A 60,948-nucleotide genomic window follows, 5' to 3' on the forward strand; every position below is an offset into this window, starting at 1 on the left:
CGCCCTGTCCCACAGGGCCTCACCTTGGAACAGCCAGGGGTGAAGGCTCCAGGAACTCCGAAGAGGACACCCTTCTTGCCCTTGTACAGCTCGGCCAGGCTCACCTTGTTCCCAGGCTTCTCTTCAAGCACCATCACCGCAGGAAGGGCATCGCCCACCTAGAGGGGAGGGCTGGGAGGTGAGGGCTGGGAGCCCAAAGCCCCGGGAGGCAGGGAAGCAGGGCCTGGTGGCCAGAAAGGCTAGTCCTGTCCAGAGGTCCCTCCCAGTTGCCTTCTCCCTTCCCCCCACTCTCCTTGTTACCCCACATCCTCCAGGCCCTGGGCTGCCTGCCCTTTTTGCTGGCAACACCAGAGGGAAAGGCCTCCCAGGTGTTGCAAGGGTTGCATAAATGAGCTGTGGCTTCTGGGAAAGGAGTGGGCTCAGTGGGCAGCAGGAGGAGGGGCAGGAGCCTGATGGGAGCGGATTTTAGCCCCCTACCCACCCCAAGAAAAGGGACGGGTGGCAGAAGAAGTCGGGAGGATGCAGGAAGGAATCCTGCAGGGTCTATGGGAAGGCAGGGAGGCAAGGACATAGAGGAGCTCTTGAAGGAGGCCAGAGGTTGGGAGCGGGATAAAGTAGAGGCAGAGGGGTCTCAGGAGGTGGGGGTCTGGGGAGGGCGGGGGGCGAGAAACGAGGTAGGGGTGGTGCGAACCTAAAGGAGGGGTGGCTGGGCAGGAACCGGGAAAAGAGCCTGAGCAGGAGGGGGGGGGGATCACAGAATGCGCAAGGCAAAATGCCCGTGGAAGAGCCACAGGGCACCCTGGTGGGGCGGCGCCCAAAATAGGCAGCTGCAAACCAGAAGGTCTGGGGTCCCAACCTGCCAGTAGCTGCGCGGGAGCAGGGGTGGGGGTGGGGTCGGGGATTAGGATTCTGCTCCCGTTGGGGTTGACAGTCTTGGTAACCCTCATGGGGCAGTTCTACTCCATCCTGGGTGGGATGAAGGGCGATGCTCTGCGAGCTAACAGCGCGGGGGAGGATTCGGTGGGGAAGGAGCGGAGGATGGGGAGGCTGGGCGTTCCAAGAAAGATGCTTCTAGAATGTGCATTCTAGGCGGATCGTGGAGCTGGCTCTAGACGCGGGGAAGGAGATTGGGGCCCCAAGCCCCCAAATACGCAGAGAACAGGGTGCGGGCGGACAGCGGGGTCTAGCAGAAAGAATGAAGAGTCAATGGCGCAAGGGGTCTCTCGGGAGGCGGGCGGGCTCCAAGGGGCAGGAGAGCGGGCGACACCCCCAGACCACGGGGCGGGGGGGGGTGTAGAACGGGCCGTGGGGAGAGGGTCGGGCGCGGCCGAGGCCGCGTTCACCTTGATCGGGGCCATGGCTGCTGCAGCTCGGTGGAATCGGCGGGCGCCGTCACACGTCCACCTTCGTCCTCCTCCTTCCGCTCGCCGTCCCGCTCTCACTGCCGCAGGCTCGAGGGCAGTCGATCCACTAGACAACACTCCCGCCCACCGGCCTACGCCCCGCAACCCCGCCAGCCCCATGCCCGGCCCTGCGGCCGCCACCGCCGCTCGTTACCCGCCGGCCCCGCGGGGGGCGGGGCGGGCCGCCGACGCGACGGGAGGCGGGGCCTCGGCTCGCCCCGCCCCCAGACCGCCGCACGCCTGCGGAATGCAGACCCAGCGTATTTGCATATGGGCGGGCCCTGACTGGACTACGGGGCGGGGCTCTGGGCCGTGCCGCAGCCTATTTGCATACGAGGGTCCCGCAGCGCTGGGCCGGGCCTCGACGACCCACGGGCCTACATTCCCGCCATTCACCGAGGGGCGAGAGCGTCAGCGACTAGCCAGGCGCCTGTGCGGGAGGAGAGCGCACGGCGCTCCCCCGCATTGCAGCCCCCTCATGTGACTTGCACCCTGGGAGCTGGAGGAAGCTGGGCCCGGCACCAACCACCTGCGCCGGGCCGCTTCCGGTGTCGGCGCGTGATGCGTTCAGGTTTTCCAGGGCCCTCTGCTCGAGCGAGCAGGAGCGCTGCCAACGAGTTCGCCACTTCCGGTCCAACGGCCATACCTGGGAGCGAATGTGGCTCCGCCCCGGAAGTGACGCCATCACCAGAACCGCCTCCTTCCGGGTCCGGTCAGCTGGCGTGCATACTAGCAACATGAAGCTGCTCACCCACAACCTGCTGAGCTCCCACGTGCGGGGCGTGGGGCCCCGCGGCTTCCCGCTGCGGCTGCAGGTACCCGCCGGGGCGCCCTGAGCCCCAGCCCTGGCGGGGTGGAGGGTCGGCATCCCGCCCCTCCTTAACTCCCGCCCCGCCCCACAGGCTTCCGAGGTCCGCGTCAACCCCGTGGAGTTCAATCCCGACTTCGTGGCGCGGATGATCCCCAAGGTGGAGTGGTCGGCGCTCCTGGAGGCGGCCGAAACCGTGAGCACCGGCTCCCCACCCGTACACCCTGCGGGGGTCTCCCCGCTCTCCCGGGGACCGAGCCCCGGCCCGAGGGGGTGAGTCTGGAAGGCTCAGAGATGATTCCGGCTTCCTCCCCGCAGTTGCATCTGACCGAGGTCCCCAGCGCGCCGGCGGAGGGATACGAGCGGGATGAAGAATTTCTGAGGAAGATGCACCACGTGCTCCTGGAGGTGAGACCGGGAGGGGCGTCCCTTGTTTCCCCGGCCCCAGGCCGCCATTGCTCAGCTCTGCCCTCCCCACAGGTGGACGTGTTGGAAGGCACCCTGCAGTGCCCGGCGTCCGGCAGGCTCTTCCCCATCAGCCGCGGGATCCCCAACATGCTGTTGAACGACGAGGAAACGGAGACTTAAGCCAGCCGGGCACCGATTCCATTCTGTGACCTTGTATTTCTGTTGTGTCCCTTGTATGTTGGCTGCCTGCCTGTCGTTTGCATCCACGACCCTCGACCCAGTGACACACGCAACACAAGATTGCCCTTGAGCTTGATAGTATATATATATTTTTCTCATTAAAGGTTCAAAACCAAAAGCGGTTTCTCTTTTGCAGCAAATATACATTAAAATAGAGTCTCTGTACAGCCAAAGGCTCTGGGCCCCGGCTTGCCTAAGTCCCTGTGCCTCCCTGGCCAAACCCAAAAATAAATATAGTGTTATTGCTTTGCAGGGCATAGAGGCAGTGCCCTCCCCACCACCCCATGGAGGCCGGGTGGGGCTGGTAGGGGGCTCTGGCCACCCCAGGGGCCCAAGGGTAGGAGCCTGCTCGGAGTTATTGCTTCATGGGGGAGGGGGGCACTAATGCCCACTGCAAATGAGAGGAGCGAAGGGGGCAGGGCCTTTGCTCTCCAAGTCCCCCTCTACTCCGAAGAGGGGGGGGGTTGGATTAAGCAGCAGCAAAAGCATCACCCAATGGGAGACTCCAGCCTCCCGCTTCCCTGCCTGAGGATCAGGCTTCTGCCCACCCTCACCCACGCACCCCCTGCAGCCCCCTATGGCTTCCGCAAAGCCCCCTATGCTCTAGGGGCACATTATGGCTTGCAAGGGGCAGCACTGTGCCCAGAGCCTGGGCATGCACCTTCCCAACTCCTGACAATCCCCAGGGAGGGGAGGGCGCAGGGCATGCTCCCGGGGGGCAGATGGCACTGCCCTGGCCCTGCCAGCAGGCTGCGGCATTGCCCAGACCCCAGCACTGCCCCCCCTCCCCACTGTGGGGCTGACCCTTGCTGGCGGGTCCTGCCAGCACCCCACCTGTGCCCACCCCCTGCCTCAGTCCATCATGGCCTCGAGCATCTCCAAGAAGAGCTTGTGCATGGGCACCTTGCCCTCCAGCTTCACCCCGTAGAAGTGGGCCAGCACCTTGCCCGCTGTCTGGCGCAGGAGCGGGAGTGTGAGCAGCAGCCTGCCCGCCCGTCGCCGCTCAGCGCCACCTCCAGGGCCCGCCCGGCCGGCCTCATACTCCAGCAGGGCCTCGTGCAGAGCCTCCCGCAGCTGCTCCACAGCCTCGGCGTCCTCGATGTGCACAGAGTCTGCAGGTGGCAGGGAGAAAGGTTGCCCGGCACCGTCTCCAGAAAGGGCTGAGCCTTCTACTCCAGGGTGACTCCTGTCTGAGCCAGGACCCAACACACAGGCCACCACCACCACCCCACCCCCAGCTCTTGTCCTCCCCACCACCTTTCCCCGTGAACACAGCTCTAGGGCTCAAAACGCCTGTGCATGTATGTAGTTCTGGCCCTGCCCTTGGCTTGCTGCGTGACCTTCAAGTCTCCCCTGAGTTTTCTCGTTCTACAAAAGGGACTCGTCCACTTCTAAGTAGAGTCCCACCAGCACCGGGTCCAACTCACCTGAGTTGGCCAGGGCCAGGGCCTTCAGCAGGACGTACTCCTCACGCTCAAGCCGCAGAGCCTGTAGCCGCCGCACCAGCTGCAGCAGGGCAGCCCCCAGCTCCCCCAAGCCAGCTGCCCGTGCCCCCTCTTCATCCAGGACCAGGTCCTCGGCGAAGGCTAGCTCATCCTGCAGGGGCAGCGAGCGCTGGGCCACCCCCAACACAAGCACCTCCATCCACACACTCTGCAGCACGGACATCTGGTCGGACAGTGACAGCGACGAGAAGCCTGAAGGGGGGGAGGGCCAGCTCGCTGAGCATGGGTACAGCGCCAGGCATGGCCCGGCCGACCCAGAGTGCCCTGACTGCCAGCCTCTTTACCTGGGATGCTCTTGGCCCAGCTGATAGTGACCACGATCTCTCGGTCGAAGAGGTCACAGAGGGTGGCCACGGCCGGCAGGTGTCCATCAGGCCCCGCCGGGTCTGGCATGGCATAGAGCTTCTCTGGTTCAACCACCAGCAAGTGAGAAACCAGGGCGTTCACAGGAGCTGCGGGGCCAGTAGGCTGACTCAACCCTCGAATTCACCAGGCCTCACTGGCCCCGGGGGGTTACCCATCGCCCTGTGGGCTTCCCTGGTCATCACTGACCGGCCGAGCTCCCAGTGTTGTCAGGACACTGGTCCAGTCCCCAGCATCAGCCAAGAACCGTATTTTCATACCCAAGTTCTTAGGGAACCGAGGGCCTCTGGCACCCCAGCCTTCTGCTCCAGGCGGCCCAGGAGCTCTTACCGGTCTTCCGGGGGCCCCCAGCAACTGCCAGGGGACCAGTGGGAAAGGGGCCCGAGAAAGGCAGCGGGTCCACCTCTGGCCGCCGCTTGTATTTCTGTCGTCCACCCCGGACACGGTCCAGACGAACACCTTGAAATCATAGGAAAGGACCGTGTCGGCAGGGCTGCCCTACAAATACCGGCCTGGCCAGCTCCCTCCTGCTTCCCAGGAACACCCCCCCCACCCCCCGCAGGTGCTCACCCTCCTTGAGCATGCCCACCCGCAGGCACTTGGTGAAGCGGCAGGCCTGGCAAGCCTTGCGTCTCCTCTTGGTAATCTCGCACTCGTTGGAAGCCGGACAGCTGTACTCGATGCTCCCTGCCAGGAAGAGGCAGTGCTCCAGTGGCAGCCTCCCCGGGCCCAGAGGACAGGAGACCCCTGACCGGCCCCGGGCAAGCGAAGGTCTGGGGACGTGGGGAGGAAAGGGAGAGCGGGAGCTGTGTCAGGGTGCGGAGCCTGCTGGGCTGGGGGCCTCTGCACCTCTGCCCCGAGCTGTGGCTCTGGGCCACTTGGCCCCATCTGTTATCCAGGGCCCTGTGCCCACCTCCGTGTTAGTCCAAATCACCCCCTCATCTTGGCCCAGCAGACGACCTACTGCCACCGATCACTTCTGACTCCTGGAAGACCTTCCACAGGTTCCTCTGCTTCTAGAACAAACACTCTACTCGCCTGGTCCTCCCCCTTTGCGGCCTCCGTGCACTTCCTGAGTGGCTTCCAGCCCAGGACCCCAGGGCTCTGTCCCTGGACCTCATCTCTATTCCTCCCCCATGCTGATGGAAAAGTCGTGGGCTCTCCCACCTCTCTCTCTCTTCTCTCTCGCCTGGGCCAAAGGAGCCCTGGCGGCACCGAGGGTTATGCGTTCAATTGTTAACCAAAGCCAGCAGTTTGAAACTACCAGAGGCTCTTCAGAGCAAGATGAGGCTTCCAACATCAGGTAGGCAGTCTTGGAACCAACAAAGACAGCTCTCCCGCTGTCCTCTAAGTCACCGTGAAGGAGAATGACCCTAGACCTGTCCTGAATTCTAGATCCAATCCAACTGCCTCTGCAATATTAGGTACGCCTAGGAAGAATCTCTAAGCCAACATGTCCCAAGTAGGACTCCTGGTCCTTCCCCAAGGCCAGTCCCTCCACCTTTCAGGTTGCTCAAACCAGAAATGGAGGCCGTGGCAGCCTCCAGGCCTCTTACAACCTGAGGCCGAGCCAGCCATAGGTCCTGGTGGGCACCACCACCTCATGTGTCCAGGCACTATCCCCTTACCACCTTAATGGGGCTCAAGGCATCAGCCCAAGGGGGCCTTTCCAACCCATGTCAGACCCTGTGCTGGCCACTAATGGCTCCCTGCCCTGGGCACCTTTCTGACTTTATCTCACAGAGACCCTGCCTCGGGGCAGGCTTGTCCCTCTGCCTTCAGCTCCTGCTGACCACTTGCTCCTTGTGTCCCTCAGGTCTTTTCAGCTGTCCCCTAGGGAGGCTCCCCTGGTCACCCTGTAAGAATGGCAGACCCCTTCGGAGGATCCTTGCTGTCCTCTACCTAGCCTGACTGTCTTCACTTCTGCTCTCAGCACCCTGGACTAGGCACCTGGGCTTACTTCTTTATTACCTATCTCTCGACTTTAGGGTCCGTGTCGAGAGAGGACCAAGGTTGTGCCTGCTGCTAGGGACAAGGCCTGGCTGGCCATAGTTGCCACTGTGGTGGGCTGCTGTCAAAGCCAGGGCTGGACTCAGGGTAAGCCCCATGCTCAGCAGAAACAGCGGGACCACTCCCCTGACTAGTTACAGACTGGACCATTGAGACCCAGCGGGTTTTAATGGGCGGGTTGTGGGGAAGGAGACCGCCAAGCCTTTCTTCCTAGCCCGTCCGTCTGCAAGCACTGCGGAAACTTGTTCAGTATCAGAGCAGCATGCAGCCCTCCAAAGGGCTGGAGTAGGACTTCAGGTCTCCAGTGTCCCCTGGCCCATCGGAGGCACTCCTGATTACTGGTGGCCCTCCCAGCCACAGTGGGTGGTCACAGGGAGCCAATGACAAAATCCACAAGACACTCTTTTACACCCCATGGGGGCTTCCACACTCAGCTCAAGACCTTTTTTCAAAGAAGCCCCTAAGAAGGCCTGGACGCAGCCAGGCACATGGGTACACACCTGTACCTCTCCCTCCGGCTGCAAGAGAATCCTTTGTACAATTCATTGTTTCCCATCTCATCTCCATGCTACAGGACAAAGCACTCCTGGGTCCCCAGCTGTGTCCCTGGGACAGTGGCCAGGGCAGCAGAGCACAGGTTTGTGAAGTGGGGGCGGCCCTCTGGAGGCTGCCACCTATGTGACCTTGGGCAAGTTCCAGCCTAACCCCATAATCGTCACATTACACGGGTGGGCTGCGGGAACCTGGGGGCGGGGCGATGCTTAGTGTATGGGGACCCCCTCCACACTCCCTGCTACCCAGAGCTGGGCTTTGAGAAGCCCTGGCCCCCAGAATGCACAGAGAGCAAGGGGTCACTGGCCGAGGAGGAAACACCTGGACCGAGATAAGTCAGCTTCTGGTCTTCAGAGGACGCACAGAGGGCTTTAGCCAAGTCAAAACTTGCTGGAAGGTCACAGTCCAGTCATTAAGTGTCGGTCCGAAGGTCAGTTATTAGTAATAAGCTGAGGCTGCAGCCTGCTGGGGTCTGGACCTCAATCAACCACCGGCCAGACCCTGCGTCCACCTTTGCCTCCCGGGGTACGACCTGAACAAAGCCATTTTGCCCCAGAAAAAAAAAAATCTCTCTGGGTCTGCAAAATACAGCGGCAACAGGGCTGATAGCTGACAACGGTTCCTGTGGAAGCTGAGGTCACTCATGGAAGTAAAAGGTCAAACACAGACCCGTTCCCAAGAAGCAGCTTCCTATTCCCACCAGTCTTTTTTGACGGTGGAAGAAATTGGGGGGTGCGGGGATGGCCGGGAGGGAGGCCTGAGAGCAGGAATTGCCTTATAACCTTATTCAAGGTAGACGCTGAAGTGATGCTGCAGTCAGCTTCCTGCCTGGTTCTGGTGCGGGTACTGCTTTGGGACATTTAAGAACAGAGTGGGTCAGGATCGAGTCGCCAGCTGTGGCCGAGGCCAAACCCAAGCGGAGGTTTTCGGAACTCCTGTGGGCTCTGAGACCTAGCCAGCATCCTCAAGGCCCTCTATGCCTGCATCCAATCCAGAGACACGTCCTGGTGGGCTTTATTCACGCTTTTCGGAGAAAGGGGATTCCGTGGGAACTCTAGCTTGCCAACCCCGAGCAGGCCCTTGGCAGCAATCCGGGGGGCTACTGCACCCTGACAGTGCACCACATGGGTGGCCCAAGGCCCAGAGGGTATAGGGCGGCAGCAGGCACAGGAGTGGAGTGGGGGCTCACCCTGGATGGTCCTCTTGAAGAAGGCTTTGCAAGCCTCACAGGACGCCACGCCATAGTGGTAGCCGGAAGCCACGTCCCCACAGACCAGGCACAGGCGTTTGGGGAGGGAGCTGAGCACCAGCTTCCCACCCCCCTGCTCGCCAGGCCCAGCCCCCTCCCCATCCTCCTCTTCCTTGTGGCCTGGGAGGCATCGGGTGGGAGCTGGCCCTGGGGCTAGGGCCACTGGGGGCTCAGGCTCGGTCTCCGAGGACCCCTTGGGGCTGTCGGGGCTGGCTGGTTCCGCCTTGATGTAGAGAGGCTCGATGCCCACCACCTGGCTGGACATGGCGCTGGTCACCTGCAGGGAGACACCCGTCATGTCCCAGGGAGGCCTGAGGATGGGGGTTGGGGAAGAAAGACACCCTGCCACTGGGTTGCCCAACCCTGGGCCCAGGGCCAGGCTACCAGGCTCAGCGAGAGGGGAGAGGGGACAGAGTCCAAGGAAGGGCTGCCTGGAGGAGGGCTCCTGGCTGTTGCCATGGAAACAAGAGTCTCCAGAGCCAGTAACTGACAGCAGGTTCACTGGGGAACTCCCTGCTAGAGTGAGCCTCTGAGGTAACCTAGGCTACCTCCAACCCCAAAGCTGGCATCCCCTCAATCTTCCTCGGCTGCTTGACAGGGCCCCCCATAGTCTATCCTCCCCTGAGTGTCTGAGTACTGGGGCACAGAGACTAGGGGACACACACACTCCTCTTCACTCACCTGGCGCTCAGGTGTCCCCACCTGCTCCCACCCTCCTTCCCCCCCCCCCCCGGGACCCTTTCCACACCCCATTGGTCACTGATGCTCACACTGTGTGTACACACCATTCCCCAGACTAAACACAGACTCACCCTGGAGCATAGACGGCTGGGCACACATTCTCACACACCCCCTACCGTGCCCCACACCTCCACCCGGGCAGACTCCACTACGGAGAAACGCACTCGAGCCCCATGCACCTGCCACTCCACCTCCCTCCTGTCCCTGCTGGCTCAACCCCCGCCGCCCTGGAGGGTGAGTCTCCACTGCCTGCACCCACACTCTCTTCACGCTGGCTGCCATAGAGCCCCCCCCCCGCCGTTCCGACACCCACCCCCTCACCCTCAAGCCCGCGCACACCTGCGGGAAGTTGCCCAAAGTTGCAGTGCCCGCAGGGGGCCTCTATCAGGTTATCAGGAAGTAAGTAAGCAGGGAGAGCAGAGCAGGAGGAAGTTCTGCCCTGCTGGTGCGATGACCTTTGACCCACAATAGTGGGTGGCCCAAGGCCCCTTCGAGCGCCCCCACGTGGTCCTCGAAACCCCTTGCCCCGCAGGGAGCCCCCCCATCTTCCAGCCCAGCCCGCCCCGGGGACTTCAGCGGCGTGAACCCTGCCCTGGGTCTGGATCCGAGGCCCAAGCCTGAGCGGGGCCGGACCCGGACACCCAGGCCGGCCCACGAGGACCCGGACCCTGGACCCTGTCCGGAACCCTGCACCCTTCCTGCCTCTCGACCAGGTCGCGGCCGTCACCCGGGGCTGGCCAGTGCCCCCGCCCCCCGTCCGCCCCCCGCCGCGCTCGCACATGGCCCGCGCCCCGCCCGCCCCCGGCGGCGCTCCCCTCCGCCCCCGGACCTGGGGCTCCGGCTGGGCGGGCGGGCAGGCATGGGGGCCAAGCGGCCCGGAGCGCCGGGGTGAGCCGGGGGCCGCGGGTGGCCCCTCCTCCGCCGCCTCCTCCGGCCGCGCCGCCCCGCCGCGCCGCGTCCCCTCACTCGGCGGCGCCGGCGGCGGCTTGTAGGACACAAAAGGACATCGCGGCCGCTTCCTACTCCGCTTCCTCCAGCTGACAGCGGGGGCGGGGCCGGCCGTGCGCATGCAAAGCAGGGGGCGGGGCCAGCACCCTATGCTAATCAGGCGAATGGGGCGGGCAGCGCCTGCGTGCGCGGACGGGGCGGGGCGGGGCCGGCAGAGCCAGTGGGTGGGCCTTTACGAAGGCTGTGCCCGGCCGCTAACGAGCCACGGAGGCGCACCGGCGGGGGCGGGGTCAGAGGAGACGCGCAGTTGCGCAGGGAATAAGACCCGAAAGGGGTTGGTCCAGGGGCGCTTTACGTAACGGGGGAGGCGGGGCGCGCCGGGGCGAGCGGCGTGGGCAAAGCCCTTCAGTGGCGGCGGCTGCGGATAAGGTGGAATATGTACATATGTAAATGAGAGGGCGGGACGAACGGGGAGGCTGCGTATCTACATATGCATGAGGAGTAAAGCCTCGCTTGCTCCAGCTAGAGTGGAAGGGGTGTCCCTTTCCCCAAGGTAACAGCACTGGGACACTAGACCCCCGACCCTGTACCCTACAAGGCTGCGCAACAAGAGGAGGGCGAAGCAGACCTAACACAGCATGCAAGAAACCCTGGATTTCGAGTCCCTGAAGACGAGGCCGCTAGGGCCCCAGACGGAGAAGGCTCAAGGTCACTGCGGTGACCGAATGAAGGTCACGGGGAGAGGCGGAGCCCCATGCGTCCTCCTCACGCGGGCAACCACGCACTGACTCACAGACCATGCATAGACTTTTATTTCTCTCGGGCTCGGATTCCACAGGGCCAGGCTTGGGTCTGGGGACCGGACAGGAACTGGGGAAGGAGTTGGGCGGCCGCTGGACTCCGTGTGGCTGTCCCCTCATTTCCCTGAGATGCGCACCCTCGCGTTCCGGCGCTTCCTGAGCTCCTCGATGTTTCGCTGGAGCTGCTTGGTCATGAAGTGGTTCCAGCCGATTCCCGACCTGTAGCCTAAGAAAAGGACAATGTTCGGCGCAGGGCAGCGAGCAGTGGTTTCCGCTGCAGCTGGCACCTCAGGTGTGATGGAAGGAACCACGAGTAAGGTTTGGGGTGGAAGTAGCGCAGGGCGCTAGGGTCTGTGTTGCTTTGGGAACTTTGAATTTTCTGTTGGGGCACCGCAGGTTTTGTTTGTTTTACCATAAGATCGGGAGGGGGAGCAGGGAAGGCGAATGCCCATTGAAGGGCGAGGTCAGAGAAGCGCTGCCAGTTTGCACTGTGGCAAGCAGCTGCAGCCGACAGCTTGGGGGACATCTCCTGCACCCACCACTCCAAGCCAGGAGCCAACCTAGAGCAGTCATACCTTAAGCAGGGCACACCTGGCATGTCTTCAAACCATTGCTGCCCAAAGGCTCCACAGCATATCCAGGGGAGGGAGTCACAGTCAGTCATCCCCACCGCCGGCCAGTGGAGCCACAGAGCCTCATTGAAGCCACACCAGCTAGAGCAGCGGTTCTCAACCTGGGGGTCGTGACCCCTTTGGGGGGCTGTCGAACGACCATTTCACAGGGGTCACTCCATTCATACCAGTAGCAAAATGACAGTGATGAAGTAGCAACGAAAATAATTTTATGGTTGGGCGGGGTCACCACCCCATGAGGAACTGTACGAACGGGTCCCGGCATTAGGGAGGTTGAGAACCACTGAGCTATAAGAGGTGCACCAGGATCACTGGATGTATCTGTGGGGGCCCTGGAATATTTGTGAGTGGTAAGGAGATCTGAGAGGAGTCCTGGTGTCATAGTAACTGCAAGGTCAGCAGTTTGAAATCACCAGCCCCTCTGCTCGCTACTTTTGTACAGAGTTCCACCCTCAGAAACCCACAGGGGCAGGTCTACCCTGTTCTATAGGGTCACTATGAGTCAAGAATTGATACTGTAGCAGTGAGGGGTTTTGCTTTTTTTGGGGGGGGGGGCAGAGATCTGACAAGACATGCCAGGAAAACTCCACCCCCACAACTCCAGGCTCTGCAACACACACACACACACAAACTCTCTTGACAAATGGGGCAGGGGTGAAGACTCACTTGAGAGGGCCTTGGTGAGGATTTCCAAAACTTCACTCTCCATGAGTTCTATCAGGGGTAGCGGCAGCTGGAGAGAGGGACAAACGGCTAAAACGCCCCCCCATCTGCTCCCACAAGACCCTCAGCCACCACGCCTGCCCCACCACCCTGCCAATCACCCACTCCTATCCTTGCAACCTCGAGTAGACCCCGAACCCCGCTTGCCGCCCCCAGGACCCTCCAACCCTATTTTGCTGCTCTGCCCAGTAGGCCTTATGAGGTGTACGATTCAAGATGGTGAGTGATGACATCGAGGACGTCCTTTCTGGAAGAAGAGACAAGAGGGTGGACTCAGTCACCCACCCGCAGACCCCTGGTCTTCCCTGGCCCGGGGAGATCTGGATAGATGGGTGCGAGTGTATGAGGGGGAGGGTGTTCAGAACGGAGCTGCCAGGTTCTGCTTGAATGGGAGGCAGTGTAGGAAAGGGCGATGGCCCCGCCCACCTGGGTTTCTGTTTGGACTGCCTCACGAGGGGACCCAGGGTCAGAAATCTCTTCAACCATCAGATGAGGGTCTAACAGTGCCCTCTTGCGAAATTTGCGAGGTTTAGCTGCAACCGTGCCCCTGAAGGCCCTGACCTGGGATCCAGAGAGCACTCAACGCATAGCCTTCATTCCATTGTCACTTCCCAGGTAGAGCGGGGAGGGACAAGTTCCCCTCCAGACAGTGCCTGGCACCTAGGAGGTGCCCGCAAATGGTAAGTCAGGACCGACTGAATGAAAGTCGGTTCAATCAGCGAGATCCAGAGCCAGAACTAGCTCCCTGCCGAGGTACACGATCCAGCGCCAGACTGCATTCAAAGCCCAGGTCCCATTTGGAATGCCACCCCCTGGAGGCCTGCGTTATCACGTCCGCCGGTAGGGGCGCGCCAGGAATGCCTGGTTGAAAGCTGGAGCGAGGGCGCTAGCCCACCTGGAGATGGGCGACCAGCTGCGTCCCCTCGACCCCACCCCATCCCCGTGTACATCTACCGGAAGCCAGGCTCCAGCCAGTCCCCAACCCTGCGGGGGAGCCCACTGCTACCGGCTTCACACTGACCAGCCTCGATCTTGGAGTCTTTGTCCGCATGCCCTAAAAGGCTGTCCAGGGAGCGACCGCGGCGCACCTCCTGATTCGTCCCGTCCAATTCGTCCACTTCATCCAACTGCTGGAAGCTACCCTCACCACCGGACAGAGACGCATACCCTCCGGCGGCATCCTCCCGGAAGTTCCTCCGGAGACTTATGCTACTGGCCTCCGAATCATTGCCCATCATTTCCACATCCTGCATTGACAGCTGGGTCTTGGTCCATATCTTCCGGATGTCGCTCTGCTGGCGCTGCAGGTCGGAGCTATAGTGGATCCCAGACTCGCTCAGGGCCTGTGGATCACACACAAGGAGGGGATCCGAGAGGGTGGTAGGGAGTTGAGAGCTTGCTGGAGGCCGGCAGGGAACCCAAGCCAGATCAGAGGACTCAACTGGGTGTGGGGGTCATGGGAGGTGTGTGGAGCCCTCGGGCCTAGGAGGAGGCCTGCGGGGCTTGGCAGTGGGCCACAGGGCTGGCTGCTCCCCTCAGAAGAAGCCGCGCCCCTGGCCTCGGGAAGGGCTCTCACTTTGAACACCTTGTCCTCCATGGTTCCGCCTAACGGACCCAGCCGCCACAGGCCACAGAAAAGGTCACGCGCCAGGAAAGGGGCGGGGCAAGGGCTCGAGCTCCGATGAAGACGGAGGTCTAGTGCTTGGAGGGCAAACGTTACTGCCCTCAGGACAACATAGACTGGCTAGTTTCTCCCCCCCCCCCCCACTCTACAGAGATTGTAACTCCCAGGCCAGGCCCCACCAGGGAGCAGGGCAGAAAGGGCTCCGAGCACAGCCCAGGGGGCTGGAATTGTGGCCAAAGTTTGTGCCCTAGTAGAGGTCACTGGGCGTCAGGGAGTGGGGCGGGTTTCCTGCCCCAGGGCGACCCCGCATCAGCTCGCCACAGCCACGCGAGTCCCCTGAGCGCGCACGCCTGCAGCGGTGCACAATGCTTTCGTTTATTGATCCAGGCTTTGAGGGGCAGGCCTGAGGAGACAGCAACACAGAAAGGCTTGGGGTCTGGCAATGGAAGGGGTGGGGGGCCGAGGGAGGTTGGTGATGGGCTGGCAGCCCGGCCTCCTTCCTGGAAGCAGGCTCCTTGGTCCAACAAGCTGGCCATGCCGGAGGAAAGCAGGGAAGAGAGACCTGCGGAAGGCTGCCCGCCCCCATCCCGCCTACAGGGGCTCGCTTTTGTTCCGGGGGGGCCCGGGGCCCCGGGGCCGCGTAGGTTTCCTAGGAGGGTTGGCGCGGCGGCGGCCCCGGGATGCGCGGGGCAGCGCACAGCCGCGCTCGCTCTGCGTGTCCGAGGACTCGTCGATGAAAGCCAGGTTCTCGCTGGGGTAGTCCAGAGCGGAGCCCGTGGGCGGGGACGGCGGTTCGGCCTTCCCGGAGGGCTCTGGGGGTCGAGGCTGAAGCTGGGGCTCAGGGGGTCGAGGTTGGATGGCGGGCAACGCAGGGACTGGCAGCGGAGGCAGGGGCGGACCCTCCTTCTCCAGCGGAAGCGCGGGGGGCCCAGCTCTCTGGGTCACCCGGGCCGTCACAGTGCCCGTCCAGCTGGCGGCCTGAGCCGTGAGACCGCCCATCTGTGCGGAGAGGAGAGGTGGCTTCCAGCGCGCGGGGCCTGGGTCCGTGGGCGCCCTCCCCCTCCTTATTCAGCCGCGGCCCACTTCTTTCCTCCGGTACTCCTCCCTCGGCCACGCCCTCACGCCCTGCTCCGCCCCCTCCCTCAACAGGGACGCACCCCCTTCTCCCAGCTCTCCTTCTGGCGCCCACAAAGGCCTTTGCGCCTCTGACCCGCTCCCCGCCCTGGACGCTCGGAGTAGCGTCGCGTTGCAAGATACATGAGTTACAAATTACTGAAAAGCAACAAAACCTTTTTAATACACGTGTATTCTCGTGCAACTTGTCTCAAAAAAAAAATCACTGCCCCTGAGTCGATTCCAGCTCACAGTGATCGATTCCCACAGGGCAGGTAGACCTGCCCCTGTGGGTTTCCAAGATGGTAACTTCTAACGGGAGCAGAAAGCTTTGACTTTTCTCCACGTGGGGAGGAAGCTGGAGGTTTCGAACTGCAGCTCAGCAGGTGGCCACTACCCCACCAGCGCTCCCACGCAGCCGTTCAACCTTTTGGCATACTTACACCGAGCTTGGTGGTGCGGTCAGGTAAGCGCTGGACTGCTGACCGACAACCACGGCCTTCGAAACCACCAGCCGCTCTGGGAGAACAATGAGGCTCTCTCCTTAAGATTTACAGCCTGATATACCGTCCTTGGAACGGACTCAATAGCAGTGAGTCTGGCGTTTGGGAATGATACTAATGTATCACTCATGCACACGGAACTGGCCTGCCTGCATTTGTTAAATCTGGCCACCTTCACGGGAGTCACCTGCAAACCTGGTCCAGTTTACCTCTCTGTGTGCAGCCCCTCTCTGGAAGGGAGACAGACTGGGCGAGGGTCTGGTGGAGCACCAGGATGACGCCCTCCCGCAGGCCAGCCCTGAGCTGGTGCCTACCTCGGCCCGGGTGCGGCGGGACACCACGCGCAACCAGTTCCCGATGGTGGTGAGCACCGAGGCGAAGTAAGCCAGGCCCAGCAGGATCCAGAACCACACCAGCGGCTGGTAGGCCGGCGTGTCCTGCTTGGGGTCAGCGCCTGGGAGAGCACCAAGAAGGATGGGGAGACACTGGTCATGGGGCAGGGGGGTCGCCTAAGCGCAGCCAGCTCCCCTTCGCCCAGTTCGAGAAGTCCAGCCCTACTAAAAGCAATGGTGATGTGCTGGGGGGTCGGGCGGGGCGTGTGAATAAGTGAGTGTGGGTGTGCAGGAATGCACCCATGCAGAGGAGCGCAGCACTCGAGAAAGTGCGTCCGTGGGCAAGAAGGCAGGAGGGGTGCATTTGTGCAAACGTGAGCATTCTCCAAGCACGCGGGTGCCACCCCACGGAGGCTTTGCTGGAGGGCCAGGATGTGAGGTGCGTGCTGAGAGCGGCCGCAGGTGCTGGCGCCATCACTGCAGGTTCGCGCACCTGTGCCCCGTGGGGAGGAAGAACATGCAAAGTCCCTGGGCAGGAATAAGGTGGGCGGGGTGGGGGGGGGTGAGCCCTCGCGGGGCGGAAAGGCGGCCTCACCAGCCACGTAGTCGCCGAAGCCCACTGTGGTAAGCGTGACTATGACGAAGTAAATGGCCTCGAGCTTGCTCCAGCCCTCCACATAGCAGAACACGAACATGGGCGCGAGGACAAAGAGCAGGCAGCCAATCACCAGGAAGAGCACCGCGGACAGCACCCGCACCAGCTCCGGGGGCACGTGCCACTTCTGTGGGGAGGGGCGAGAGGCTCCACTCCCAGCCCCACCCCTCCCTCCAGCCTGCGCGCCAGGCTCGTGCAGGCTGGGCAGGGGGTGAGGGCAGGGAAGATGGAAGGCGCGCTCACGTGCCAGGATGGAGGGGAGGGTCTCGCCAGCCCCGCGGAAGGAGCCCGCGGGCGCGGGTGGAGCAGCTCACCAAGAAAATGGCTTCGATGTGGCCGATGCCGCGACGCAGGGAAGAGCCCAGGCGGTCCCCGACCCCCGCCAGCAAGATCCCGAACAGCGGGATCCCCACCAGCGCGTAAAAGATGCAGAATAGGCGCCCTGCGTCAGTGCGCAGCGCCGCGTTGCCATAGCCTGAGCAGAGGGGCGTGCCGGACATCTAGGGGCCGCCGGCTAAGCGCTCCGCCCCCTGCACTTTCGCCTAGGGGGACGGCCGACCCCACCTCCAGCCCCCGCCCCCACCCCATTCCGGGCCCCCTCCCGCACCGATGGTGGTGATGATAGTGCCAGAGAAAAAGAAGGCGCTGCCCAGGTTCCAGGCGGAGTGGCTGCTGTTACTGGTTGAGTTGGTTTCAGGGTCGGCACCCCCTCCCAGGGCATCAGCCACCTCCTGTAGAGCAGAACGCAGAAGGAGACCCCTTAATCCTTCCTCCAGTCCTAGGCCCCTAACCTGCCTCCCTTCCTCCCGCAGTTTCTCTCTCTTCTGCTCTTTCTCCTCCTAAAGCGCCCTGGTGGCGCAGAAACTGCAAGGAGAGCAGTTCGAAAACACCAGCCACTTCTCAGAAGGAAGTCGAGGCTCTCTGCCCTGGTAAAGTTACAGTCATGAACCGATCGCAATGATCGACGTATTACCAACAGACACGTGGGTGGAGGGAGACATCGGACGGTGTAAGATACGAAAATAATAATTATAACTTGTCAAGGGTCACGAGGGTGGGGGAGGGACAGGGGGGAAAGATCTGATTCCAAGGGCTCAAGAAGGAAAAAAATGTTTTGAAAACAATGATGGCAACATATGTATGCTTGATACACTTGATGTATGGATTGTTATAAGAGCTGTAAGAGCCCCCAAGAAAATGATTTATTTTTTTAAAAGTCTCAGAAGCCTGCAGAGGCAGTTCTACCTTGTCCTACAGTGTGGGCGTGACAAAGAATAAACTCTCTTCTTTCGCTCCCAGCCCTGAAGCAGCCCCTTGGGACAGAGGTGGCCAATGGAGTGACCCAGTTCACCCAGGAGCAAGTCTGTTTGACCCCAGTGTTCCAGAAATTTCTACTACCTACCCTGTAGATTCAAAGGACAGCATTTCTGTTGGCCAAAGGTCAGGAGCAAGGACTCTGAGGCCAGGCTGTCTGGGTCCCTCCCTCCACAGCTGGATGATCTCTCCCTCCGTGGCTGCTGACCAGAGTGCCCAAAAACCGTAACAAGGGAGGCAGCCTGCGTGTTTGTTCATACATGGAGAGCTGAGTTTGAATGTTTGGGGAAATGAATGGGAGTTTGGGAGGGTCTCTCCCAGGAACAGTCTTCTCAAATACCGCAGCCAATCAGAGACACACATCACCCTACTGCAATCCAAACCTAACCTTGTGACACCCCACGGTGGGTGCTCACCAAATGGATGGACCCTAACTGGGTCTTCCCCTCACCTGCCCTCCCCTCCTTCAGCCTCCAGAGCCTTTGGGGTCTGTGTTTTGAGAGTGCTGGATTGGTCGTACTTAGGAACCCATCATTTATTTAATGTACCCATTTCTAACTTTAAATTAGGGAGCTCCAACGGCATAGTGATTTTGTGCTAAGTTGCTAATCACAAAATCTGAAATTTGAAACCTCCAGCCTCTCTGGAAGAGATACCGTCTCGGAAACCCACAGGGGCAGTTCTACCTTGTCCTAGAGGATCACGATGAGTCAGCTTCGGCTCTCGGGCAGTGAGTTTGTGTTTCTGTTTGTTTGTTGGTATACTTTAAATTAAAATAAATTAATACAAATTTTTTTCATTAAGGAGCCTTAGTTGTGTAGTGGTTACTTGTTGGGCTGCTGAGAGGTCAGCAGTTCGAAACCACCAGCTGCTCCACAAGAGAAAGATGAGGCTTTCTGCTCCCAAAAAGACTGCCAGCCTCAGAAACTCAGAGGCAGTTCTGCTCTATCCTACAGGGTCACCATGACTGGGTGGCATTGAGTTTACCCTACGAGATGCGAGGTCAGAGACTAAGGAAGAGAGGAGGCCAGAAACCCTCCCACAAGGGGCACAGAGCCAAGGCACAGAGAGCTTGGGTGTGGGCAGAATCATAAATCACTTCTTTTTTGCACAAGGCTTCTCATTAGCAAATGAACCTTCCCAAAGTCTGGGCTTCCTGCTGCCAATAGAAAAGAGTCCAACCCCGCCTGACCCTGCCTTCAGCCCACCCCCCTTTTTAAAATCTGAGCCCCAATCCACCTCTTCCCAGTCTTCTTTATTGGGGATCTCTGTTAATGGCCAAGTCAGGGCAACCGTGCTCCCTAATTTTCCAAAACAACCCCACTTCCTGTAATAAGAATGTTTCAAAAGAAAGCCACAAAGTGAAATGTATGATTAAGTGATTTCATTTTTATTGTGCACAACTTTTCCAATAAATTCACCACTTCAGGGACGGGAGAAAATTCCTGTGTCATCCTGTGCTCCAGTTTTTATTTCACATGACTAGGCATCTCCAAAGTCCAGATTCTAGACAAGCACTTGGAGCTGTTCGGGCCTCATGGCCTGGCTCAGGGCGTCCATCAGGGTCTCTCTGGTCCCCAATGACGTCTCTAACCTCTGCCCGACTCATGGGGCTCCTTCCCCATCCCAGCTCTTCCAAAGGGCCATGGGATCTCCCTCACAGCCCCAGCACCCAGCCCAGGGCCCAGCACACACCAGGCGCTCAACAAAGAAGGGTCCCTTTCCATGGTACCCTACAGTGATTTGTCTGTCCCCTCTCCTACATGTGGCAGCCACCAGCACAGAGCCTGTGTATCTTTCCCACCCTCCTGCAATATAGAGAAGAGTCTGCTGTAATTGACTACACCAAGACATGCTTCTTATTGTGGGAAAAACAAAGCCATTGCCACACACACACACACACACACACACACACACACAGAGCCCTCCCCGCCCTTTCTTTTTCAGGAAAAAAGCAATCCCAGTAGGGCAGATAAAATAGGTCAGGTTCTCTCCCTCCCTCTGCCCTGTGGTCTGGCCAGGGGTGCACTCAGTCCAGACTTCTCTGGGCCTCGCTGCCATCCTGGAATTATCAGAAATAACGTCAGGCAGCTGTGTCTTGGCTACGCCCCACCCTGGTCACTGCTCCAGGTCCTGCCACCATGAGAATCCGCTAGAACTCTCTCCACCAAGACAGGCAGGACAAGAAGGGACTCGGGAATTAAGGAATACACGTTCATTGTATTAGAGCTAAGTCTAGGGGCTTCTCTCAGTGACCCACAGCAAAGCCACCTGCTTGTCTAGCCCATTCCAACTCACTGTGGCCCTGGAGGACAGAGTAGAACTGCCCCCACAGGGTTAACAAGGCTGTCTTGACAGGAGATGATCACCAGGTATTTCTTCCACGGAGCAGCTGGTAAGTTTCAGAGGCCAGCCTTCTGGTCAGCATCAGAGAGCTAAGCCACCACATCACCAGGAGCTCCTTTCTATGTTAGCCCCAACTCCCCCCCTTTGCCATCCGGCAGATTGTGATGCACAGCAACCCTCTAGGACAGAGTAGAACTGCCCACCACGGAGTATCCAGGAGAGGCCTGCCTCATCTTTCTCCTGCAAAGCTGCTAGTGGGTTTGAACGGGTGACCTTTGGGTTAGCAGCCCAACACTTAATCCACTGAGCTACCAGGGGTCCTTTCTGTGAGACACCAGCTCAAATACCAGAGATACCACGGGGGATGCCTTCCTGCTATACCCCAGACCAGGGGTCCTCAAACTATGGCCCTCAGGCCACATGCAGCCCACCGAGGACATTTATCCAGCCCGCCGGGTGTTTTTGCACCATTTGATTTTTTTACTTCAAAATAAGATATGTGAAGTGTGCATAGGAACTTGTTCATAGTTTTTTAAAAAACCAAAACACTATAGTCCGACCCTCCAACGGGTCTGAGGGACAGTGAACTGGCCCCCTGTTTAAAGAGTTTGAGGACCCCTGCCCCAGAGGGTTGAAGCCTAGAACTTTCCTTAGCCACTGATTGGCCAGGAAGTCCCAGGAAAACCTACCTCTGCATCCCTGCCACCTCCCCATTGTCAGTATATGCCCTGAAGAGAAAGGGGTGCTTAGCCTAGCTTCCCAAGGGACTCTAAGAGACCCTGGGACTCTCTAGGATCAGTTGTGTCTATATGGTCATTTCTTGGTTTGTGTGTGGGGGGGGCATTCCCAGTCTTCTCAGGGGGCTTCTCTGGGGCATTTGTGGTTCCGAAATTGTGTCGGAACCAGGGTAGGGCTAAGGAGACTAGCAAATTAAAATATTGCATGGGACATACTCGTATTAAGAGAAAACGTATTTGTTGCTTAGCTGACGTTCCCATGGAATTTGCTGTCTGGATTCAGTCTTGCACCCCTAACTCTCATGCAGGGAGTTAGCTAGCCCAGAGCAACGGGGTACTACCATTCCTTCCTCCCAGCCCCCTCACACAGTGAAGGAGTCCTTCAAGGCTGACGTCACTGGCCAGGCACCATCAGGACAACAAGATGACCCATGGCCATCGTATTGAGAATGCAGAGGCCTGGCTCCCAGGCACTGCCCCACCCCACCTGCTCCCAGTACCCCCCAGGAATCGGTCTCAGAGCAGCATGACAGCACAGTCCGCCCTCCCCCCAGGGCTGGCATGGGTGACTGACCAGAGGCTCTCCGCCAGCCACGCACCTTGATGAAGTGCCCCAGCTCCTGGTCGCTGACACAGGGGTGGGCCCTCAGGAACTTCTCCCGGACCTCCCCAAGCTCTCTCTGGGCTTGCTGTTCATGGGGTTGCTCTAGGGCCCGGAACACCAGGGCGCCCGACACCAAGTACAGGAGGACCAGCGCCAGCAGGGCTAGCAGCGTGGTGCCGCGCATGGTGCGTCCAGGGCCTTGGCCGAGTCCACTGCCTGCCTTGGGGGACCGGGCAGGGGGCTCCTGTGGTGCTGCGGTCACTGCGGGCAGAACCAGTGATGCTAGGATCAATGGCCTGGCCCTACACCTCCCCTCCCCGCCGCCCCCCTCCATCTTCCAGCCCGGCCGCCCCTGAATGTCCCCACCTCACATCCTTCTGTGTCAGGGCCCACCCTGTACTGACTGTCGTTGTCACCCCCCTTACCTCTACTGCCTGGCCCTCAGCCCCATCCGGGATCCCAGGGAGTGAGAAGCGAGAAGGGCCTGGGGAGGGGCGGGGCGGGTGTGCGGTAGAGGGTCAGGGAGAGTTAGGACCCTAGGGGACAGGGCCATACACCGGGGTAGCAGGGCGCTGGCAGGTCCAGGCCGTCGAGGGGGTGATGATGGGGACACCAAGGCATGCGAAGGCACAGGGTGGGGATCAGGGATGGCAGGTCCGGGCTCCCTGGCTGTGGCTGCGGCAGCAACTTCTCCGCTTCCCGATTCCCGGTGCCAGCTGCTGGGCAGGGCCACCCCGAGCCCCACCGCTGAGCTTTCGAGGAACCAGGGGCGGGTCCAGCCCAGAGTGGGAAGGGCACTGGGTTCCGGGAAAGAGTGTCTGGGGGGCAGGCAGGGCCGATCCGCTCCTCTACCTCGGGTCTCCACCATCCCCCCATCCCACCCCACCCCGCGCCCGCCCTCCATCCACCTCCAGGTGGAGGCGCCCACGCGCCGGCCACGCTCCGCGCCCGCGCCCGCTCGCCTGCCCTCGGGCACAAAAGCTCCGCGCGCCAGGCTCCGCCCTGCGGCTCCAACCCGCACCGCTGCCGGGCCACCTGCACACGCCGCGTTCTCCCGGGCACCCCCGGCAACCTTGGGCGCGCGCCGCGCGGAGGAGCCCCGAGGTCCGCGCACACGTGTGCACACGCGCGCACATACATGGGCCCGCAAGCCCCCCGCGCAACGCCCGCCAGCCCAGACACGCGTCACCGCGCTCCCGCCCGCCGCCTCCCCGCGCGCCCACGCCGGCGCCTCCCAGCGTGACGGGCCGCGTGGCACGACTCCCCGCGGCGCCCCGCACGCCCTGCCCGTGCCCGGAGCCCAGCTCTCGGGGCCCTCACTCACTGTCGGCAGCGCTGCGGCTGCCGCTGCGCCCGGCTCCCGCGCCGCCTCGCCGGTACCCGCTGGAGCCGCGGAGGCGGCGAGGGCGGAGCGGGCGGGCAGGAGCCGAGGCTGGGACCCCCTCCCGCTCCGGGAGCCCCCTCCTCTCCCCTTAACCCGTCCCGCGCCGCGCCGCCCTCGTCGTGCCGCGCCCTCGCTGGCGGCGCCGCCCCCGCGGCCCGCTACCTGCCGCCTGCCCCCCAATCCCGCGCGGCCCCGGGTGGCGGATCGCAGAGGTGTGGGCGCAGGCTTGCCTCGGGTTCGGCCTCGGGTCTAGGACTGGAGTGGCGATGCTGCCCCGCCCGCTGGCCGGCTCCGGGCGTGACATCCTCCAGCCCACCTCTCCGCACCACACCGGCGCCACGCTCGCTTCTCTCACACCCATCACTGGACCCGTAGAGGTCCGCGGCTCTCCACCCAGGGGACAGACTCCTTTGGGCTCAGCACTCGGGTGAACAGGCCCGCCAACCCCACCCCACCCCACCTCCGCCCCTGGGACCATCGGTGGGAGAATGCTGCCGAGGCCACCTGGGATTGGCTACCATGGAGGTTGAAAAGTCCCAGCTGCCGCAATGCCTGACCCCTGCCCAAGTCTGCCAATCCCAGCATGGACTGGCGCAGAGCGCCCTCTCCTGCTCCCTGCTCTCACCCATGTCCAAGACCCTTCTCCCAGGTCATCGGCACACTTTGGTCCTCTAGCTGTGTGTTCCACGTTTGGGCTTTCTGGCTGACCACTCCCTACTAGCAGGGAGCTGAGCGTGTCCGCGGCTGCCCCCTCCCCCATCTACAGAGGAAAATGACTGCTCCAGGGTGTGCGCCTGAGGTCAGGGTTTGCCAATGGTCAGAAACTGGCCCAGCACACGGTGACATGCCTGACAAACAGTAGTGATTTCCATTCCCACCACGTCCCCCTTTCTGGCAGCCCCTTAGACCTGGGGCCACGAGTCCCTGGTGAAGGGTTCGCAGGCAGGCTTGGTCATAGGTCCTGGAAGCTGGCAGAAGGTGGTGGCCAGGATGTGGCACCCCACTTTCCGAGGGTCTCTTCGGGGGGACGGACTCCAGTTAAGCTGGTAAGCTGTGGTGGGTAATGGGCAGTGGGGGGTGGGGCACAGGACACCCTACCCACCTGACTGGTCACCCCCTTCCCAGGGCCACAGCCACACTTCTGTGGGCCTTGGGTTAACCCCTGGCACTGGAGGGCCAGGCTGGAAGTGGTGACAGGGAAATCCAGTCTCTACAATTTCCCACTAGAGACAAGAGGCCTACGGACCCCAAAGAGAAGGGACCCGGAGTGGGGCTACTGTTCCCTGAGCGAGGAGGGAGGTGACATTGGAAGCAGGTATGATGGAAAGAGGAGGACTGTCCAACAGGGAGGGGACTGCAGCGTGAGGGTCCATCTGGGCTGGGAGGGTTTCGAGAACACGCCTGACTGGCCACCCTCTGCGCTCAGCCAGCAAACTGTACTACATCCCCCTACCCCCTCTTCATGGCATTAAGTGGGCCCCACTTGGCCCCACAGCCAGCTTTACAGACCTGAATCTAATGAGTCCTAGGTCAAGGCAGGACACCAACCCAAATGGGTGAAGCTAAGTAAGCCAATGCAGCAGAAAGATGCTGGCTGGACAGACCAGGACACAGGGCACGGACACTGTTTATTGAGTGGCAGGTGCAGGAGAGGTAGCTGGCTCCGGTGTGGAAGCGGAGGTGGCAGGTCATGCCAGGGTGCTGTGGGCATCTGGCAGCCAGGGCCGTGTCCCCCACCCTAGGGGGGGCGGCATAAGCTCACTAGCACAGGAGCAACCAAGGAGCCAGCCGGGGGAGGAGGCGCCACAGCCGTGAGATCCTGGGCAAGAAGTGGCATGTGAACTTGGCACAGGGGCCTGGGGTCTGGGTGTCGTGGGGCGGGGGGTGGGGGTGGGTGGGTGGGTCACGTCTGTGGAGTAGAGTAGAGGCTGTGATAGTGCCTGCCTGGCACCTGGGGGCAGAGCACAGGAGCGGTCCGTATCTGGTTGGTCCTGCAGCAGGCTGATTCCTGATCAATGGTGCCATATTGCCTGCTGGGGCTCAGGCTGCCCAACATTCTACAGGAAGAGAACCCAGGTTAGTGCGAGGGCAGCGCCCGGGACCTTGTCCCCAGAGGGAGAGGGAGGGAGTTCTCTGCCCTAGACTTTTGGAGGTACCTCCTTCCTGGGGCTGAGTCAGGGGGACACAGTGGCTTCACAGCATATCGGCAGGGAAGCAGTGGCCTCCATGGGCTGAGAGGTGATTCTGGATCCCCCAGGGCTCACCAGCCGCCTACCTGGTACTCTCCTCCCAGCTGCAGCCCTGGTTGTCACGGTGCCCCACCCGGTCGTAGAAGTATGACCGTGAGCTGAAGACCTGTCTGTTAAGGATGCGGCTGGTGCTCTGGGGAAGAGACCACATGCCATGCTTTCTTTGACCCGCCACCGTCCCACCCCTCAGGGCAGTCCACCAGGGGTTCCCGCCTCCTTGGGGCCCACAGTCCTCACCAGGTCCTGAGGGGGCCGGTGCACCCGGAAGTAGCCCACCAGCAGGGTGGTTGGCAGCAGCTCCCACACAAAAAGAATGAGGCCAAACACCAGGTAACCTTTGTTGCCCAAGTCGTTCACCAGGTCTGCCTGTAGAAGGGAAGGTCAGGCCAGGCCTCAGGGTGCTCTTGGCGCCCCCAGGGCAGCAGGGGGAAGGAATGGGGGCCCAGGGCAGTGAGGGGCAGGGACTGGGGCCATGGCTACATGGAGGCCAATGACTTGCTGGGTGCTCACCTGGTCAGAGACGTCGTACCAGTCGTAATCAAAGGCGTCCAGCCGGCTCCGGGGGGCCAAAGCCAAGGCCGCCAGGTTGTAGCAGGCCCGGCTGGCATAGAGCAGGACCATGGTGCCACCCATTGCAGCCGCCTGGCAGACGCTGGTCCCCTGGCACAGGCAACAACAGGAGATGCTCAGAATGAGACTCATGTACCCTGGAGACTGATGCACATCACAGCATGGCTACCCAGAGGCCCCGAAGCACGCCCTACCTTGGCTTCCAGGTAGATGCTAGTGTAGGGGGCCCGCCGGGCCAATAGGCAGAGGCAGGCAGCAAGAGAGAGGGCGCAGATGACGAAGAGGGAGTCGCTCACCAGGATGCGCACCAGGAGGAGGGCCCAGGGCTGTGCGCGGCGCTGGCGAGACAGCACCGCGCACAGCACATTCACCAGCAGGAAGAGCAGCGATGCGCCCACGAAAGCCCCTCGGATGGCCAGCCTGCAGCCCACAGCAGTGTTAGCCCCTGGGTGTTCGGGGCTCTCCCAGCCTTCCCACGGAGCCCCAGAGCCTAGCAGGAACCTGGATCTGCCAGCCTGCACCCCGCGGCTTGTTTTACATATTGGACAACTGAGATCCAAAGAAGTCAGGAGGTGACTTCAGGGCCGTGACTCGGTTTGGCGAGCCACCCCTAGATTGGGAGTCAAGAAATCTGGGTCTGAGGCACAGGCTTGCCTCCAGCTAGTTATGTGACCTTGAGCCTGTTCCTCTGCCTGACCGGCCCCATTTCTCATCTCTCACATGGCGATCAGAATCAACTCCAGAAAGCAAGGAGGACAAGAGGTGTCCGCAAAAGCTCTTGGTAGGTGTTAAGACGTTACACAAATGACAGGGGGACCACAGCCCCAGGTCAGCAAGGGGTGCAGGTGGGTCCTGTGGCACCCTCCATCCTGTGTGGCACCAGTCCCCTGTCCCTTCCCAGGCTCACGACTGCACCTATTATTGTTACCATTCAGGTAAACATTTCCTCTCTCTGCAGCACCATCTGTTCCAGGTGCACTCGCTTTTCTAAGTGGGGTGGTGTTTCGCTCTGTTGTGCATGGGGTCGACTAGATGACAGTAAGACCAAGAACAAGCTCTTTCACAGATGTCTGTTGTCCATGCACCCTCTCCACCCCGACTGGCCTCACCTTGGTCCTATAAGGTGGGAATGGATGGGCATGGGGCTGCTCCCTGCCTCTGGACTAGGGGCAGAGCCCAGGGGGCGTGGGGAGGGGGCAAGGGGGGACCTGCAGTACTTACAAGCCTCGACTCATCTGTGGCCTGCGTTTTGCCTTGGCCTTGAACACCACCTGGGAGCAGAGACACCCATCCCTGAGGTCCTTGCCACCTGTCTGCCCCCCTCCCCTCCTCTGCTGCCCACTGCCACGGTTACCTGGACAAAGTAGAGGTTCATCAGCGTCAGTGTGAAGAACTGCAGGCAGACAGGGCAGCAGTAGAGGAGCCAGAAGGGCAGGGGCCCCAGGCGGTTGGCTCTGGGGGTGTCTCGGAAGTAGAAGGAGAAGAGGGTGGTTCGGAGCGCGGCCCAGAGCAGACAGAGTGCCAGGAACACGGTCTGGTAGCTGAGCCGCTTGTGTCCGTACAGGAGCACCAGCCAGAGCTGGGCATAGACAGTGAAGAAGAGCAGGACGTAGAGGGTGATGTAGGCCGCGGTCAGCCCCAGGGTCACGGCAGGCGGCAGCGCCGGCACCAGGCCAGCAGCAGGCACCAGGCCAGACAGGTTACTCTCCATGTCAGGAAGGGAGGCCTGGAGCCCAGAGGAAAGAGAGATGGAGGGGCTGGCCGGGGGCCAGGGAAATAAATACGGAGGGGAAGGGACTGCAGGTGCGGCGTCGGCAGAGAGGTGGGGACCTCAGGACGTTAACAAGTTGTGGCTGGCTGGGTCCGAGTCCGTGGGGGTCGCAGGCCGCTCGGCCCGGCCCCCCCACCCCTCGTTTCAGAGGCGTGGGAGGACAGCCTCTCCTCGCCACCGTAGACAGGCTTTCCTTCCTGGGCTGCCCCCAGAGCCAGGTGGGTGGGTGCGGAGGCTGAAGGGGCGGGGGTCCCCGGGCCGGGCTCGCGGGAGGGGGGAGAGCGGGCTGAAGAAGCCAGTTGAGTCAGAACAGCAGCCCCTGCAAGGGGTCGCTCCAACGACCCGCTCTCCCCCTCCCGAGGCGTTGGGGGGCTCTTTCCCCTCCAAGAATCCGAATAGAGACGCCTTTGCCTTCCCTCCTCAGGATTCCCAATGCCCTCCACCTCCCCACCGCGTCCCCTCTCCGGCCGCGGGGGGCGGGTGGAGACAGCCGCTGGGGGAGCCGGCTCCGGTCGCCGGGACCCGGGGCTCCGGCTCCCCGGCTCCCGCGGCTCCGCCCCCTCCTGCGCCTGCGCGGCGCGGCCGCTACGCCAATGGCGCAGGGCCCGCGGGGCCGACTCCGCAGCCCGCGCCGCGCCCGGCGTGCGGCCGTCCGAGAATAGCGCGAGCCGCGCCGCCTGCGGACGCCGGGGGTTGCCGGGGGTTACGGGAGGCTGCGGGCCGCCGGGGCGCGGGGACCGCGCCGCCCCCCCACCGGGGCGCCGGGCGCGGCTGGAGTCCCTAGCCCTCGTTGGTTTGGGGGGACCGCCAGCTCCCATTCGCCTCCCGCTAGTCCCCCAGCGGGATCGGGCCGCCCGGCTGGGGGCGGCAACGACTGCCCCTCACTTCGTCTCTGAAGGAAACTTCCGCCCGTAGCCAAGATGGCCTCCGGGCCCGCCCCCCCGCGTTTTAACCCGCAGGGCCCCGGAGGCCCCGAGGGCAGCCCGGTCCGCGCGCGCGCGCCGCCGCGGCTCCTACTCACCTGGCGCGAAGCCCACCCGCCCCTCGATAGTCCAGCGGGTCACCCTCCTGGGGGCCCGGGGGCCGACTGCGCCTGCACAGCCATGGGGCCCGCGCGGAGTGGGCGCCCCCCCTTTCTTATCTCGGGCGCTCCCCAAATGGCGCGGAGAGGGGCGCCTGGCTGCAGAGGAGGGGACGGGCGATCCCGACCCGGCGGCCAGCAAGCCGGGCGGGACCGCGACCACAGCCCCAGTGGTGGAATCCGCCTTGGGAACGTTAATCGCCGCTTTGCGGAACGCCTCCCCGCACTGAGCACACCATTCTGTTTACAAAGTTCTCCCGGGCTCCCGCGGGAGGGGCGATGATCCCCATTTTACAGGGGTGGAAACTAAGGTCCTGAGGGGCTGCAGGGCTTGCCACGCGAAGCGGGTCCCCAGGCTCCCATTGGGGAACCCCAGAGAATCCCTCGCCGGCTCCCACCCACGCCCAAGGCGTCAGCATGTTGGGAGCAGGGCGTCGGGAGACGAGGAAGGGGACCCGGGAGGAGGGCGGGGGACCAGCCGCGGTTTGGCGGCGGAGGCGGGGCCCACGCGGGTGGCCCCGCCCCCCGGCCCGCCCGAGCGACATCGCGAGAGCTGATTGGGCCAGGCCGGTGACAGTTTCCGTTGCCCAAGCAACGAGGGTAGGGCTCTCTCCGTCCCGCAGGGAGGCGGCAGGCCCGGGACCGGGGCCTCGAGTTCGGGCTTGGGGTGAGACTTGTGTGCCGGCACCCCGCGAGAGGCGGACTGGGCTGGGGTTCCGGGTGGGGGCCGGGGGCTGCCGCCCTGCACCAGTGCTCCGAGCGAAAATGTAGGCGTGGAACGGGCTGACCGCAGCCCACGGGTCTGGGAGGCAGGGCCCGCCTGGGGGCGGAGAGGAAGCCGGACACGCCTGTACGCGACCCCACCAGGTCTCGGTGTGCTCCAGCGGTACCATCACCACCCACCATCTTGTCTCCGCAGCCCAGAGCATGTTCCAGATCCCAGAGTTTGAGAAGAGTGACCAGGAAGACGTCAGTCCTGCAGATAGGGGCTTGGACCCCAGCATCGGAGGGGACTGGCCCTCAGGCCCCAGCAAGAGGCACCGCACAGCCCCAGACCCCCAGGGGGACGCCAGTCACCAGCCGGGACAGCCAACCCGCAGCGGCCACCATGGAGGTAGGCACCCCCAATACTAGCACCCGCCAAGTAGCTCACTGCCACACTTGCTGGCGGGCTTTGGGGGCAGCAGTAGCCTCTCCGGGGGCCCCCATTGCTTTTCTGCAAGCAGGGAGGGCCGTGACTCCCTGCCGTCGGAGTTTGTCTGGATGATCAGAAGCAGCAATGTATAGGAAGCATTCCCAGAGAGCTGGCATGTAGGCTCAACAATAGCAAACAGTAACTGTTACTGCAGGGCCCAGCCAGAAATCACTGAGGCACAGTGGGACAGCCAGAAAGGGGAAGTGACTTGCCTAAGGTCACCCTTGCTTGGCAGTAGACAGTGGTAGACAGGAGTGCTGGAAGGTTCCTCCATGCCTGCCCCTAGGCTGTGTGTTTTCCTAGGCCTGGGCTATCCTTGCGCAGTAGCCAGGGGCAGTGGTCCCCCAAGTGGCAGACAGCCCTCCCAGATGGCGGCCGAGTGGGGGCTGGCAGCTGCCCTTCTGCACGGAAGGATGGGGCTACTGATAGGCAGGAGCCATTTCTCTGTAATCTCTAGTGTCCCGCAGAGACTTTTGGAAAACAGAGCAGGTGGGTGCCGTTTCCCTCGAGAACTGGAAGGCTAGGCCCTCTCCCCTGCCCTCTGTGAGCTAGGTAGCCCACGCTCAGGTTTTCTCAGCTGTTTTTTCTGCTCTCCACTGTTTTCTGTTTAGGTGGGCCCCCTCGGCACCCGAGTGGTGCAAACAGTGAAGCATTTAACTGAAAGCTAGCCACTCCCCAGTGCCGCCGTGTGGAGGCTGCCTGTGCGGGGTCTCAATGACCCAGGCATGCGGAGGTGGTCCTGTGAGGTCGGAGGCGGCAGTAGCAGTGGAGTGAGTGAGTGATCGTGAGGTCAATAGACCCGGACACCAAATCCATTGCACAGCCTTCAGTCGACGACCCTAGAGTAAGGTCACCAGATTTTAACATTGGTAAAGCGGGACACCATTGATAACACTCAGATCCAGGCGAAATAGCCACATGGCAGCCGAAAACCCCTATACCTTAGTTTGTCGTGCATTCTTTCAAAAAAATTGGGACTTTTTAAAAACGCTGCGAGACGTGGGGAAAATGGTTTTAAAATGTTAGAGGGCAAAGCAGACCTGCCCCTATGGGTTTCTGAGACCTTAAATCTCGTCTTTCTCCCTCAGAGAGGCTCGTGGGTTCAAACCACTGACCTGGTCGTAGCAGTTCAATGCATAGCCCACGACGCCAGCAGGACTCATGTTACACTGGCCTAGAAAGAGCCAAGTCAAGTATCACTTCAGGGAACTTGGTTTCTACAACCAGAACCATGGAGTTGCCCTTAACAGATGTGGAGTGGAGGGGTGGGGGTGGTGAGCCCTGTGTGAGTCCTTCAGAGGGGCGTTTCTAGTAGGGAAAGGCTCAGGTGTTTATAAATCAGGAGTTGTCAGCCTTTCAGTGTATGGGGGCCCACGAGTCTGGAAGCAGCAAACACCAGGGAGGTGACAGCTGGAGGAGAAGTGTGGGGCTGGAGGACCAGGTCTGGGTTCCAACATTAAGTGGAGGTGAGAGGAGGAACCGGCAAAGGAGACAGAGAAGGGGGATGGACAGGAAAGAACTGAGCACGAGTGCTGGTCACTGCACATAGGCACGTGCTGGCCACTGCACATAGGCGCCTTGTGGGCACTGGACTGGGTAAGATGTTACTTAGGGAGAACGGGGTTGGCTGATGATAGCCACAGCCTGGGGCCATTTGACCAGGAGGGGAGGCCACGTGACCACAGCACATCCAGATAATGGGAAGAGAAGACTTGGAAGCAGAAGGGGGAAGCCTGCATTTGGCAGCCATGGTCCTGCAAAGGGTAGCAGGTGGCCAGGTGGCAGCTGAGGAGGCGACAACAGGTAAGACAGGTTGGTGTTTAAGACTGGGGAAGAAGCTAGCTGGTGATGAGGCCGCTATTGAAGGGAGCCCTTGGTGGCATGGTGGTTTACGTGTTGGGCCACCAACTACAAGGTCAGCAGTTCAAAACTGCCACCCGCTCTTTGGGAAACAAAGGAAGCTTTCTACTCCCATAAAGATTTATCATCTCGGAAACCTACAGGGCCATTTCTAACCTGCCCCATAGACTTGCTCCGAGTCCAAGTGGACTGGTGGGCAGTGAATTGTTTAGACTCCTAAGTCTGAAGTCACTAAGGGTCCTGCTTGGCTTGGTGGCAGGAAGGGCTTATCTGGGTGTATCCTTGTTGGAGGTAACTCTGGTGGCCTGGGTGTGAGTCAGACCCCGACTGCCTGGAGCAAGACCCTGGCCCCCTACCAGAAGTTCCTCTGACAGCCCTCGGTCACCCTCATGGCCCTGATCCCCCTCCAAAAGGTCTGCCCATCCCTAGGATGTTCCCATCTGCTGCCTGCCAGCCAGCCACATTCTGGTGACCTCCCACGTCCTTTCTAAGCTATCTCAGTAAACCCTTGGGCCCCGGGCTATGACCTGGCTCCCTTATCCAGATGATATGCCTCTGGTTATCTTGTCCATGCCCCCTTTTAAGATGCATTAGACCTTCTCTTTCAATGGACCAGGAAAGGTCACTGCAGTTCCCTCTTCCCGTTTCACAAACAGTATTTATCTTGCATAGATCCTATGAGCTCGTCTTCCCCTCAACTCCTGGCCCGAGGGCCTGTGGCTTTCCAACACAGTCATTGTTTAGGGAGGAGAACGTCCCTCTTTCTCTTTGGGAGCTGCTGCGGGTTTCAAACGGCCGGCCCACCATGCAACCGCATCCCAGCGCCTAACCAGGACACCACCAAGACCCTTCCCGAGACACTTAGGAAAGGGAAATTCTCAGTTGCTAACAACCACCACAAAGCCACCCCAGAAAGAAATCAAAGGACAGACCTCTCTGTTAAACTGTCCCCTAGCGAGGATGCCACCTAGGTGCCTAATCGAGCTGTGGGTTCCGAGCCGCCTCAGATGCATGCGAGAGCTGGACCGAGAGAGTCGGGAGGACCAAAGAGGACGCCTCGATGCCTTTGAACGAAGGCGCCAATGACAGTGATGAGGTGTACCGAGGACGGTACCAAGAGCTAACACACCCGTCTCGGCCGGCCGGCCAGATTGCGCCTTAGAAGGATACTCAGACGTCCTCCCAGGGACCCTTGGGTGTGTTACATGGTGGTACTAGGCTGCGCTGATCCGAAATGTCAGCAGTTGGAAACCACCAGCGGCTCTGGGCGCAAGGCAGGACTTTCTTCCATAGAGTTGCCATCTCAGAAACTAAGGGGCAGTTCTGCTCTGTCCTGCAAGGTCATTGTGTCAGCGTTCACTCAGTGGCAGTGTTTGGAGTTGTGTTTGTATCATGAAGGACAGTGTGCCTGGCAGAGTGGATGGTCAGTGAAGAAGGAGTGTGAAGGATTGACATAGGGACATGGGGACTGCAGCGATGGATCCGGGCGGCTAGTGAGGAAGGGTGGCACAGGACTGGGCAGGGGTTCCTTCCGTTGTGCATGAGGTGGGGATGAGTTGGAACCCACTGGGCAGCACCTTAGGACAGGGCAGAGGGCATTGTGCCATGGTACAGGGGTGATGACTGGAGGAGGGGGGAATGGTGGGAGGTGAGAGGAGGTGTGGCCTTCGAACCAAGAGCCTGTCTCTCTGGACACTTCTCTCTATATTTAGGGAGGTGGGGCATCAGCTCTGGGGTAGGAGGAGTGAGGGGGCTACAGGGGGAGAGTGGGAGGGGGGCCAGGGCTCTGTGACTTTGAACCTTTACTGTGAGACCCGGTGGCGCAGCTGAACCCGCTGGCAGAAGCTGCAGTTAGCCAGGGCTGTTTGTCCTGGGGCGTAGTGATTATGCTGGTCGGTCTAACCATAGGGCCAGCAGTTGGAAACCACCTGCCCCTCTGAGGGAGAAAGGCGGGGCGACATGGGCAGTTCCACCCTGTCCTGTAGGGCCGCTGTGAGGGGGCATCCCCTCGAGGGCAGAGAGCTGGGTTTGGGCTTGTCACAGGAGGCCCAGTGGCGCATGGGTCATGCGTCAGGCTGCTAACTTAGAGGTCATCGGTTTGAACCGCCGGCCATTCCGCAGGAGAAAGATGAGGCTGTCTACGCCCGTACGGAGTCACAGCCTCTGAGACCCCAAAAGACAGCCCTCCTCCGCCCTGTGGGGCCGCTACCAGTCACGCTCGATTCGATGGCCGTGAGTTTGGTGTGGATTTTGGTTTGTTGTGTGGGACCCTGGGGGCGTGCAGCTGCAGCAGCCGTGGCCGTGGGATTAGTAGCCAGAGGGAGGGTGCTGGACAGGCAGGTGGTACTCCAAGGGCAGGGGACAGGCTGGAGAAGACAGGTCTGCTGTGACGGGCAGCGAGGAGGTGTGGGTGGTACCTGTGGGAAGGAGTGTCCGAGAGCCAAGACCCTGGGAGAAGAAGGCAGTAGAGGTGACAGAGGTTGAGAATGGGCTGAAATATCAGTAAGGGGCCAGGCATGTCCACCCAGCTCTAGACCTGGCCCAAGGACTGGAGGGAGGAAACCAACCACCACCATCCTAGAGGGCAGGTGGGGGGACTTCGGTCAGCACTGAACTGTGGACCGCAGTCGGCAGCTGTTCAAACCGACCAGCCCCTCAGCCAGAGAAGGCTTACTGTCTCAGAAACCCTTTGGGGCAGTTCTACCCTGTCCTTCGGGGTCTGGGCGTGTCAGAAAGACTGCCAGGCCAGGAAATGGCTTGACCCCATTGAATCCTCCCACTGGGTCTCAATGCTGCCCCTAAAATATCCCACTGCTGCCAGGGGCCTACCGAGCCTCAGGACCCCCTCCTTGCATGTGGTCTCTGCACATTTCCCACCCAGTCCCTGGCTCCCCGGGACAGGGACCAAGCTGCTGGGAGCCGCGGTATGGCCCCGGGGCGCGGTGGCCCTCTGTGGGGAGGAGGGCGGTGAGAGAGCCGGAGAACTTCAGCTGTCTTAAGAGAATTCCTCGAGAGAGACTCTGGTGTTCCACATCCATAAACTCGACACAAGTGAGACCTTACCACGAGCCCCTCGATCCCGGGAATCCGGACTAGCAATTAAAATGGCAGAACCAGTTATGTAGGAAGTATCCAAGTAGGCAGCCTGGAGGGTCTTACCGGGAACTGGACACCTGGGGAGACCGACTGGGTCACCGCTTGGGCTTGGTCCCTTGGAGACTGGGGCCAGTCGGCGGCCGGAGAAAGTCTGTTTCGCCTGCTCCCTCGCTGGCGAGTGGCTATGCGTCCGCACAGCAGGGGCCGGTGTGACGTCCAGGAGCAGCCTTGTGTATGACTCCTCCAGAGCTGGAGGACCTGCGTGACGCATCTCTTAAAGATTAGAGATTAGCCGCTCCTGCGGTCCACGCCACTTTACAAACACTGAACTTCTCCGGCTCCTTTTTAGCACGGCCCAATCGAATACGCCAGGGGGACTCGATGGTTCATTGCGTTGTTGCCACGGTCCACGAGAGGTGCACGTTTCTCTCAACATCCCGCAGGTGACGGGCTCAGAGCTTGAAAAGGCATGCGCGTTTCTCTAAGTGCATCTCCTGAGCATGGGGGGGTGGGGGCGCTGGCCTGCCGAAAGAAAGGCCCATAATTCAGACCCACCCACGACCCCGGAGAAAAGATAAGATTGACAGCCTCTTCTGGAAACCCCACCAGGGCCCTCCCCAGTCGCGATGAGTCGGAACTGAATGATGGCAAGGGGGTGGATTAGAAGCATCAGTGACTGCTACGGGTGCTGCTGGAACGTACCGTAGGAAGGAAGGAGAGGAGGGAGGGAGGGCAGGGGGAGAAGTGGCCTGGCCTCTGGCTCTGGGCTAGACCGCCAGGGTCCAGCCATTGCACTAACTTTTCCTAGCCAGCTGAGCCTGTTGGTTAACTTGTGCTGCCTCAGGCCCCACCCCAACCCCCACCTGAAACAGAAACAGAACCAGTCCCCATCTCCCTGGGCTGCAGCGGGGCAGTACTTACAAGCAGTACCAGATAGCAGGAACTGCTGGGTCAGCACTTGTACTTTGGAACCAGGGCCGGTAGCTGTGGGCAGGTCCCAACTCCTGGGTAGGCCTGGCTGGTGTGTACTCTCAAGGGGCTGGTTTTCTCAGCAGTCAATCGCCAGGCCTTTCTGCCACGAGGTTTTTGGGCAAACTTGACCCACCAGCCTTTGGGTTCCCAGCTGATGGACTTGAACCGTCTCTGTCCCGCCAAGCCTCCTGCTCCTTTCGTGACTCTGGTGATGATGGTGACTGGCTAGTTGTGAATATTGCTCCTCCAAGTTGGCCTCAGCTCCAAGCACGTTTCAGGTGCTGTGGGTTAGGCATTCAGCTGCTAAACCTCAGGTCAACAGTTCAAGGCTGTCAGGTGCTCCACAGGAGAAAGGCAGGGCTGTCTTTCACGAATGGGTAACTGTGCGTCAGATGGGGCCCACTAAAGGCCCTGGGGCAGCATTGTACAGTCCCCCATCTTCCCAGTGGCAGTCAAGGGAAGTCTGGTCGAGGCTACACCAAAGAGCTTGGACTTTCTCGTGTAGGCAGTGGGAAGTGGGGGTGAGGCACCGAAGGGGCTGAGCCAGCGGTTCTCAACCTGTGTGTCATGGCCCCTTTGGGGGGTGTTGAAGGACCCTTTCACAGGGGCCGCCCAATTCATCACAATAGCAAAACGACAGTGAAGTAGCAACGAAAATGTTATGGTTGGGGGTCACCCCCACCTGAGGAACTGTATGAAAGGGTCACGGCGTGAGGAAGGCTGAGAACCCCTGTTCTAAGCAGAAAGCAGGGCTAACTGGGCTTTCCACCACGTTCCGGCAGCTCACCAGCGTGAGCTTGGAGTGATTTTTCCATTAGGTTTTTCAAGGAAGCCTCAAGAGGCCTCATCTTGTGAGACACATGGGAAAATGATGTGAAATTCACTTGTCAGTGCCCCGTTCATTCGTGGTCTAGGGCTGCAAACCGCCGTGTGATGTTTGAATTCGTGTTCTCCACAAGACCTTTCCAGGAGCCCAGGTGGTGTAGTAGTTAGCGTGGGACAGCTAAGTGCAAGGTCAGCGGTTTGAAATCACCAGCCGCTCTGCAGGAGAAAGAAGAGGCTCTCTGCTCCCTTAAAGAGCTACAGTCTCAGAAACTCACGGGGGCAGTTCTGCCCTGTCCTACAGGGTCACTGTGGGTCCACATTGACTGGGTGGCGGCGAGTTTGGGCTTTGGTAAATTATCTCTCTGAGTTCTAATATCCACCATCTTGGTTACACAGGACACACAGACAAAAATGAATGATTTACTAAGGAAATTAACAAGTGGCAATGCCAGGGAGAAGTGTCCGGGCTGCCTGGCAAAATCAGGACAGGTTACAGAGTTCTCCCAGGCCCACGAATAAACGCCCAGAGCTTCATCACTGCGCTGTAAGCCTGTCTAAAGGCATTCGTTTAGTTCAAGCCCAACTCCCTGAATCAAGTGCCCGGAGGCACCTAACTCCAGTAAGCTTCAGCCCAGAGGAACTCCCCTCCACCTCTGTGGGTCAGCAAGCCCAGCGTCCCCCACTCCACAAGCCAGCCTCTTGCACCGAAGCACTCGATGCCCTTGCTCCGTGGGAAGCCCATCCCTCTGCGCCAAGCGCTGGCTCCTGGTTCTGTCGCTCTTGCTAGTCCTGAGAGCCCTCCTCCTGCCTCCCAGAGGGCTCACTGTGGGCACAGCAGGCGGGCACTCCAGGGAAGCTGGCACAGGTGAATCCGACCAGTCGCTCCCCAGGAAAAGGCTTTCTGGTGAAAGTTGGAGACTTTGGCCCAAAGAACCACATAAAATAACTCGCTGGCCCTACAGTGCTTTAACCTCGCAGCCGAGCAGCAGCGACCAGGACCAAATGGCCCTTGTGCTAGTTGTGTTCTGATACCACCAGCTCCCAGCCGGGGGGGGGGGGCATGTCCTTCTTGGGCCCATGGGCTGATAGGCTTTGGCACTTCGTGGCTTGTGCAGCCACCGCCGCCCCCCTTACCCCCTTCACCCAGTGGAAGCCAGACCTGGGGGCGAGGCCTGGCCAGTGGCCTGCTTGCTCCAGTGAGTCCTGCCTGCAGCACCCGCTCCACATGTGGGCTTGCATGTAGGTGTGTATCCTGGGCGTGTGGATACACGCATATTTGGGTTGGAACAGCTGAGGGTGAAGAAGGCGAAGAAACTTGTCCCAAGCTAGCACAGACATCAGGAGCCTAGGCCGCATCTGGACCCTGCCCTGCCTGATGGTGCTGCTTCTCCGCCTGGAATTTTCTAGAACAGCAGCATGCTCATTGTGTACAGATTCTTACATAAGCAGGACTTCCATGTGCAGAGGCCTAAAGCGGAAAGAACGGATGGCTGGAGAGGCTGGGGCGGGGGGAGGTGGCACTGCCAGCCACCCAGCCAAGCTCTAGGGAGGTGGGGGATTGAGTCTGCAGGTCTGGGCACCCACCCGGGCTCACACCCAGAGTGAAGAAGGGAAAGGGTGAGAGCTGACCCAAGGTAGGCAGGCTTGACCCTGCTCCAGCCCCGAGCCCCTCCTCCCCAGGGTGCTCCTGGGAAAGGCAAGGCCTTAGGTTTGTCTCGTAAATTGAAGGATATGTTGAAACTTCAGTGGGCACCCTGGATGCCATGGCCTGGCATTGCTCAACTCCGGGCTTTGGGAGACAGTAGGCTCTGGGCCGAGAGCCCAGGGGGTCCTTCCCTCTGCCCCATCCCACAGGCCCCCAATTGGCCCACGCTGGGGCTGGAGGGAGCCTGAGAACCTGATGGTTGGCACGCAGCCTCTTGGAGCCCGGGAGTTAGAGAATTGGTCCATGGTCTCACAGCAGCAAGTGGAGGTGGGGTCCACCAGGTACTGAGCCCTCCTCCGCAGCCCCCCCTGCTCTTTTCCATTTTGGTTTCTAGTTCCTCCTGCCCCCCACCCCCATCCTGATTCAGTGGGCGGGGCGTGAGGTGTTTGTTGCCTGCCTCTGCGCAGCGTAGCCCTGGTGGGTCCAAGCTCAGGGGTAGCTCTGCTGACCGGCAAGGGTAGGTCAAGATCAAGATATTCACTCCCAGCAACCCCCCCACACGCTTCCCAATCTAGCCTAAATCTTATCTCAGCCTCTCCCTGTCGCTCTTCCATTCTGTTCCCTAGCTCTGGGGCATGGAGTTCCTGGAAGGAGTTTTAGGGCCTAGTGAGATGTTGGGTGTGGTTGCCAAGAAGTGAGTGGGGGAGGGGCGATGACACAGCACACAGGCCAGATAAGCCTGAAGCCTGTGTGCAAGATACTCTTTACACTCTCCTGTGGGTGACCTTTGTACAACCACCTGAGGTGAGGGAAGCAGGCTCAGAGTCCAAGGGTGAGTGAATCAACCCTGGGAAGGGGCACACTGAATTCCAAGGAATCTGGGAACCTTCCCATGTGTGCCCCTGGGCAGGTATCTAACCTCTTCTGATCCTCTGCTTCCATCTGTAAAATGGGACCAATGGCTTTCACCTCTCAGAATGGCTAGGATGAGGTCATGGCCAGGGCCTCTGTGATGCTGCTGGTGCCGTCCAGTGAGTCCCAGGCCTGGTAGGACCCCTGCCCAGTCACACACCGGCCTCCCAGCGTTTGCGATGTTGGAGCCCATGGGGACAGCCATTGTGTCTGTCCATCTCACTGAGGGGCCTCCTCTGCCACCGACCTTCTGCTTCGCCAAGCATGACGGCCTTCTCCAGGGACTGGCCTCTCCGCTGGCTCACCCAGTAGGCACACAAAGCCTCATGATCCTTGCTCCTAAGGGACGTTGCTGGCTGTACTCCCTCCAAGACCAACTTGTTCGTTCTTCCAGTGGTCATGGTACAGTCAGTACTCCTCACCGGCACAGGAAGGAATTCAAGGACATCCATCCTGTGGCCTCCCTTGTTTTCTGTGCCCAGCTGATGCAAGTATATGAGGCCACTGGAAAGGCCATCACGTGGGTCAGCGCACCTCAGCCTTCAGCGTGACAGCTTTGCTCTCTAGCACTTGAAAGTGGAGTACATCGCTCCATCTCCGGACTGCTACTTAGAGTGAGCTCCCCGACGCGTTGTAATTGCCTCACAGAACCCACAGACCATACTCAGAGCTAGGAGGGCTTGGGGAGGGAAGTAACAGGGTGGAATTGAGGATAGGGTCCGTTGATCAGAGCAATTTCTTCTTTTCTCACCTTTGAAATTGTGGATTGGATGCAGGTCTCCAGCGCAGATACCATCATTTAGCCGGCTTCCCCGTTTCTTTCGACTCCTCCTTTCCTAAGAGAGCCCTGGTAGGCGTCCTGGGTTTCCTGTTGGGCTAACCACAAGGTCAGCAGTTCAAAACCGCCAGCTACTCCATGGGAGAAAGATGAGGCATGCTTAGTCTCAGAAAGCCACAGGGGTTTGGGGGACCCTGTCTTATTGGGGCCCCTCGGAGTCAGATTTACCACAGTGGCAGTGAGTTTGGTCTTGGTTGTCTTCTTTCCTAACTCTTCTGAAGGTGTTGCCTTCGGGCAAATGCTGCCCTTTTCATCAGACACGATGGACTGTTCTAAGGTGTGGTGCCTCACTGGCATTCCTGTTCTTGAGGACTTGTCTATTATAGTCTGGCTGAAATTTGAGCCACAGTGTGATTCAGTTCCAGACCTCAAAGGTGACTTAGGGCCACAGTCTTGGGGGTGGGTGGGGGGGTCCTACCAGTAAGCCTGGTCCGTTTCATGATTTTGAGTTTTGCTCCACGATTTTCTCCCATACTCTTCCTCCTCACCTTCTCCTGAGATCCCTTTCAGAGCAGTTGGTATCCGGGCACCATCTAATTCTTCTGGTCTCGGGGTTGTGGAGAAGGAGGTCTGTGTGGCCCACTAGTCCATGGGAGTAAGTCTCCATCATTTCCATTCTGTCTTTCCCTCTGGACAGGGAGGCCAGTCTTTGCACCTGACAGTGCTAATGAGCTTTGAAGACCCCAGTCACAACTCACCCAAGTCCATTGTAAAACATTCTCTTTGTGAGCCAAGGTATTCCACTTGATGTAGGTTATCTCCTCTTCCCCGTCCCCCAGCCCCAGACTATGGTCCTGAGCCCCCAGGCCCAGTGACTCAGTCCCTCAAGGTGTTTAGTTATGGCTGAGATTTCCTAACTTTGTCCTTGGGACACCTTCTTCTTGCCCTCTGCCTCTGGGCCCTGCTGGTGGCCTTGCTGCCATTGGGTTCTGCCAGGCAGGGCCCCCGCTGGGGTCTTCTTAGGCCAGTATGTAACTCGGAGCTCTGTGGGTCAGCAAGCCATCCTGCACAGCACACTCTCTTTGCTTTCTTCCTTTGAACCAACGTTGTCTTGTGACTTCGGTACAAGTGTATAGACCCAATGAGGTGTCCATTCAACAGGCTGCCCTTGTGATCTCAGGTGGCGCATTGTTCTGTGGCCTGTGCAGCCATCTTTTGGTTGAAAGGAGCCACCACAGTTGGTGCTGCTGCACTGCTGGTTCTTCCTGTGTTGTGTTACAGCGCCAGTCTAGGGTAGCGGTTCTCAATCTGTGGGGACTGAACGACCCTTTCACAGGGGTCGCCCTATTCATGACAGTAGCAAAATGACAGTGATAAAGTAGCAATGAAAATAACTTTATGGTTCAAGCAGGGGGGGGGGATGGTCACCGCAACATGAGGAACTGTATGAAAGGGTTGCTGCATGAGGAAGGTTGAGAACCAGTGGTCTAGGAGGCTCCCAGGGCAGGAATCCCCCAGCCCTATGGGTGTGCTCCATTTGGGTCCCTTCTTTCTTGATGGCCTTGAGGTCCCTGTGTCCTCTCTAGCTGATTTCAAGCCTAGCGGAATGGCAAAGCTGACCAATTCCCTCATTTGACTTCAACAGACTTCATTTGCATTCATTTACATTGTTGGCAATCTATTCAATCCCTTTAGTGGGCCACAAGCACCTCATCTGCATAGCCCCATCCAGTCATTTATTTGGTGGCAGCAACAAAGACTAGGGAGAGAAGAACCCTGTTCTTTAGTCATTCACTCCACCAGTCTGGGCCCCCATAGCACTACAAGCTGACACATGCACATAGTGGGCCCCACAAAGAGATCCTAAAACAGTCAACAGTTGGTGAGCGATTTCTCCACCACAGAGGCTGGAGGGGCACACACAGGCCCTTGTTCTCCAGGGACCCAACGTTTTGTAAAGGTGACAGTAAGAGAACACAGTGTCCCTGGAGACTGGTTTCCCTGATGGACTAAGGACTCAGGAGCCTGCTGGGAAGTCCCAGGAAGGGAGTACAAGAAGCCCAGGTGGCGGCGCCTTTAGGCTGCTGACCTGCCCCTGCATGTCCCGATAGGTTCCACTCCAGGGCACAGAACCAAAGGTCTCGTTGTGCACCAAGAGGCTTGCCTGGTACAGGAGTTCAAGAAAACCTGTGGAGGGTTAGTGAGAACCGCGATCTTGGCGAGCCGGCTCGTGCTGGTTGCGGTGGGCAGTGCCACAGCTGAGGCAGGGCGGGGGGGGGGGTGCCAGGCTCACATCGCACCGCCTCGTGGCCTCTGCAGGCGCGGGGGCTGTGGAACCCCGGAGTCGCCACAGCTCCTACCCCACGGGGTCTGAAGAGGACGACGGGCTGGAGGAAGAGCTCAGCCCCTTCCGGGGCCGCTCGCGCTCCGCGCCGCCCAACCTCTGGGCCGCACAGCGCTATGGTCGCGAGCTCCGCAGGATGAGCGACGAGTTCGAGGGCTCCTTCAAGGTGAGCGCGGGCCTCCAGCACCACCACCCTCCCCCCGGGGCCCGGGACCTGTGGCCCCACGTCCTCCTACCTACGCCAGCCGGCCCCTTCCCGAGTCCCGGGACATGCTGGGATTTGTAGTCCGTGCCCTTCGCCCCGCCCTCCCAGTCCCTAGGCCTGTCGGGAGCTGTAGTCCTGACCCCGCCCTTTCCGCAGTAACTTTCCGTTGCCGAGCCCTCTCCAGGCGGCCGCGGAGACCCGGACCCCACTTGCCCTGCAAAGCTCGCGAGCTCCAAACCCCGCCAGCCGGAGTGCTGACGGCCACGCGGGGTCCTGGCGTCCCGCGGCCGGCCGCTGGGCGGGGCTTCTGGGGCTTGTAGTCCTAACGCCATTCCCCAGGGCAGTGTCCCCTCGGCGGCAGGCGCCCTCTTCCCCCAGGTCCTTCCGGAAGCTGGAGGGACCGGGCTCGGACGCCCGCTGAGCTAGCCCTTCTCTCCCCACTCCGAAGGGTCTTCCTCGCCCGAAGAGCGCGGGTACAGCGACGCAGATGCGGCAGAGCCCCAGCTGGACACGCGTCATCCAGTCCTGGTGGGATCGCAACTTGGGCAGAGGCGGCTCCGCCCCCTCCCAGTGACGTTCCCGCCCGGAGGACCTCGCGCCCGTCGCCGCGGCGGCCCCCTCCGATGCGGGCGGAAGTCGGCCGCAGCCAAGGATCCGCGCTGGCCCGCGAAGGAGTCCGTTTGAACCGGAGCCCGCCTCCTTCCGGGCCGGCGCCACCGAGGGCTCGGCCCCGAGGGCAGGTCCAGTGGCTGTGGCCCGCCCCCAGGCGCCTCCCCTCCCTCTTCCCTGCGCCCAGGAAGGGGCCGGGATTGACCATTGCTGCACAGGCGTCCTGTGCGCCCCGCTGATGCTGCAGCCACGACGCTCGCGCTTCCACGTGCGAATAAAGCCCGCATCCGTGCCTCCCGGTGCCCCGTCATTTGTGGCTTCGCGGGCAGGGCGCGAGCTGACGCGGGGACGTGTGGGGAAAGCAGGCGCGTGAAGCAGTTTGCCCAGACCCGTGGCCAGGGGGCCGAGGTGGGGGCTCCCGGCCGCAGAGACCGCCCCACTGACCTCCGGGTCCTTCCCTCTAGTGTGGTAATTGGGAACCGCAGCCCAGCTGGCCACCAGAATGCCTCGCTCTGCAAACCACTCTGCAAACCGTGCCGCGGCCCCCCAGGGAGGGTCATTTGTTCCTATGTGGGTCAGTCCTTGTGAGCAGCTACTGTGGCAGGCGCCAGGCCAGAGCAGCGGGGGCGGGGAGGGCGGGAGGCCGGCCAAACTTCCAGTGGCCTGGGGACCAGAGCTTGTCTGTCTTGCAACTGGATTTATTGGCACCCTCTGTAGACGGAGCCAGCGCTCTCTCCTGGGTGCAACAAGATGATTGTCCACTCCCCACTCTCCAAGAGGAGAGCCAACCCCAAGCCAGGGTCCACAGCCTGGTGAGACTGGTGCCCTCCAGCAGTAGAGAGGGCTTCCAGGAGGGGCTACATTGAGAGCTGAGGCTCCAACCACAAAGGGGTGAGGCAGCAGCAGGGCCCGGCCTCTCAGGGGCCCCAGCACTCCACCCACCCAGGAGTTTGGGCCTCAGACCTGGCACTGACATGCGGTCAGGTAGTGTTTCTGTAAGTGGAGCCAAGAGGATTCCAGAAGATGGGAGTGGGGCAGGATAGGACACTGACACATACACACCCCGCAGGAGGAGGCCCCTCTAGGCCTGCCTGCCCCATCTGTTTCAGGCCCCAGCAACAAAGACAGTCAATTGGCAGGAGATAAGCCCAGATAAGAGGCTGCCTTCCTCTGGAGGGAGGCTTCAGCCCTGGGAGCCAGGAAGCAGGGAGAGGCCTTGAAGAAGGGCCAGCCCGGCCGGCCCTGCAGCAGAGCCTGGCCAGCACCCTCCCTGTGGGTCGCTGCCGCTCCACGTGGATCTTCAGGCCTGCAGAGGTCTGTCCACTATGGGGAGGCCAGGCCCGCCCTGGGCCTCAGGATCAGCAGGATGTCTTGACTGAGCCCCAGCCTGGGACGCACGACTTCACTCTGAGCCTCAGTTCTCTCACCTGTAAAACAGGTAGAACATCTCCCTCACGGGGGGTGAGGACGGCGCTGGGTCTGCCAACCGCCCCGGAGCTCACCCTGTGGCCCCCTTCCCACCCCTCACTGGTCTTTCCCCTAGATAGAAGCAGCTCATGTGGGGCCCGCGAGCAGCCCCGGCCGGCGGAAGATGCTGGGTGCTTGGGTCAGATCAGGCAACAGGAAGGTGGGGGCAGGGAAGGCTTCCTGGAACAGGCCAGAGCTGGGGGGGGGGGCGTGCAGGCTCAGAGGGAGAGGGTAATGGGACAGGTGAAATCAGGGAGGGTACACAGGAGCCAGGAAAGCTCGAAGGTGGCCCCATGAGAGGGAGGTGAGGGGGGATTCAGTGACTTCAACCAATTTATAGATGCAGAAACCGAGGCCCTTGAGGGAGGTAATCTAGGGCCCAGAGCCCTCCCCAGCACTGCCTAACCCCAAACCACACTGCACACAGGGTCCCTGAAATCCACTTTTATTGTAAAAAAAATCCCAAAGAACAGAGTGGCCTCTACTTCCCAGAGTGCACAGTCCCCACCCTGTGACCCCTGGGGAGCTGAGGGGGCCAACTCCCGCTCTGGGCATGGGTGTCACGGGCAAGGTCCCTGTGGCTGAGGTGACCCTGAACCTTTCCAGTGCCTGGGGGCTGGGGGCTAGGGGGCCAGGACAATGAAACACAGGGAGGGATGGAAAGAGGGAGTTAGTGTGGGTGGTGGGGCTTGCCCCAAGTTTAAAAAAATAAAATTTCTAAAGATAAAACATTAAAAATAAACAAGCATTAGTGTCTTAGCCTCCTCGGTCACCACCCTGGCCCTGCGGCCACCTCTTGCCCAGCTCAGAGCTTCGTGTTCTCCTCCTGGCTCTCCGACTCCGCGCCGGGCAGCTGGCTGCTGCTCCCAGGGGCGTGGCCATTGCTGGCACAGGCCACCAGATGCCTGTCCCTCAGCAGCCCCTCAGAAGTCTCGCCCAGCAGGCTCCAGCGGACCTCCTGAGGCAGCCTCGCCCGCTGTTCCTGACACTCCTGGACCAGCTGGGCCAACAGCTGTGGGCAGAGGATGGTGTCACGGCCAAGGCCAGGCTGTCCAGCAACACCCACCAGCCCACCTGCCTGCCCCAGGACCTCACCTTGGGCTCCTCCTCGGCCAGCAGCTGTAGGACCTGCTGCTGCCCGGCCACCAGGCACTCCTGCCGCTGCTTCTGGGCCTCTTCCAGCTGCAGGGCAGACAAGGCTCAGCTCGGGCCACAGCCCAGGGCTGGGGGGCTGTGTTCAGTGATGGCCTTTGCAGCCAAACATGCCAGGCCTGAAGATGGGGCGGGTATGGGGGGGTGGGGGGGGGAGGTATGCAAGCCTGGCCACAGGAGCACAAGGTTCTAGAACAGTTCTCAACCTGTGGGTGGTGACCCCTTTGGGGGTCAGTCGACCCTTTCACAGGGGTCGCCTGATTCATCACAGTAGCAAATGACAGTGATGAAGTAGCAAGAAGAACAATGTTATGGTTGGGGTCTGCACCACACGCAGCACTGTGTTAAAGGGTTACAGCATGAGGACGGTTGAGAACCACTGCTCTAGAAGACCCTTGAGGGCAGGCTCCGGCACTGAGTCTGGGGAGCCAGGGCCCTCGGCCCCCACACCAGGCGTCTGCGGTCCAGAGGAGGAGGGGTGGGGCGGGCAGCTCACCCTGCGGATGGAGTTGACTGACTCGGTGATGTGCCGCCGGTTAATCTCCGTCAGCTCCCTGTGGAGGAGACAGGCAGGTGGGGCTCAGCCTCCCACCCCCATCCCTCCCTGCCTGCCTGCGCCCAATCTCTCCGGGCCCCAGGTAGGGGGGTCTTACACGTCTTTCTTGTATTTCTCCCTGGTCTTGGCCTCCGAGATACTGTTGTGGCGTTTTCGGTCCAGGATCTTCTGCAGTTCCTTCTTCTCCCTGAAAGGCGCCGGGCAGGAGAGACAGGGTCAGGACCAGGCCCGGGGCCTGTGCCGGGCACCTGTCGGCCCCCAGCCCCGGGGTCTTACCGCTCATTCAGCTCCTTCAGCTTCTTGAGCTGAGTCGTGTGTGTGTCTAGGACCACCTCCCGGAGGCGGTGCTGCGCCTGGGGACGCAAGGGACAGTGACTCAGGGCTGCTGACCGCTCCGTGCCAGCGGCAGGCCTGTTCTCGCCTGCCCGCCCATCAGCCCGGACCTGTCTCAGGTGCTCTTTCCTCCGCTCCGCCTCGACGTCCACCTGGGCCTCCCGCAGCTCCAGCAGGCTCTGCACGTGCTTCTCCTGGAACTCCTGGTACCGCCTGGCTTCCTCGGCGTCCTCCCCGTCCTCCGAGGCCCCTGTCGGGCGCCTGCCCCTGCCCTCGGCGCGCGCCTGGCTCAGACTGGTGAGCGCGCGCCTGGTGGCGGCCAGCATCTTCCTCTGCTGCTTCTTGACCAGCTCCCGCAGGTCGCGGTCCTGGCGGCTGCTCAGCTTCACCATTGCCTTGTGGGCACGGAGCTCGTCCAGTGGGGCCGGGACCTCCTCTGGGAGCAGAAGAGTTAAGCTGGCTGGGCTGGTGCTGGGCTAGGGCACGAACCCAGGTGGGGCCAGCTATGGGCCAGGAACCAGGGTGGCCCCACCGCCTCCAGCAGGACCACCCCTTACCTGAGAGGATGCTGGCGATGAGGTCATCCCGCTGGCCTGAGGAGCAAGGCAGGCCCGTGAGGCAGGCGGGCAGGGGGCTGGAAGGGGTAGTGAAGGCCCTCCTCTCAGCACCCCCACGCCCCCAAGTCCAAGCTGGCCCGTACCTGCACTGCTGAGGGAGGGGCTGGAGGGGGTGGTGGGTGGGCCTGGCAGCCGGCGAGGGGAGGCGGAGTCCAGCAGGCAGGGTGTGGCGTTTGAGGGCAGCAGGGTCCCCAGCTGCTGAGACTGCTGCTCCTGATTGGTCTCGGGGCCAGCCTGGGCCTGTGGGGTGGAAGCAGAATTAGCAAACTTTCCAGAAACATCCTCCCTGAATCCCTGTGTCCTGGGCAGCACCCCAGGCTGCCCGCCCCCTGTCCCTAGGAGTTGCCAGTACTGTCTGGCGGTGGGAACCCACCCCCAACACCCCCCCCAAGCATGGCCAGCTGGCCAGCTATCGAGAAGGAATGGGGTGGTCAGTCACCTCCCACACACAGCGACCCCATGCCACCCCCTTTTTGACTCTCGGCCACCCTGCAGGACAGAGGGGAACTGCTCCCCACTCCCCAGGGTTTCCGGGGTCGTGAATCTTTAGGGAAGCCGGCTGCCAGTCTTTCTCCTGAGGCTTCAAAGGCACAGCCCAGTGCTTAACCGGTCGCACCACCACGGCGCCTTCCAGCAGGAGAGCACAGGGTGAAGCCCCTGGGCCCCCGGGGGAGCCCTCAGGGTGCCAGGCTCCCTGTGTGCACTCAGGGGCTTGCAGGCTGTCCTGGAAACGGCCCAGCCCGAAGCATCCTCCTGTTTCCTTGCCCCTCCACCCTTGTCCCTGCGGCTCAGCTCCTGATTAAATCAACAGAGGAAGTGATGGCAGGGAGGCTCCAGCCTCTCCGGCTAACAGCTCCAAGCGGCCCTAATTGCCGCCGTCTCTTCCCGCCGGCCGCAGGCCCCTGGGGACAGGGCCTGGGCATGTGGGCCAGCTTCTGCTCTGAAGCTCCCCACAGAAGCCACTGCCCTTCCCGTGGCCCCCAGAGCCGCCGCCTCCTCCTAAAAGCTTCTGTGGCCTCCAACTGCTTCGGGGAAGTGGCTTCAGCCCCACTCGGAGCCGGTGGCAGCCCAGCCCAGGCCTAAATCGACCGAGAGCCTCCCAGGCGCGGAGTGAGGGGGAAGCAACAGGCCCTGCCTCAAGACCTCAAGACGGGGACGCACCTCTGACCTAGGGACAGGGGCTGCGGGGGTGGCTAAGGAGCCACGCAGGTGAGGTGCTCCCACGGGGCCTGGCAGGGAGCTGGCACGAGCTCCCTGAGGTTGTATGTTCTAACCAGGATGACAGAAGAACCCAGAAAGGGGGGTGGGGCTAGGTCCATGCAGAGAACTAACCGCTGCGTGGGGGCCCTGCAGCTCGGCTCAAAGCAGGAGCCAGGCACAGGAGGGGCCATGAAGGGCTAGGGAAGGAACTCCACAGGGCCCTTTGCCCTGGACTGGGCCTCACCTCCACACACCACCACCACGTCCCCCAGCCCTGTTCACCTCGCTCTCGCCAATGAGGGCGGCCAGCTGCTTGGCTCTCTGGTCCATCAGGCTGACGTGCTTGATGGGGTTGATCAGGGCCTCTGCGTAGTCTGCAGTGGAAGCCAGGGGTCAGAGAAAGGGTCTTCCCGGCCCCACTTGCCCACCAGCTTAGCAAGAGGCACTGAGGGGGCTGCAGACCCTCCCTTCCCCTCCCCAGTCCATTTACCACACCTAGCTGGGCCCCCCTAGCCCCCACGCCCCCAGCTCACCCTGGTGGTCGTCAGGGATGTAGTCAGAGGCCTCTGTGTAGACCAGCAAGGCGGGCAGGCACAGGGGCTGGTTGGCCTCATTCCGCAGGCAGACGTAGTGGTACCCTGTGGCCGGCAGGAGGGCATGGTCAGCCGGGCCTGGGTGGGGCAGGCTCCATGCCCTCAGTGTTGCCCAAACAAGCCCAGCAGGGCCTCACCTGAGCGGATGGCAGCCACGGGCAGGATCCGGTGCCCCACAAACTTGCCGCCCTCCTCAAAGGCGGCGATGCGCAGGGAAGCCAGCGTGGGCAGCACCACCTGCAGCCGGGGTAGCGCTTGCTCACGGGGCCCGGCAGCAGGCCGGCCAGCAGTCCCCCCGCCATGGAGACGCCCAACCACCTGAGGGGACAGACAGACCCTCCCTTCCCCCCACCTCTCCCCCAGCCCCAGGGAGGACCAGGCTGTTCATCCCCAGCCGAGGAAACGTCTCTGGAGCCGTTTAGGACTTAGAAGTTGGAGTATAAGAACAGGCCTGGGACCTGGCTGGACGCCCCCTGTCTCCCCCTCTTACTCCGCAGTATGGGAGTTGGAGCCTGACACAGCCAGCATGTGGGGCCTGGCATGGGACCCGGAGTTCCCTAGGCAGCCCCAGCCCCCGTGTGTGTCTGGCTGCAGTCGGCCCGCACGCTGGAGTGGGGCAGGTTGGGGATGGGCGCTCACCTTGGGGAAGTCAAAGGGCTCCTCCTCCCACACCGGGTTGAAGGAGTTCCCCTGGGAGGTCCGAGTGCGGTACTTGCGCCGCGTGTCCACGGGAAGGCCGAACATGTCCACCTCCACGTAGATGCCCACCTTCCTGTCGGACAGGAACTGCCCCGAGATCACCTGCAGGTGGGACAGGGGACCCCGGGGAGCTGAGGAGGCGGCTTCGGAGAGGCCCACCCCTGCAGGGCACCCCTGGCCCGGCTGCCCAGCCCGACCTTGACCCGCAAGGCATTGGCGACGATGCCATCCACGATGACCTCGGTGAAGGGGTCAAAGGACTTGTCTGGCCGCCGCATGAACTCCGGCTTCAGCAGGTAGCCGCTGCGCCCGTTGTATTCAAACACGCCTGCATTGAGCTGCATCGCCACATCTGGGGGCAGGGGGGGGCGGGAGTCAGGCAGGCGGGGGCAGAGGTGGCTCTGGGTAACATGCAGGCAGGGATGGGTGGGACCCAATGGCAGGGGTGTCCTGATTCGGGACAGGCCAGGCGAGGGAGCGGCTGGAGATCAGTGGGCTAAGGGTCGGAGCCGGGGTTAGCTGCGGTCTGGGGAAACGATGGGACAGGGCCGGGCTCCAAAGTTGGTGGGCGGCGCTCGGGGGTCGGATGTCAGCACCCACCCAGGGTCTGGAAGTTGAGGGCAACGAGCTGGCAGCCCACGTTCCAGAAGAGCTGAGGCATGTAGTTGGAGGAGTCCACGCGGGTGCCCTTGGGGTAGATGCGGCTGAGCTGCTGCTTGTTGTATCTGGGGTCAGCGGTCAGGGCCATAGTGTCCAGGGCCAGCCCAGTGCCTCAGTTTCCTCCCGCCAGCCCAGTGCCCCAGGCCCCTCCTCTGCCTCCTCTTCTGGGCCTACCTCTGGGCAGGCACCCAGGGCCCCACCTAAACTCACTGCCTCTGAGTCTACGATGCCAACTCACAGTGGCCCTGGAACCCAGGGCAGAACGGCTTCAGTGCGTCTCTGAGAACGTAACCGTGTGTGGGCGGAAGCAGGAAGCATCCAGCTTTCTCCCGCTGAGGGTTTCAAACTACCGACCTTGTAGATCGCAGCATGAGGCCACCAGGGTTGCCGAGGGCCCACGCAGCCGGCACTCACGGCCTGACCCCAGGCCGGGGTGCTGGAGACCCGGGCTTCCCCGCCCCCGCCAGCCCTCGGAGGATACTCCACAAACTCCATGGGGGTCTTCGTGAGCTGCTCCAGCGCCTTGGTCTCCACGAAGGAGGACATCTCAAAGCACTTGTTCCTCTCTGGAGGGGCGGGAGGCTGTCAGGGGCAGCAGGGCCGGGCTGGCTTCCCTCCCCACCCACCACGCCCCCACCCCACTCACTGCGGGCAGCCTCAAAGGACTTGAACTTGACAGGCTCGATGTAGTTGACCAGGGTGGACATTTCCTCTGTGGCATTGACCTCGCTGCTGGCTGTGCCCTGTGGCCACACGCCTGGGTCAGCACTCCCAGGAGCAAGTCCCCCATCACCCCACACCTCACACAAGGGCACTGACACCCCCAACCCAAGGCCACGTCCTTCACTTGCCCTGACGTCCCTCTTCGGCCTCCAGTGAAACTGTCCTCATGGCACCCCAAGGAGGACCCCCGCCCCTCCAGATCCTCACTCCACAGCCCCCCACCAGCCCTGGCATCCCTCTCCCAGGGGACCTTGCCAACAGGTCCAGGATGGACTGACCACACCCTCCCTACTGGCTCCCATTCCCTGATGGAAGCCGTGCCCCCTACCTGGAGCCCAGGGTTCCGTGCCTCAGTGTCCGCCCCAGCCAGCACCCCAGGCACCCCTCTTGCCTCTCTCCTCTCTTGGGCCCCAAACAAGAGCCTGGACCTCAACATGCCCAACGCTGACCTCCCGCTGCCCCCTGCCCACTCAGTCCCTTTTCAAACCCAATTCCACCTGACAGCTACAGACATGGCCATGGCCACCTTCAGTCCCCTCGAGCCGGGTCCTGTCTACTCTGCCCTTGGCATTGTCCAGGCCTCCGTGCCCTCCTCCTGCCTGCCTGCACCCAGCCTGGCCATGGGGCCTGTGCACACGCTGTCCCTGTCCCTGGCTCTGCCTCCTGCCTCCCCGGCCCACGTCATGGGCACCTTCTCAGATCTGGGCCTCAGACCTGCCGCTGACACCCATCTGGGCTGAGCTTCAGGATGGGCAGCATGGGTCAGGCCCCTGCTCAACGGCTGCACCGGCCCCCTGCCTGGCATGCAGTACATGCTCAGTAAACGCTCAGGAAACAAACCACTTGTCACCGGCCCCTATTTCCTGCCCACGGGCCCCACCTCATCTGTGGTTGGCTTTTTGGGGTCTGCCTGCTCCTCCTCTTCCTCGTCTTCCTCCTCATCCTCCCGGTCAGTAGGCCCAAGGGCATCAGCAGTCCGGCGTGGCCCCTCCTCCCCCAGAGACTTCCGAGGCTCCAGGCAGAGCTTCTCAGGCCCTGCCTCCTCCCCATTGCTCAGTCCTGGGGTGCTGTCGGAGCTGGGGGACCCTGGAGGGGGCGGCACAGGGAGTCGGGGATCAGGGCACACACACAGATGCTCAGGAAGCACGGTGGGGTGGCGTGTGACTGTGCACACCTATGTGTGTTGTGTGGAGGGGACGGTGGGAAGCCAAAGGGTGTCATTTGAGAGCGGGCAGAGGTCAAAAGTCTCAAACCCGGAGTAGTTCAGCGCAGGGGCGGGTCACAGGTTAGGATCTGCACTGGTATCCAACATGGAGGTAGGCAGGGCGACTCAGGGAACTGGGGTAAAGGGCACGGGGGGGTTCCAGGTCGGGGGTCGGTCAGACCTGCAGCCAAGGCGGAGGCTGGCTGAGGAGACAGTGCGGGGTCTGGGTGGAGGAGGGGCCTCTAGGAGGTGAGAGGTCAGCACTAGCAGCTACAGCAGCAGGATGAGTGGGCAGATTCGGAGAGGGGGCACCACAGAATAAGGGCCAGGGGTTAACAGTTGTACCCAAAGGAGGAGAATGCGGTCCACTGAGGTCAGAGGTCAGAACTCAGCCCAGACCTTGGGGCGGTGGGCTCTGGGAGTTGAGCTGTGGAGGCTGAGGAGTTGGGAGCTGAACGGAATCATTCCCAACTGGGCCATGTGGCAGGGGGCAGGCGGGGCTAGGGCCCTGGATGAAGAGAGAGGTCATCCAGGGAGGAACCGAGGTCCCAGGGATGTCAGGGTCGGGATCCCCGGTGAGCCGCCGGGCGGCAGGGCCGGCCATACCGAGCGGGGGTGAGGAGGGCTCCCGGGTGACGGATCCCTCGCTCAGCACCGAGTTGCTCTGCTCCAGTGGCCGCTTGCGCACGGAGCTGCCGGGGACGCCGCTGCTGGGCTGGTGCCGCTTCTTGTTCTTCACCAGGATGCGGCCCATCAGGTCCTGGGGGCTGGGCAGGGGCACGCCCGGGGCCAGCTGGGGGACAGGGCCAGGTCAGGGCCCTGAGGAGCCCCGCACCGCTGCCCGCCTGCCCTGCCGCACGTCCGAGCCCCGTACCGGGTACTTGTCCAGTGGGTCAATGAGCAGCGCGTCCCCGAAGATGGCGCGGCAGTACTCGGCCATCTTGGCCTGCTGCTTGGCCCTGTGGGAGCAAGGTCGATGCGGGGGTCAGGGCAGGCCCCGCCTCGAGGTCACAGGTCACCATGGGAAGGTGGCGCCAGGCCGGCCACTCACGAGTCTACGTGGTTCTCGAAGGAGAGGATGACAGGATAGGGCGAGGTCTTGAAGGCGGCCTCGGCGATGGCCTCGAGCACATCTCGCAGGGGCACCTCCGTGGTCATGGTGAAGCCGTGCGTGATGAAGGGCTCCTCCTCGGGGGGCCGCCCCTTCCACACGTCCAGCTCCACGCAGCGGCAGCCCCACAGCAGGGCCTGGCGGTACATCTCCACCGACGAGGTCCCCGCCAGCTGCCCCGCTGTGGACAGGCCTTCGTCACTGGGCCAGCAGTGGCCCTCCCGGAGGCCGGCCCCGAACAGGGCCACGCTAGGGCCACGGAGGCCCCCTGCGGCAGCCCAGCCCAGAACCAACACAGACCAGTCCCCCGTCAGGTCAACTCCGGCCCCAGATGGTGCCGAACGGAGCTGCTCCGTGGCTGCGAAGGCCAGGACCTTTGGGATGGCCGGCACTTGCTTCCTCAGCGCCCAGGGTGGGTTCGAACTGCCAACCTCTAGGTGAGCAGTCGAGCATGTCACTGTTTGCACCGTCTGGGGGCTCCCACCAGGGAGGGCCCTGACTGCCTGCATCTTGGTACTGTTTCCCCCACAACACGCTGAGCAGCGCCCTTGCCCTCTCACCCTGCCCCTGCCCGGATGGGCACCAGGCAGCTGTCCACCAGGGCTTGCCAATGGGTGGGGTGCCTCCTAGGCTCACCCTCCCATCATACCCACCCGACCCTGGGACTCATCCCCACAGCCCCAGCATGCCCACTTCCTCCTCCCACCTTGGCCCAGAGCAGCCTCCAGTCCTACCTGCCTCGAAGCCCGACAGGTCCCGCCCTGCCTCCAATCCAATCTTTACTAGCACCTGGTATCCCTCTTCTGAAACCATCCCACCTCCCCCAAGTCTGCTCACCGCCACCCAGTGCCTCTCTCCCTCCCCTCAGGGTGCAGCCACCTTCCCGTGTACCCCCTGGTCGGGCCCTGCCCCCCGCACCCCAGCCAGGCAGCTGTTGGCTCTGGGCCTCCCACAGGCTTGTACCTGGGCAGAGCTGACCAGGGCTCCAGTCTTTCCCCAAGAAAGCCCTGCCTGACCACCCATGAGGCCGGACGGACACTCCTCTGCAGAGACGCTGTCCCCCAGACCTGACTCTGGCTCTGCCTGAACCTCGGTGCCCAACACCAGGCCCAGGAGGGCGGGCAGGGTGGCTGAAGGCAGCTGCCCACTGCTGGCTCACCTGTGAGATAGGTGTTGTGTGAGGAGTTGATGAAGTAAGAGCTCAGTGGCTGGGTCATGTCTGCGCTCAGGTCCAGGGCCTCCAGGGGCAGGATGCCGTTCTCCTCGCCACCCAGGTAGCGGCTGAAGCCCTCCATGGACATCTGGTCTGGGGGCAGGCAGGGGCGTCGGGTCAGCCAGCCCCCGCCCCGCCCTTTGCCGGTCCCTCCCTCCCTCCCTGGCCCGCCGCTGCACACCTCGCTCCAGGAACTGCTGGTTGGGTTCGTACTTTTCGATGAGGAGTCGGGCCTGTGCGGGCCGCAGCGGTGGGTATAGCACCTCGTTGAGCCTGGGGTCACGCTGCTTCTGGTTGATGAAGTCCATGAGCTGCTCCAGCGTCAGGTACGGCTTCCCCTTGGCGCCTCTGCACGGGGCGGGGAGTGGGCTGAGCCCTGCTAGCTCCCCACGCACGCCCCCCCCCCCCACTCTGGCTCTCACCCCGCGGGACTTGGGTCCCTGGCACAGCTCTGCACCCACCCAGATCCAGCACCAGGGACTGGGCCTCCCGGCCTCCGTCTCCCCATCCGCTCGCTGGCCACCCAGTGCTTGGCCCGGTACCCTGGTCTATCAGCGCAGGCACGTCTGAGCCCCTCTGTCCTCACCCAGAAGGTGGGTTGATTAAGCTAGCCTACTGATGGGGGAGTTGGTTACAAATCAGGCTCAGAGCAGCAGGGTCAGCAGTTCAGACCCACAGGCCACCCGAGGGAAAAAGATGAGGTTGTCTGTTGGCACAAAGAAAACCATCCTGCTCTGCCCTGCAGGGCCACTAGGAATCTGAATGGATCCGATGGCAGCGGTTTGGGCGACCGATTAACATGAAGCTGAGAACCGATTACAAGGATCTACTTATAACCTCCTCCCTGGGGGACGGATAACAGGAAAGTAGGTGAAGGGAGACGTCGGACAGCGTAAGACATGACAAAATAAAAACAATTTATAAATTCTCAAGGGTTCGTGAGGCAGGCAGGAAGGGAGGGGAAAAAATGAAGGAGCTGATCCCAAGGGCTCAAGTAGAAAGCAAATGTTTTGAAAATGATGATGGCAACAAATGTACAAATGTGTTTGACACAATGGATGGATGGATGGTGATAAGAGTTGTACGAGCCCCCCAATAAAATGATTTAAAATAAACATATAAAATACCCCCCCCAAAAAACCACGAAGCCTCTTTCTCCCCTGCTATGCATCCCACACCCCCCACAACCTGCCTACTTCCCCCCGCTGGCAGGGGCTCCGGACAAGGTCGGGGCAGTGGCAGGGGAGGGGCAAGCCCACTTACATCTCCAGCAGGATCTTGTCGATGTCTGGCCGCAGACATAGTTTGTTCAGGAACCGCTCAAAGATGTCCAAGGAGAACTCGTCGGGCCGGATGGACTCACTCTGGGGCCAGGAGTCGGGGGTGAGAATCCAGGGCAGTCGGATCCAAGGAGAGGGCAGTGTCCACCGGGACACCCTCCGCCCCTCTCCCCACCACCTCTCGCCCCACCCCACACACCCGGTTAAAATTGAGGCCACAGGACTCCAGAGCCGTCTCCACTCGCTTCTTGTCGGCAGAGAACATCTTCAAGATGCTGAAGCAGACGGAAGTGGGCAGGGTCAGGGGGTCAGAGGTCACCAAGGCTGGGGACAGGAGGGAGGATGCTGGGGCGAGGGGATGCTCACTTCTTGACTGGAATCCGCCCGTCCTGGTTCACCTGCAGCTTCAGCTTGGTGTACCTGAGAAGTTGAGAGAGGGGTCACACCTGAGGGTGGCCGCCCGCCCGTCCTGCGAGCTCCGGGGCACACACACACGTGTCCCCAGGGTAGTCCAGGCTCACGCTTTGCGAAGGAAGGTGTTCCGAGAAGCATTCTGAGACAGTATGTTCACAGCCAGCTTAAACAGCTCGTCGGCCCACACCTAGAGGGCAGCAGATGGAGAGCGGTGAGCTGGGGGACAGCGGAGCTGACCCGGCCGCAGGCCACACCCTGCTCTGGGCAGACACAGGCTAAGAGCACAGCCCAGGGTGCAGTGGCTACTCACTACGTGACAGCTAACTCAACACCTTGGCCAGGGGCATCCCCAGGCCACCTGAGGCCCCAGCCCACCTTAGCCGTGTCATCCTGCACCGCCATGAAGTTCAGGAATGTCGTGTTCACTGGGTCTGGCCCGGCCACCACCGTGATCAACTTCTCCTCCAGCCGGGCATCCGGACCCCCCAAGCCCAGCACTTCCCGCATCTTGGGGTCCTGATAGGCAAAACAGCAGGCTGAGGAGGGGTGCCCTAACCACCCCCCACAGTCCGCAAGGCCTCAACTCCATCAGTCCCGGGCATCAGCATTCACCTTGGGCAGGCGGGCATAGCGGCCCGTCCGGGTGTCCCTGATGGAGCTGATGTCCAGCGTGTCCACCTCCTATGAAAATAGATGACCGGGTAGGTCTGAGCGGCAGCTGCAGGCAAAGGCCCCAGGAGACCCCCCCCAGGCTCCTCACCCAAGTCAGGGAGTGGCCACCTCCTGGCTGGGGCCCCAGCTTTGCCCCCACCCTTAGCACTTCCTGTCTAGGGAACCGTGGGAGAGGTCACCGACAGCTGGGCCCCAGCCCCAGGGGCAGGGGGCTCCACTCGGAGTCCGGCACTGAGTGACCTAAGACCACACCCATCCTACCATGTTGGGTCCTGTCCAATACAGGAAGAAGCCATTGGTGTCCACTCGTAGAGTCACCAGGTTCCGACTGGAGATCTCCTGGGGACAAAGGAGAGCAGGGGTGAGGGGCTGACAGATGGGGGGGGGCAGTCCTGCCACAGGCTTCAACCTTGGTTGACCCCTGATCTGTCCCTGGGCTCTGCAGTCACTGTTATCAGGAAGTCAGTTAAGACCTCTCAGTCCATAGGTCCTTCTCAGCATGCCCACTCCAGCCCCTCCCAGCCTCACCCCCAGTCTTAAGGAGCCGTCACGTGGACACTGCTCTCCTGCCCCCCCACCCCCTCCCACACTCAGCTCCTTGTTCCCGGTGCTGGTGCCTTTCTGTCTCCCTGTGAAATTGGACTCACGACCTGGGGGGAGGCCTCCCCTTATCCTCCACTGGGGCTTCTTGGTTTCCCTAGAATGCTATGCAGGCTGGAAGGACACACACACACACACATCCCACAGCCCCTCCCTTGAGCCTACTGTGGATGTTTACATGACAAAAGCAAAGGGGACAGCTGGCTTCCCCAGCTCTCCGCATCCCCCAGGGCCATCCAGTCCATCCCTCTGTCCGTTCCAGGACCAGCTCCCCCCAACCTACGCATCCAAACACCTCACAGTACCGCCTTACCCCTACACCACCCTGCACCTCTTAGCTGCCCTACCCAATTCTGTCTCCCCAGAACCCTCCCAGCCCCAAAGAAGAGAGACTGAGTGTCCCCAGAGGGAAAACTGACCCTTCCCACCCAACAGACAGTGGCCTGTCCTCCCTCAAACAGCACTACGGCTGGTAGGGGGCAGGGAAGGGCCCGCTGTCCCCATTTTCTGTAGAGGCCGGGTCCCTGGCTCACTCCCAGGGCCACCCAGAGCGATGGAGGGACAGCAGCCGGAGGGACTATCACCGAAGGCTTGGACTCACCCTGGGCCGGAGTGACCAGGTGGTCTGCCTGGAGCCCCTCCCGGGGCCTCACCCAGGGTGCTCCCTGTGTGTTGGGCAGTTAGATCGCCCACAAACCACACGGTGCTCATTCCTCCGCCCCAAGCACTTAATACACAAGCTCCCTGAGTCCCGGGGGGTGCCGGGAAGCGGGTGCTATTGTTTTTCTTTTACACACCAGGAAACTGAGGCCCAGGAGCGTGCCCAGGGCCATGCCAGCACTTGGAGGCACGCAGTTTGGCCCCAGTGCCTCTATAGGCTCCCTGCTCCAGCCCTCCCACAATGGAGTCTGGGGCGGACCACCAGGAGACCTTACTTTTCCCTCTGGAGAAGGGGGGGGTTGCACCAGCCCTGCCCATTGTGGGGCTAACACAATAGACAGGAGGTTGATCTGGGGGCAGAGGGACTGGGAAGCCCCTGAACCAGGGCTCAAGCCGCCTCCCCTCAGCACACTGACACACACCACACACCATGGGTGCTCAGGGCGAAGCCCCCAAGAGTGGATGGAGGGAGGGGTGCATGCACTAGGAGGACACTGCCCCCAGTGCCTTCCCCTGTCCCTCCCCTAGGGCCTTGGCCTTCAAAGGCAGTCCAGGTCCCTGCCTCTCCAGCCCCAAGCCCTGGTCAGCACCCCACCCTACCCCACCCACCCCCGGGGCCCTCTCCTGCTCCCACTTCCTTATTTGGGTTTATCACACTAGAAGGAAAAGGAGAAACTTTCCCCTTCGGACTGGCCTGGGGGGGAGGGGTTTCCACACGCTGTGGACAGCGGGCACCTCAGTGGCACACCTGTGCTTCAAGCCACGCCCCCCAGCCTCCCGCCCCACCCAGCCGGAAAGGAGCCGGGACTTCCAGGCCCCTGGGCCGACTGGGACGCAGCAGCAAGGAAGGGCAGGCCAAGGGGTGGAGGCCCTGGGGAAGAAGAGGCCCAGGAGGCCTGCGAGAAGGGGGGCGGGGAGGGTTAGGGGGCGACGGTGAAGGCCAGGGTGGGAAGGGAGCACCTGGGAAGCACCGGGGCAGGGCAGCTAGAAAGGGTGCCAGGCTTTATTGGGGTTCAAAGTCCCCAAGTCAAGGAGTGGGGAACAAAGTTCTCCAAGGATGGTGGGGGATGGGGGGACAAGTCTTTATTGGGGGGACTGGTGTACCCCACCCCTGAGCAGGAAGTTGGGCTGCGAACCAGAAGCCGGGAGAAGCCTGTCAGTCTGATTGGAGAGAAAAAGTGAAGGCTGGGAGTGGGAAAAACAGGGAATGGGAATGGACAGCGTGGGGTCCCGGCAGCACCATCCACAAAAGGGGCGCCCCGAGTCAGATGGGGTGCCAAGGTCCCAAGCCAGAGCAGGTTATCCCAGGGTGGGGACCAGAGTGATGTATCAGAGAGAAGGGTGGAAGAAACAAGTGAAAGGTGGCCAGGATTTACTGGGGTTCAAACTCTCCACGCTGAGAAACGGGGAGCCAAATTTTCCAGAGGGCCGGGGGGTGGGGGAGACACTCAGGAGGGGGGCAAAGAAGGGACGCGTGGGGACTCAAGTTTCCGGAGTGCAGCCGGGCTGCAATGGGGGAGGCTGGGCCAGGCCAGCCTGGAGTGGGGATCCCTGGAGTCTGGTCGAGCTGGAGTGGGGGGGCCCCCCACACTCACCTCGTCCCATTTGATGAACTTACTCCCCCGCCGCAAGGTCTCCACCACGAAGGGCGGCTCCAGCTGCAGCGCGTGGACGCCGGGCCTGGCGCCCGCCATGGCCGGCTGGGGGCGGGTCGGGGGTCCGCGGGGCCCAGACGGGCACCGACGGCGCCGCTGCTCTTTCCGCGCGGCTTCCGCGCGGCCCGCTCCGGCCCCGCGGCGTCAGCGCCCGCCCGCCCGCCAGTCTGTCCCAGACCGACCAGCGACTCGGAGGGGCCGAGGCGGGGGCGAGGGCGGGGCCGGGGCGGGGCCGAGGGCGGGGCCAGGCTGGCGCCCCGCCCACCGCGCTCGGCCCGCCCGCCCCGCTCGCGCTCCCCCTGGTGGCCGGGCTGCGGCTGCCGTCCAGAGGGGCTGGGGTCCGGCCCGCGCCGCGAGCTTGGGCCTGGGGTCCGAGTCGGGGACTTGGATCCGGAAGGGCTGCTGAGAGCGCAGCGGGAAGCCGGGGTGTCCAGGGTGCTGCTGAAGGCGGCCGGAGTGGGCGAGCTAACTTTCCAGGGCGTCCGGCCGAGCAGAGACTGAGAAGGATCCGGGGGTACAGAGGCCTGCCCCCAATCCCCACTCCCGCGGCACTCAGCTGAGTGCTGGAAACGCCACTCCCAGCCCCCCTCTCCGCCCTCACTTCGCCTCACCCCTCCCGCAGCGGCGTGGTCCCCTCCCTGGGAGCACTTAGATGCTAATGGGCCTCTGCCCACAGCGCCCTCCCCTCCCTGAGGCCCTGAGAAGCTGGGCGCCTGTGGGGGACCCAGGCGCCTTCTTCCAGGGCACACCCGGGAACAGCCTCCTGCGTGTGCCACAGACCCCTCCGGCCTGAATGTGAAGGCCGCCCCCCACCCGTGGCCTCAGGCCCGAAACTGCCGGCTGTTTGTTGCCCCAGAGGGTTCAATGCCTCCTAGGCTACCTGAAGGAGGGGGGCTGTACAGTGCTGGGGGGAGCAGGTGCCCTCAAATCTTGTTCCCGGGCCGGCCAGGAGGAGGGGAACAGAACGTCCATGGGCACATGGATGGGTGGGGGCTGCAGCCCCTCCCGCAGGGCTTGGCTGGGGGGGCTCCTG

General features: G+C 61.7%; 8 protein-coding genes across 12 annotated transcripts in view; 2 read left to right on the forward strand and 6 right to left on the reverse strand.

Annotated features, from left to right (window-relative positions):
• The window catches only part of PRDX5 (peroxiredoxin 5), a 2,565-nt gene extending 985 nt beyond the window's left edge, over positions 1-1,580 (reverse strand). Inside the window, exons 1-2 of the mRNA XM_075545520.1 lie at positions 1,344-1,580; positions 24-158 (exon numbers count right to left, since the gene is read on the reverse strand). Of these exons, the coding sequence (XP_075401635.1) occupies positions 24-158; positions 1,344-1,523 (315 nt within the window). The 5' untranslated portion in view covers positions 1,524-1,580. The remainder of the gene's footprint in view (positions 1-23; positions 159-1,343) is intronic.
• A 176-nt stretch (positions 1,581-1,756) lies between these two features.
• TRMT112 (tRNA methyltransferase activator subunit 11-2) lies at positions 1,757-2,977 on the forward strand. The gene is made up of 4 exons (XM_075545521.1): positions 1,757-2,218; positions 2,306-2,407; positions 2,530-2,619; positions 2,692-2,977. The coding sequence occupies exons 1-4, from the start codon at positions 2,060-2,062 to the stop codon at positions 2,797-2,799; spliced, it is 459 nt and encodes a 152-aa protein (XP_075401636.1). The 5' UTR covers positions 1,757-2,059; the 3' UTR covers positions 2,800-2,977.
• On the reverse strand, positions 2,926-10,328 carry ESRRA (estrogen related receptor alpha). Of its 2 annotated transcripts, XM_075545519.1 has the most exons (7): positions 10,109-10,328; positions 8,479-8,815; positions 5,298-5,414; positions 5,058-5,186; positions 4,649-4,816; positions 4,287-4,556; positions 2,926-3,971 (listed from the first exon to the last, which is right to left on the reverse strand). In XM_075545519.1, exons 2-7 carry the CDS (start codon positions 8,801-8,803, stop codon positions 3,712-3,714), a joined length of 1,269 nt encoding a protein of 422 aa, XP_075401634.1. In that variant the 5' UTR covers positions 8,804-8,815; positions 10,109-10,328; the 3' UTR covers positions 2,926-3,711. The 2 variants fall into 2 exon arrangements, with proteins under 2 accessions (XP_075401634.1, XP_075401633.1); XM_075545518.1 differs by lacking the exon at positions 10,109-10,328 and having other exon boundaries at positions 8,479-8,836.
• An 815-nt stretch (positions 10,329-11,143) lies between these two features.
• Positions 11,144-13,979, reverse strand: CATSPERZ (catsper channel auxiliary subunit zeta). The gene is made up of 5 exons (XM_075547542.1): positions 13,959-13,979; positions 13,404-13,725; positions 12,550-12,629; positions 12,326-12,392; positions 11,144-11,253 (listed from the first exon to the last, which is right to left on the reverse strand). The coding sequence occupies exons 1-5, from the start codon at positions 13,977-13,979 to the stop codon at positions 11,144-11,146; spliced, it is 600 nt and encodes a 199-aa protein (XP_075403657.1).
• Positions 13,980-14,597: 618 nt separating this feature from the next.
• KCNK4 (potassium two pore domain channel subfamily K member 4) lies at positions 14,598-21,866 on the reverse strand. Its single transcript, XM_075548017.1, has 6 exons — positions 21,606-21,866; positions 17,217-17,340; positions 16,924-17,084; positions 16,550-16,736; positions 15,937-16,076; positions 14,598-15,005 (listed from the first exon to the last, which is right to left on the reverse strand). Exons 1-6 carry the CDS (start codon positions 21,792-21,794, stop codon positions 14,598-14,600), a joined length of 1,209 nt encoding a protein of 402 aa, XP_075404132.1. The 5' UTR covers positions 21,795-21,866.
• A 2,868-nt stretch (positions 21,867-24,734) lies between these two features.
• On the reverse strand, positions 24,735-29,093 carry GPR137 (G protein-coupled receptor 137). Of its 2 annotated transcripts, XM_075545523.1 has the most exons (8): positions 28,606-29,093; positions 27,168-27,539; positions 27,035-27,084; positions 26,008-26,233; positions 25,754-25,903; positions 25,481-25,609; positions 25,270-25,376; positions 24,735-25,051 (listed from the first exon to the last, which is right to left on the reverse strand). In XM_075545523.1, exons 2-8 carry the CDS (start codon positions 27,522-27,524, stop codon positions 24,898-24,900), a joined length of 1,173 nt encoding a protein of 390 aa, XP_075401638.1. In that variant the 5' UTR covers positions 27,525-27,539; positions 28,606-29,093; the 3' UTR covers positions 24,735-24,897. The 2 variants fall into 2 exon arrangements, with proteins under 2 accessions (XP_075401638.1, XP_075401637.1); XM_075545522.1 differs by lacking the exon at positions 28,606-29,093 and having other exon boundaries at positions 27,168-28,173.
• A 148-nt stretch (positions 29,094-29,241) lies between these two features.
• Positions 29,242-43,400, forward strand: BAD (BCL2 associated agonist of cell death). 2 transcript variants are annotated; one of them, XM_075545524.1, is made up of 4 exons: positions 29,242-29,332; positions 29,585-29,779; positions 42,268-42,458; positions 42,946-43,400. In XM_075545524.1, the coding sequence occupies exons 2-4, from the start codon at positions 29,593-29,595 to the stop codon at positions 43,069-43,071; spliced, it is 504 nt and encodes a 167-aa protein (XP_075401639.1). In that variant the 5' UTR covers positions 29,242-29,332; positions 29,585-29,592; the 3' UTR covers positions 43,072-43,400. The 2 variants fall into 2 exon arrangements, with proteins under 2 accessions (XP_075401639.1, XP_075401641.1); XM_075545526.1 differs by having other exon boundaries at positions 29,320-29,432.
• A 410-nt stretch (positions 43,401-43,810) lies between these two features.
• Positions 43,811-60,052, reverse strand: PLCB3 (phospholipase C beta 3). 2 transcript variants are annotated; one of them, XM_075545528.1, is made up of 31 exons: positions 59,856-60,052; positions 57,262-57,339; positions 56,941-57,009; positions 56,704-56,844; positions 56,436-56,515; positions 56,281-56,334; positions 56,114-56,189; positions 55,898-55,998; positions 54,816-54,982; positions 54,581-54,727; positions 53,362-53,602; positions 53,185-53,269; positions 52,917-53,103; positions 51,987-52,192; positions 51,030-51,126; positions 50,865-50,949; positions 50,324-50,448; positions 49,921-50,075; positions 49,664-49,825; positions 49,162-49,261; positions 48,965-49,069; positions 48,714-48,805; positions 47,315-47,471; positions 47,172-47,207; positions 46,725-47,050; positions 46,558-46,634; positions 46,379-46,468; positions 46,222-46,279; positions 45,669-45,755; positions 45,367-45,585; positions 43,811-44,533 (listed from the first exon to the last, which is right to left on the reverse strand). In XM_075545528.1, exons 1-30 carry the CDS (start codon positions 59,952-59,954, stop codon positions 45,379-45,381), a joined length of 3,690 nt encoding a protein of 1,229 aa, XP_075401643.1. In that variant the 5' UTR covers positions 59,955-60,052; the 3' UTR covers positions 43,811-44,533; positions 45,367-45,378. The 2 variants fall into 2 exon arrangements, with proteins under 2 accessions (XP_075401643.1, XP_075401642.1); XM_075545527.1 differs by lacking the exon at positions 43,811-44,533 and having other exon boundaries at positions 44,984-45,585; positions 59,856-60,051.
• Between the last annotated feature and the right edge of the window lie 896 nt (positions 60,053-60,948).

Source organism: Tenrec ecaudatus, chromosome 4 (genome assembly GCF_050624435.1).
Source record: "Tenrec ecaudatus isolate mTenEca1 chromosome 4, mTenEca1.hap1, whole genome shotgun sequence".
Taxonomy (NCBI): Eukaryota; Metazoa; Chordata; class Mammalia; order Afrosoricida; family Tenrecidae; genus Tenrec; species Tenrec ecaudatus.

Bases quoted from the DNA above. Each gene is read 5' to 3' on its own strand.
- PLCB3 (XM_075545528.1), bottom strand. From the start codon at position 59,954: ATGGCGGGCGCCAGGCCCGGCGTCCACGCGCTGCAGCTGGAGCCGCCC. The intron at 55,999-56,113 runs GTGTGTGGGGTG...TCCTGGCCCCAG, and splicing joins GTGGCCTCAATTTTAACCGG to AGTGAGTCCATCCGGCCCGA. The intron at 51,127-51,986 runs GTGGGGCCCGTG...GTGTGGCCACAG, and splicing joins AAAAGCCAACCACAGATGAG to GGCACAGCCAGCAGCGAGGT.
- CATSPERZ (XM_075547542.1), bottom strand. From the start codon at position 13,979: ATGGAGGACAAGGTGTTCAAA. The intron at 12,393-12,549 runs GTTGGAGGGTCC...CCCTCTCTCCAG, and splicing joins GGGCAGAGCAGCAAAATAGG to CTGCCGCTACCCCTGATAGA. The intron at 11,254-12,325 runs GTGAGTCTTCAC...TCCTTTTCTTAG, and splicing joins CCTCACCAAGGCCCTCTCAA to GCTACAGGTCGGGAATCGGC.
- GPR137 (XM_075545523.1), bottom strand. From the start codon at position 27,524: ATGGAGAGTAACCTGTCTGGCCTGGTGCCTGCTGCTGGCCTGGTGCCG. The intron at 27,085-27,167 runs GTAACCGTGGCA...CTCTGCTCCCAG, and splicing joins TGAACCTCTACTTTGTCCAG to GTGGTGTTCAAGGCCAAGGC. The intron at 26,234-27,034 runs GTAAGTACTGCA...TGTGGGCTGCAG, and splicing joins CCACAGATGAGTCGAGGCTT to GCTGGCCATCCGAGGGGCTT.
- ESRRA (XM_075545518.1), bottom strand. From the start codon at position 8,836: ATGACGGGTGTCTCCCTGCAGGTGACCAGCGCCATGTCCAGCCAGGTG. The intron at 4,817-5,057 runs GTAAGAGCTCCT...CTGGCCCCGCAG, and splicing joins TGGGGGCCCCCGGAAGACCG to CTCCTGTGAACGCCCTGGTT. The intron at 4,557-4,648 runs GTAAAGAGGCTG...CCCCCCCTTCAG, and splicing joins CTGGGCCAAGAGCATCCCAG to GCTTCTCGTCGCTGTCACTG.
- TRMT112 (XM_075545521.1), top strand. From the start codon at position 2,060: ATGTGGCTCCGCCCCGGAAGTGACGCCATCACCAGAACCGCCTCCTTC. The intron at 2,219-2,305 runs GTACCCGCCGGG...CCCGCCCCACAG, and splicing joins GCTTCCCGCTGCGGCTGCAG to GCTTCCGAGGTCCGCGTCAA. The intron at 2,620-2,691 runs GTGAGACCGGGA...CCCTCCCCACAG, and splicing joins TGCACCACGTGCTCCTGGAG to GTGGACGTGTTGGAAGGCAC.
- BAD (XM_075545524.1), top strand. From the start codon at position 29,593: ATGTTCCAGATCCCAGAGTTTGAGAAGAGTGACCAGGAAGACGTCAGT. The intron at 29,780-42,267 runs GTAGGCACCCCC...TGGCCTCTGCAG, and splicing joins CCGCAGCGGCCACCATGGAG to GCGCGGGGGCTGTGGAACCC. The intron at 42,459-42,945 runs GTGAGCGCGGGC...CCCACTCCGAAG, and splicing joins AGTTCGAGGGCTCCTTCAAG to GGTCTTCCTCGCCCGAAGAG.
- KCNK4 (XM_075548017.1), bottom strand. From the start codon at position 21,794: ATGCGCGGCACCACGCTGCTAGCCCTGCTGGCGCTGGTCCTCCTGTAC. The intron at 17,341-21,605 runs GTGCGTGGCTGG...TCTGCTCTACAG, and splicing joins AGCTGGGGCACTTCATCAAG to GAGGTGGCTGATGCCCTGGG. The intron at 15,006-15,936 runs GTAGGCACCAGC...CTCTCCGCACAG, and splicing joins CCCGCCGCACCCGGGCCGAG to ATGGGCGGTCTCACGGCTCA.